General features: G+C 42.4%; 2 protein-coding genes across 2 annotated transcripts in view; one reads left to right on the top strand and one right to left on the bottom strand.

The window, feature by feature from the left end:
* Positions 1 to 3,490, top strand: part of LOC109871277 (insulin-like growth factor-binding protein 2-B) — a 19,946-nt gene extending 16,456 nt beyond the window's left edge. The window contains exon 4 of the mRNA XM_020462099.2: positions 3,191 to 3,490. Coding sequence (XP_020317688.2) covers positions 3,191 to 3,370 — 180 coding nt within the window. The 3' untranslated portion in view covers positions 3,371 to 3,490. The remainder of the gene's footprint in view (positions 1 to 3,190) is intronic.
* A 17,170-nt stretch (positions 3,491 to 20,660) lies between these two features.
* Positions 20,661 to 38,082, bottom strand: igfbp5b (insulin-like growth factor binding protein 5b). The gene is made up of 4 exons (XM_020462330.2): positions 37,362 to 38,082; positions 25,114 to 25,337; positions 24,813 to 24,932; positions 20,661 to 24,634 (listed from the first exon to the last, which is right to left on the bottom strand). Exons 1-4 carry the CDS (start codon positions 37,693 to 37,695, stop codon positions 24,500 to 24,502), a joined length of 813 nt encoding a protein of 270 aa, XP_020317919.1. The 5' UTR covers positions 37,696 to 38,082; the 3' UTR covers positions 20,661 to 24,499.
* Between the last annotated feature and the right edge of the window lie 34,007 nt (positions 38,083 to 72,089).

Raw genomic sequence — 72,089 nt, 5'->3', positions numbered from 1 at the left:
TGATTTGAACAAAAGAGGCATAAGAAAACATTTAGTAAGATCTCTTTATAAATTGCTTTAGGCCCAACCTTTGGCACGTTGGCTTTCCTTGTTATTGCCACGATGTTATGGCCACTACAGCCAATGGGAACTGGAAAATGCTTGGGTTTCTAACTCCAACAGCGAAGTAATATCTATCAATTTCACAACAATACACACAAATCTAATGTAAAGCAATGGAATTAAGAATATATAAATATTTGGACTAGCAATGTCGGAGCGGCATTGACTAAAATAGAATAGGATACAGTATATACAGTTGAAGTCGGAGATTACATACACCTTAGCAAAATACATTTAAACACAGTTTTTCACAATTCCTGACATTTAATCTTTCGTCAGGATATTGTTGCTTATTGCTTAGGTTTGCCCTTTTCAAACTATCATCACCTGGTGGAGTGGAGCTGTGTTATTTTATTGCAGCTCGCTTGCTGTTGTTAGCTATCTCTTTGAAAATGACTTGCATTAAACTTGTTGCGTTTAAACTTTGGAACACCGCTTAATTTGTGTGCTGAACCTAAAAAAATATGTTTGCAATGCGAAAGGAAGAGTTGTACATTTTGATTGGGAAATCCTACGCCTAATGGTTGTGTTTTTGTATTGTTATGATTGGGACCTACTGTACTGGCTTATTATGTCTGAGTGAATAGGCTGCTTATCCTTTAACACCATGCTGTGTGTGAGTGCTGTCTTTCTATTGGCCCCAGCTATGTGTTTTACAAAAAGTGCACTCACCTGCATCACAAGCCTGTCACACACAACCTTTGATGTGTCACTGTTGTCACTTTTGGTGATAGTGTGATAGTGATGGCGTTAGTCTACCATAGGTTGTGTAAGCAGTGTTGTTGCTGGTAGCATTATCTCTGTGTGAGTGGCAGCCCGAAGCTTGGCTCAGCCTCGGGCCTGTTTGATTCAGCTGGGCGCATTAAATTATACTACCTTTCTGCTATTTTTCTTCATATTTGAGTTTGGTACAACGTGTTGGAAGATTTATTTTTCTCCAGTAGTGATGGTTCTCCACTGCGCAAACATGTCTATAATAGACATGAAGACTGTTACAACTTCTCACGGTCTTCCTTTACTTATAGTGAGCATTCAACCTTCAAACAATTTCCCTACTCTTCCAATCCAATGAATCGAGGAAATTCTGACGATCACGAAAATGTTTGAGGATTTTCTTTAATGAATGGACAGTAATGTTATGAGTAAAGTAGAAAGCCCAGTTTTAATAAGCAATAATATATGAAAGGGATACTTCTGGGTTTTGGCAATAAGGCACTTTATCTACTTCCCCAGAGTCAGATGAACTTGTGGATACCCTTTTTTTTGTCTCTGTGCCCAGTATGAAGGAAGTTATAGTTAGTTTCGCTAGCCAATTCTAACTAGAGTTAGCAAAATGACTGGAAGTCTATGGGTATCTGCTAGCATGCTAGTAGATATCCATAGACTTCCAGTCATTGTGCTAACGCTAGTTAGCATTGGCTCTCGAAACTACCTCTAACTTCTTTCATACTGGACATCCCAAAGTATCCCTTTAATGATTCATGATATAGCCTGGTGAAGTGGTTTTATGCACTCACTGAATGGAAGCTGATAATTATGAATGTTTTACTCTGCTAGTCTTGGAAAGAAATTATGAGTTCTCACTGTCCGAGACAGAGTCAAGGCAAAGTAAAAATGTATATGACACAGAGACAAGATCAAGACATTCAATATGTGGTCTTTAGACTGGACTCGGGTACTACAACACTGATATTTAGGCTTGGAATGACATGTGGCCCATTGTTTACCTTATCATCAATGACATGTGGCCCATTGTTTACCTTGTTACCTGGCAACAACAAGGGTGTTTCAAAGAGCTGTCAGTCAAGGCGAGCTCATGATTATAAGCTCCCTGCCCACTCAGCCTGTTCGTTCAGGCTCCCTGATAGTTACAGATAAGAGAAAAGGTACAATTTCTTCAATTCTGAGCATTTAAATAGCATAAAAATATTATGGGTGATGTTTTGGTAATTTAAAGGCTATTTTTACTTGGGAAATAAGATGACTGTGCAGGACCATTAACTCAACTCATACTGTTAAAAAGGGTAGTATAATCTGCACGCACACACACTGTACACAAGCACATACACACGCACGCACACACATTTATTTTCAAGAATGCCTTGAAAGGCAGAGTCAGTGGGTAGAGGCCCAGCAGGAAAGTATGCCCCCTTTATCCACCACCATCCCTCACACACACTCTCACCCGCCCCATGCCCGAGAATGGGGCGATTTTTGTCAACATGGGGGCGACAGCGTCTGTATCCAGAGTTACAAGGTAATAAAACTGTTTTCAGGCAGACCTTGAGAAGATTTCCACACTAAGTCGAAACAATGTTTCCCAATGAGGCTTTTCCCAGTTTCCTCTGCAAGCTTGTCTTTGCTGCTGGAAGGACCCACTTATTTTTAGAATGTGGTCAAAACAATGATATGACATATCTGCATCCTGAAAATGCTTCATTTAGGCATCTGTGTGAGGTAAAATGAGGACAGGGGAGAAAGAGAGTGAGAGAGAGAGATAGAGAGAGAGAGAGGCAAATGAGGGCATTGTTTTGATGACAAAACTCTTTGGTTCCCAGGGCTCAAAAAACACTGCACCTCCAACAACACTTAATCGTTCGGTAATCATTTTGTTCCTCTCGCAATTACTGTAACTGTCACTTTTTGTTCTTTCTCATTGAAGGAAAAAATGGAAAGTGTGTTTTTTTTCTCTCTCCTCCCCTAAGGCCCTGTCCCCGTGGTCCTTTCTTGCGTGGCCTAAGAAGTGTCCAGTTAAATCAGTTCAATTATAACCTCATTCTCGGGATAGGGGGGAAGGGTCTCAATGGGGGGTCCGAGGCCAGCTAGCATGCTGGAGGGGACAGAGGGGGGATGGGAGGATGGGGAGGTGGGAATGTCCCGAGGATGGGCTGTTATTGCGGGCGGGAGCCCTACCCATCCACCTCATCTCAGCCAATCCAAATTCAAACCCCCTCCTGTTATGCCGCCTACGCCCCCCCCCCCCCCCCAACGCCCCATCTCTGACTGTATCCAGTGCCTGATTAAACCCCCACCTCTCCCCCCTCACCCACCACCCTTCTCTCTCTCATTTCCCCCTCGTGTGTTCCAGTGCCACATGTCCACCCACGGTCAGCGGGGCGAGTGCTGGTGCGTTAACCCCTTCACGGGTGTCCAGATCACCCAGTCCACGAGGGTGCGGGGGGACCCCAAATGCAGCCAGTATGTGGAGGAGCAGGAGATGGCGACTGGGACACTGCCCACTGTTGTCCTCCCTATGGCAGAGACATAGCAGAGCTTCACCCACATCCAGATATCCCCGACGGTGGAAAGGTCCAACTTGACTGACAGCTGATATTGTTGTCATGTGCATGGGTTTCTTTCTATGTAGCCGACATGTTTTTGTTTAAGTGTGTGTATAGGGGGGGGCGGGGGCGGGGGGGGGGGGGGGGGGGTTGTCTTTATATGTTTATGTGTGCGTGAGAGGGACAGATAACGAGTACTTCTCTTGTCTTAGGACAGGTCTCCCGTGTGAAAAAGATTTGCGCAAATGGAGATGTTTGATAAATGGGGTGTGAGAGCAAGGCAAGGATATTATCCATGCTACAATTCAAAGCAGGTTTCATGAATATGTATTTACTGTGCGGGCATACGCACTGTACATGCGTGTGTGCCTGCCTGCTTGATTGCTCGTGTGTGTGTGTGGGTGTGTCTGTATATGTGTGTGTGTGTTTGACTGGCTGTGTCCCCTGCTATTCATAGGGCTAGGTGCTGCGAGTAGCATGGATCCCGGAGCTAACACTATGCTAATCACGGGGCTGTCACTGCATCTGGTTCAATTGGTGTATCAGGCGGCATATAACCTCCCATTTATGCAGCTGCTTGCCTTCCATGCCACGTTCCACATCTATTTATTCAACCTTTCTCTCATCACACTAGTCAATATGTGTGGTGGACTAACAAAGCCTCACATTAAGCCCTTGACATATAGAAGAGCTGTACCAAACTAACGAACCATGGGTGACACTTTATTTTGGTGTCTACATACAATGCACACTAATCTGTTGTTAGTGCATCATTCCAATGATGATGATGTACTTATATGCTAATGCTAGTTTGAATGGTTGGAAACACTTTACCTTAATAACCTATACCGCCACACTCTATTACCAACGCTATTACACAGCAGTTCCTATGTAACTACAATGTTGTTACTACAGTTACTACTGTGTAGTTACATAGGTAGGCTACAGAAGCAACTTAAGGTACTCTGCTACCAAATTGTTTCGTGTTAATCAAAGTGTTCCAGATTTTTCTGCAGGGTAACTGTAATGTTAATGATTTCTCTTCTTCAAATACACATTCTTCTGTCCTCTCCTCGTTCTGATAAACAGTCTCATGTTTTTGTTATTGATATAGCTCTGTCCTTTAAAGATATTCCAAGAAATAGCCTGTGCATGAATGTATCCTCTTGGTCCCTCACATCAGCAAGGTTAAGTCATTTATGTTCAAATAACTTTCATCTTTTGAGTATTCCTTGATTAGTTCATCAAATGTAGGTACATCTCTTGTTGAATAAAATGTCTGAATAAAATGTACCCAACCAAGCTCTGTCTCTCGCTCTCTCTCTCTCTCTCTCTCTCTTCTACTATTTTCTACTCTGCCTTCTTCTTTATCCTTCACCTCATGTGTCCTCTCCCCCTTGTTGATCCTCCAGAATTCTGACCCCCTCCTCTCTCCCTTTCTCCAATCTATCCATCTTCTGCACTCTCTTCGTCCACTCCTCCCACCTCTCTACCAATGTTGTTCCATGATGACACCAGTCTGCAGTGGAATTGGTGTGGTGGTTTGTGTGTGTCTCTTTGCCCTCTGGTACTGTCATGCATCCTGCCCATGTGGTGATGCCCCTGGCAAAGGGTGGTGTGGGTGGTCAAAGGGAAAGGTGTATGGGGATCGGTGGTGGTATGAAAAAGAGGGTGTGTGGGGGGGGGGGGGGGGGGGGGGTGTTGCGGGTTACTAATGAAGTGTTGACAGTGGTGAGAGATTAGAACCCAGGGCTGACATTGACAAATGTGATACTAAGTGGGTTAAAGTGTCTATAAATAAACATAGGTTCCCAAATGTATGTCCGCTATGCCAACGTTGAGGCCTGGCTGCTACACCTCCAGTCCACACACTGCTAGGCAGAGGGCGAACTGAGAGAAGGGAGGTGAGGGTTGGTGGGAGGAGGAGGAGGAGGAGGGTCTTGCACTTGTGTGTCCTATCCAACCCTGGATCTGAATTTCCCATACTTTTCTATGGGCTCTTTCCACAATGCTGAGAGCCAACCACTGACTGTCTTAGATGGCCCACTGACCGAATGAAGATATGAATACAAACATGCAAGCATGTCATACCATATCAACTTTTCAAAGATTTACAACTAAAACATTAAAAGAAAGGACAAACTAATGTGTGAGACTGTCGTTATGGAAAAAACACAATTCTTGGTGATCACTTGAAATGGTCCAAAAACACGTTTTCATATGACCACATGATATTATTTAAAGCAAATGTGATAACATGTGACATGTAAAGCAACATGTGATAACATGAAACTACATGTGAAAACATGTGAAGTGTTCCAAAAATACATTTTCACATGTGAAGTCATGTGTTTTTTCTGTAAGCCAACATGTGACTGGGCTTTGACCTTATGACATTATGTGTTACCAGTCTGCCAGCAAGGTGCCACACCAGTCACAATGCATCATCAACCATGGCACTCTCCATGTGGAACTGGAGCTAGTATTTTCATATTTCCTTTTTGTTACTGTTTTCGTAGAGTAAATTAGTTGTGCTTAGTATGATTTCAGTGCTTTGAGGATGTTGGCAGTTCGTTTCCTGTATAGATCCCTCTGTGCCCTCTGGTAGTGCACTAAATTTAACGGTAGTTTGAGGCTGGCCTACTTTGAAAACAAAGAGAAACCAATCCCTGTGGTTTTTGGGTATATTGATTTGTCAGAGTGGGCTAAAGTGGGTGGTGTGTGTGTTGGTGGAGTGTGTGTGCCGGTGTGTGAAGAAGGGGTAGGTTTGGCTAAGAGTGTGCATATGTATGCGTTCTTGGGGGGGGAGTGGTTTAGCACAGAGTGGAGTGAGTGTTTACCATATGCTGCAGAGCAGGTCCTTGGGTTTGGAGAAGCTCACTCTGGGTGACAGAGGGAATTCTCTGAAGCAAAGCAAAGCACCATGTGCACTGCCAAGAACATTCACCGGGTGTTCTCCTTCCTTGTTTTTACTTCATGTTTAATTTTAAGGTAGCACCTTCTAGCATTCTTTCTGATTTGCGGAAGATATACTGAACAAAAATAGAAACGCAACATGAACTAATTTCATATAAGGAAATCAGTCATTTGAAATACATTCATTAGGCCTTAATCTACGGATTTCACATGACTTGGACGGGGTGCAAGGGTACGCCTGGGAGAGCATAGGCCCACCCACTTAGGAGCCAGGCGCACCCACTGGGAAGTCAGGCCTAGCCAATCAGATTAGTTTTTCCCCACAAAAAGGCTTTATTGCAGACAGAAATCGCTCCACAGTTTCATCAGCTGTCCGGGTGGCTGTTCTCAGACAATGTCGCAGGAGAAAAAGACGGATGTGGAGGTCCTGGGCTGGTATGGTTACACGTAGTCTGTGGTTGTGAGGCCGGTTGGACGTACTGCCATTTTCTCTAAAACGACATTGGAGGCGGCTTATGGTAGACAAATGAACATTCAGTTCTCTGGCAATGGCTCTGGTGGAAATACCTGCAGTCAGCATGCCAATTCTACGCTCCCTTAAAACTTGAGACATATCTAGCATTGTCTTGTATGACAAAACGGAACATTTAAGAGTGCCCTTTTATTGTCCCCAGCACAAGTTGCACCTGTGTAATGATCATGCCATCAGCTTCTTGATATGTCACACCTGTCAGGTGTATGGATTATCTTGGCAAATGAGAATTGCTCACTAACAGGGATGTAAACAAATTTGTGCACAAAATTTGAGAGAAATACATTTGTTTGTGCGTATGGAAAATGTCTGGGATCTTTTATTTCAGCTCATGAAACATGGAACTAACACTTTACATGTTACGTTTATATTTTTGTTCAGTATATATGCAGTATTTTATAAACTGTTGATGTGGAATATTGAAAGATGTGGAACATCATGCTTCACTGAATGTGTCAAAATTAATTTTGGTTGGCCACCCGAGTGGCGCAGCGGTCTGCGGCGCACAATTGGCCCAGCATCGTCCGGGTTAGGGGAGGGTTTGGCCGGTTGGCATGTCCTTGTCCCACCGCGCTCTAGCGACTCCTGTGGCAGGCAGGGCGCATGCACGCTGACATGGTGTTTCCTCCAAAACATTGGCTGGCTTCCGGGGTAAGTGGGCAGTGCGGCTCGGCTGGGTCGTGTTTCGGAGGATGCACAGCTATCGACCTTGGCCTCTCCCAAGTCCTAATGGGAGTTGCAGCGATGGGACAAGACTGTAACTACCAATTGGATACCACGAAAATGGTTACATTTTTTGGGGGGGGTTTGTTAACATTTTCACTGTAACATCTCACAACAAAACATTAACCCAACTCTGACTGTTTTACTCTAGGATGAGATTTGATCAGATGTTCTGGGATTTACAGATGTTAGTTATACAGGAACAGCATTGGGGGATAGTGCGCTTTAAAGGAGTGTCTCTTTTTTTATGCAAATGGGTGTTATAGAAGGGTCCAGGCACTTTTTTGCAATTTCACTTGTGTTAGAGAAAATTTCCCCAACCAACAATTTATTTCCTCATCCTCGTTGTACAGTACGGGGGCTCCGAAAACATGAACATAGGCTCTAGAAAAGCCCAAATAAGCGCAAATTCTCAGTATAGTGATGCAGGTCATTGTTGTACACATGAAATTGTGTCATTCAGAACTTTATCTGCAACGTTGTATTCCATTTTGTTGCGACTGGAGCGATTACCGCTCTGTCCATTCTAGCAGCGGGTTACACATCGAAATAAACAGCTCGATAGGGAAACTGTCTCGAGTCGCACAAAATGAAATATCGAGTTGCATATAAAGTTCTGAATGGCACAATTTCATGTGTTTTTTGGGCATTTGTTAATGGGTTTTTTTGGAGCCCACATACTGTACAAGAAGGATAAGGAAGTTAATCGCTGGTTGTGGTGAGATTCTCAAAAACAAGTAAAATCTCAAAAAAAGGGTCTTGGACCCTTCTATAACATGTAATTTACCTCAACAATCGAGATATGGTTGTAAAAAAGAAAACTCCCATGCTGCGCATTCCTCAAATCGCCTTTCATCTTTATTCCAAATGGAGAAGAACCCCTATTACCCTTTGAGAGATGGAGAGAGTAGTACATGTAGGAGAACACAAGCAGTAATTTGGTATTTGTAGGTCTTGTAGTAAAATATCGGGGTGATTCAAAGCATATTACCTCCAAGGTCTGTGTTTCATTTGTCTTGCCGTTATTAATTATTTTTTTGACTCTCTTATCTACACATATCACGATGTCCTGAACTTGGGAAGCTCTCCGAAAGTGAGGCTGGTTTCAGATTGAGTAGTACTGAGGAATTGAGATGAAATCTGTTTATTAATTCCATCAGTTATTAGAACGTTATTCAATACTGCTAAGCACATTTTAGCAGACCGACATTATATACGTTTCACAAAACCCCCTGTGCGACTTTGTGGGCCGATAAACCTTTGAAACCTCAAATACTTGGCATGAATCACCTTGTTCTAGGACAGGTTTGGTGTAGTGAGGCCCTTGTTGCGATTATATGTAGCCATCCATAATTGTTGGCCTAATACTGTAATAAAAGGGGCATGAATGCTTTGAAGCCCTAAGTGCACTTGTCAGTGTCTTTGAAGGCAATAGTAATTGTCATGTTCACTATCTCACAAATCAAATCCTCTACACATGTTCCTTCTCCACAGAGTCTACCCGGCTTCCCTCTTATATTACTGATGCCTTGATCCGACTATACAGGGGAACAAAGTTGCCAAGTCCTCCTCCCTCAGTGTCTGTGTGCCGACGCTGCGTCAATCACACACATCTGAAGTTGGTCAAGTCCTTGTGTCCCCAACATCCCTGTCTCGTCATGTTGTTTCCTGGAAGTCGTCGGCAAACAATTCCCCTTACACCCTCTCATTCTCCCCCAAAACCGAAAAAAGCCAGACTACCTTCAGAGGAAGGTGTGTGATAGATGAGCTGATAGTACCCTCCTCTTTTTCGTTATTGAGCCCAAAAATGTTCTCTCTCTCTCTGTGTGTGTGTGTGTGTGTGTGTGTGTGTGTGTGTGTGTGTGTGTGTGTGTGTGTGTGTGTGTGTGTGTGTGTGTGTGTGTGTGTGTGTGTGTGTGTGTGTGAGAGAGAGAGAGAAAGAGAGAGAGCGAGAGAGTCAGAGAGCAACAACTTATAACACAGCTCAATAACTTTGTCCTTCGAAAACTTTGACTTGGCATAACTGCCATTTCTTCCATATACTGTTAGCCGTTTTTATTTCATCAGTAACTTACCATTTTAATCAACACTATGATACTGTATACACTGAATACAGTAGATTACCGTAGAATGCACAGTAAAATACTGTTAATTTGTTTTACAGCAAACTAAGATCTTTCTGTAATTTCCATAGTGCATTTTGGGGAAAAGTTGTCAGTGGGAAAGAGTCTCTTGCTCATTAATGTTGAGATGTGTCTGTTACTTGAACTCTGTTGTCATGACGTTGGCCTGGGGGTAGGTTTATGACCGTCATAAATACCTCTTTCCCCCTTTTTCCTCTCTCTACCCTACTGATGTTACATTTGCAAAATCCTTGGTTAACATAGAGATTCTGGGAACATCAGATGGTGGGGGGAAATGAGGGGGGGAAATGAACTATATTCTGGTAATCCGACCAATGGAACATATGCGGTGGTACTTAATGAATATGATGTCAGTTCGGTTGTCATCTGAGACATTCTCATCAATGATAAGATGACATAAACTCTACAGTGGAAAGTCTACACATCAGAGTTATCGGATTCACATGGAATTGTTGTTCAATTTAAATGTTTGAATATGAAATTATGAGATTTGGGTTTTCATAAGTTGGGCTCTGCTCAATCAGTGGCCCGCCCCTGTGAAGGGACATGGGCTATAAAACTTTTCAAACACACCCTCCTCTCCCTTCCTATATAAGCCCTTGACGACAAGGTAACCTCCTGTTCCGAGGACGTGAGGACCACAGTCCGATGTCAGAATGGTTCAGATAATAACTACAGAACAAAGCCAACATCAGCGTGAGCTTTGGTTGCGAATGGTATGAACTTTGAACTCTTATTCACTACAAAAGTGATACCTCCTAGCCGCTGAGTAAGCAACAGCCGCTGCAAATGAGGGTTAGGAAGGAACAGACAGAGTATCCCGTCTACCACACAACGACGTTACAACGTATTCAATTTACCAGCAGAGATATTCTTCAAAGGACACAGGACTCGGTTGGGCAACACGGCCTTCCATCTACCACCAACCTACCGAAGCACAGTTCAGAGTAAATATTTTTTGCATTTTTCTTTTTCCAAACGTGCGGTATTTTACAATGCACAAGATACTGTATTTACGATAGCACAGCTTCGCCCTTTGTTCCTCAGGCAACCCGCTCTTTCACTTTCACCCAGCCCCTTTTCTTTTGTGTAACAAGCTGTCATATCTGTTCCGCCCGCTAGGGACATTTTCCTTTATGACGTCATTTGTAATCAAGTTATGATTTAATTATGTGTATGTGTAATTCTGTGTGATTAGTTAGGTATTTAGTAAATAAATAATTAAACCCAATTTTGTGTTGCTGATTCAACTTGTTAGCCAGGGTTCGTGCAGATAACTAAGAATTTACAACTTTCAGATGAGACTGAATTAAGATGACGATTAATATTGACTGCTATTGATGTTGTCACGAATATTACCGAAGGTGGCTCCCCTTCTTGTTCGGGTGGCGCTCGGCGGTCGTCGTTGCCGGTCTACTAGCTGCCACTGATCCTTTGTTCCGTGTTCGTTTGGTTTCACCTGTTCATTGTTTGGTTGTTTGGGTGGTATTATTTAAGTTTGTTTAGCCCGCTTCTGTTTGTGCATGCTTGTTCTTCTGTATTTGTGAGAGGCGTTAGTGTTTTGTTTACCTAAGGGTACTTATTGTAGTAATAGTGCGTTTCTTTTTGATTTTGGACATTAAAACGTGTTTTTTCCCGCATCCTTTGCTCTCTGCACCTGACTCCACACCCATTCACTCATTGAGCGTTACAGATGTAAAATATTACTAGGTCTTTAAGAGTTTTTTCGGGAAGATAACAGCTCTATAAATATTATTTTGTGGTGCCCGACTCTCTAGTTAATTACATTTACATGATTAGCTCAATCAGGTAATATTAATTACAGAGAAATTATATTATAGAATAGCATGGCATATCACTGAATCCGGCATAGCCAAAGACACGACACTGTGAATCATTTAACTGGGCTGGAATCTGAGGTGCAGTTAACTCTAATGATCTTATCATCTGCAGCAGAGGTAACCTTTCCTGTGGCGGTCCTCATGAGAGCCAGTTTCATCATAGCTCTTGATGGTTTTTGTGACTGAAAATTTCCGAATTGACTGACCTTCATGTCTTAAACTAATGACGGACTGTCGTTTCTCTTTGCTTAATTGACATGTTCTTGCCATAATATGGACTTGGTCGTTTACCAAATAGGGCTATCTTCTGTTTACCAACCCTACCTTGTCACAACATCACTGATTGGCTCAAATGCATTAAGAATGAAAGAAATTCCACAAATGAACTTTTAACAAGGCACACCTGTTAAATGAAATGCATTCCAGGTGACTACATCATGAAGCTAGTTGAGAGAATGCCAAGAGTGTGCAAAGCTGTTATCAAGGCAAAGGGTGGCTACTTTGAAGAATCTCAAATATATTTTGATTTGTTTAACCATTTTTTGGTTACTACATGATTCCATATGTACTATTTCATAGTTTTGATGTCTTCCCTATTATTCTACAGTGTAGAAAATAGTAAAAATAAAGAAAAACCCTTGAATGAGTAGGTGTGTCCAAACTTTTAACTGGTAGTGTATATCATAAAATAAGTTGTTGTAATTACAATTATTTTGAAAACCAATGCATACCGAACTACAACAACATTTTCCGTAACGGTTACAGAAAACGTTTAGTTTCTCTGATTTATCAACCTTGAATGCACTGACTGTACATTTCTAAGGACAACCTCAATACTGTTTACCCCTTAACAAGCTCTGCCACTCAAACATCCCCTCAATTTCTATGGGGGCTGTGACTAAGGGTTTCCCAAAGTCGGTCCTGGTCCCAGAAGAATACCACCTTGTCTAGCCTATTTTGTTTTGTCGGGATTTGGAGTTTACCAAATTTCATAGCACCTGGTTTATGACTGTGATGTCTCACCTAGCTATCTTCAGATGAATGCACTTACTGTAGGTCGCTCTGGATAAGTGCATCTGCTAAATAACAAACATTCACATTATTTGGCGTGGGCGTCTGTGTGTGCGCCCATGTGTGTGGACCTTCGTTTCAGTGTGTGTGTGTGTGTGTGTGTGTGTGTGGGTGTGTGTCTACGAGTCATATAAAGGTTAATTTTTCAAAACATGATGGGGCTCCTTAGGCTACCCTTTCCCCATTTGAATAGCAAAGTTAGTGCCGCCAGAGTTCTGCCCCCTTGAAGTTAGTTCAAACCCCATGTTAAATGACTTCCTAGTTCCTGGGCAATCTCTTTGATTTGTGTTGAAAACCAGGTGACTCACCCCCGGGCAGGCCTTTAATAAAGTAATATCCTGTATTCTATTTTCATCCTGTGGGCCCTCGTCTTAGTCTGCAAGCTTTATTAGTAACACGCTGACAATATTGGTCCAACTAATAATTTTTGTTCAAGACCAAATGCTATCATCCTAAATAATCCACCTTTCTTTTACTACTGGTATACTTCAAGGGGCCGATTCAGATTTAGGAATGTATGTCTTTTGTTACACACAACCTTCCTACACACTTCTCAGTATTTGGTATTCAGATTTACCTTATTCAGTCATGTAACAAGCTCTGCAGGTGTGGCGACCTTGCGCGCGCTGAATACATTTACAATGCCTTGCAAAATAATTCATCCCTGTCACGTCCTGACCTTAGTTCCTTTTGTATGTCTCTATTTTAGTTTGGTCAGGGCGTGAGTTGGGGTGGGCATTCTATGTTTTGTTCTTGTGTTTATATTTCTATGTGTTTGGCCTGGTATGGTTCCCAATCAGAGGCAGCTGTCAATCGTTGTCTCTGATTGAGAACCATACTTAGGTAGCCTGGTTTCCCACTTTTGTTTGTGGGTGGTTATTTTCCGTTTCAGTGTTTTCACCATAAGGGACTGTTTCGGTTTTCCTTTATTCTCTTGTTCGTTTGTTTTCTGTGTTCAGTGTAATAAATATGATGAACACTTACCACGCTGCATATTGGTCCGATATTTCCTACTCCTCCTCAGAAGAGGAAGACGGCAACCGTTACAATCCCCCTTGGCTTTTTTCCAATTCTGTTACATTACAACCTGTAATTTAAATAGATTTCTATTTGGATTTCATGTAATGGACATACACAAAATAGTCCAAATTGGTGAAGTGAAATGAAAAAAATAACTTGTTTAAAAAAATTCAAAAAAATTCCAAACTTAAGATTGCTGAGTGTATAAGTATTCACCCACTTTGCTATGAAGTCCCCAAATGAGATCTGGTGCAACCAATTACCTTCAGAAGTAACATAATTAGTTAAATAAAGTACATCAGTGTGCATTCTAAGTGTCACATGATCTCAGTATATATATACACCTGTTCTGAAAGGCCCCAGAGTCTGCAACACCACTAAGCTGGGGGCACCACCAAGCAAGCAGCACCATGAAGACCAAGGAGCTCTCCAAACAGGTCAGGAACAAATTTGTGGAGAAGTACAGATCAGGGATGGGTTATAAAAAAATATCAGGAACTTTGAACATCCCACGGAACACCATTAAATCCATTATTAAAAAATGAAAAGAATATGGCACCACAACAAAGCTGCCAAGAAAGGGCCGCCCACCAAAACTCACGGACCAGTCAAGGAGGGCATTAATCAGAGAGGCAACAACGAGACAAAGATAACCCTGAAAGAGCTGCAATGCCCCACAGCGGAGATTGGAGTATCTGTCCATAGTACCAATTCAAGCCGTACACTCCACAGAGCTTGGCTTTAGGGAAGAGTGGCCATAAAAAGCCATTGCTTAAAGAAAAAAATAAGCAAAACTCGTTTGGTGTTCACCAAAAGGCATGTGGAAGACTCCTCAGACATATGGAAGAAGGTACTCTGGTCAGAGGAGACTAAAATTGAGCTTTTTGGCCATCAAGGAAAACGCTATGTTTCGTGCAAACCCAACACCTCTCATCACCCGAGAACACCACGATTTTCATCAGCAGGGACTGGGAAACTGGTCAGAATTGAAGGAATGATGGATGACACTAAATATAGGGAAATTCTTGAGGGAAACCTGTTTCAGTCTTCCAGAGATTTGAGACTGGGATGGAGGTTCACTTTCCAGCAGGACAATGACCTTAAGCATACTGCTAAAGCAACACTCGAGTGGTTTAAGGGGAAACATTTAAATGTCTTGGAATGGCCTAGTCAAAGCCCAGACCTCAATCCAATTGAGAATCTGTGGTATGACTTAAATATTGATGGGACACCAGCGGAACCCATCCAACTTGAAGGAGCTGGAGCAGTTTTGCCTTGAATAATGGGCAAAAATTCCAGTGGCTAGATGTGCCAAGCTTATAGAGACATACCCCAAGAGACTTGCAGCTGTAATTGCTGCAAAAGTTGGCTTTACAAAGTATTGACGGGGGGGTGTTGAAAAGTTATGCACACTCATGTTTTCATTTTTTTGTTCTTATTTCATGTTTGTTTCACAATAAAAAAAAGATTTAGCATCTTCAAAGTGGTAGGCATGTTGTGTAAATCAAATGATACAAACCCCCCAAAAACCATTTTAATTCTAGGTTGTAAGGCAACAAAATAGGGAAAATCCCAAGGGGGATTTTTGAATACTTTCGCAAGCCACTGTAATTAAATCACTGGCCAACAGATTTTCTCATAAATAAGGTTTCAGAGTTTTCATAGAATAGGGTTTTCAGTACATGTTTCTTAATAACCCCGTCAGTCTGGAGATTCCAGCAAAAATGGGCTTTTCATTTATAGAGTGCATTTGCAAAGTACTCAGACTCTTTTACTTTTTCCACATTTTGTTACTTTACAACCTTATTCTAAAATGGATTAAATCGTTTTCCCCCCTCATCAATCTACACTCAATACGCCATAATGTTAAAGGAAAGACTGCTTTTTAGAAAATTTAGCAAAGTTATGAAAAAATATTGGAAATATTACATTTACATAAGTTTTCAGACCCTTTTCTCAGTAGTTTGTTGAAGCACCTTTGGCAGTGATTAGAGCCTTGATTATTCTTGGGTATGATGCTACAAGTTTGGCACACATGTATTTGGGGAGTTTCTCTCATTTTTCTCTGCAGATCCTCTCAAACTCTGTCAGGTTGGAGGAGGAGCGTCACTACACAGCTATTTTCAGGTCTCTCCAGAGACTTTTGATCGTGTTCAAGTCCGGGCTCTGGCTGGGCCACTCAAGGAAATTCAGACTTGTCCCGAAGCCACTCCTGTGTTGTCTTCACTGTATGCTTAGGGTCGATGTCCTGTTGGAAAGTGAACCTTCACCCTAGTCTGAGGTCCTGAGCAGGTTTTCATTCAACGATCTCTCTGTACTTTGCTCTGTTCATCTTTCCCTCGATCCTGACTAGTCTCCCAGTCCCTGCTGCTGAAAAACATCTCTTTAGCATGATGCTTTTATCACCATGCTTCACCGTAAGGATGGCGTCAGGATTCCTCTGGGTGTGACGTTTGGCAGTCAGGCCAAAGCTTCCAATCTGAATTTCATTAGACCAGAGAATTGTGTTTCTCCTTTAGGTGCCTTTTGGCAAACTCCAAGCAGGTTGTAATTTGCCTTTTACTGAGCAGTGGCTTTCATCTGGCCCCTCTACCATAAATGCCTGATTGGTGGACTGCTGCAGAGATGTTTCTCCTTCAGGAGCTCTATCAGAGTAACAATCTGGTTCTTGGTCACCTCCCTGACCAATGCCCTTCTTCCATGATTGCCCACGTTGGGCCGGCCGGCCAGCTCTAGGAAGAGTCTTGGTAGTTCCAAACTTCTTCCATTTAAGAATTATGGAGGCCACTGTGTTCTTGGGGAAATTCAATGTTGCAAACCCAAATTCCTCAGATCTGTGCCTCGACACAATCCTGTCTCAGAGCTCTACGGACAATTCCTTCGACCTCTTGGCTTGGTTTTTGCTCTGACTTGCAATGGGACCTTATATAGACAGGTGCGTGCCCTTCCAAATCATGTCCAATCAATTGAATTTACCACAGATGGATTCCAATCAAGTTGTAGAAACATCTTAAGGATGATCAATGGAAACAGGATCCACCTGAGCTCAATTTCAAGTCTCATAGCAAATGTTCTGAATACTTATGTAAATAAGGTATTACATTTTTTACTTTATACAGTTGTAAAAATATCTAAAACCCTGTTTTTGCTCACCTTTTCATAGATAGCTTTTAATAGGTTGTAGTTCAAACCATTCAGACTCCACATAAATTTTTGTATAAAAGACCCTCCCTCCCTATATTGAATATATTGAGAGAATGGGTTCAGAATATTAGGGATCAGTGAATGAAAACCATTTAAATATATGTATTTTCATCTCTGTTTCACCACCAATTGGTAGATTGTAAAATACTCTGATCTTACAGATTATTTAGGTTTAGGAAAGCAGTCATGAATCATAAAAAACAAGTTTGGAGAGCCTTTACGCATGAAAGAAAGGAAACAGTGTTGTGATTATTTCAGAAAAATGCCACATTCAGTTTTTTAAATTTAATTAGCCAAGTCATTTACGACCAAATTCTTATTTACAATGACGGCCTACACCGGCCAATTCTGCTCCCCCTATGGGACTCCCAATCCCAGCCGGTTGGGATACAGCCTGGATTCGAACCACGGTGTCTGTAGTGAACCCTCTAGCACTGAGATGCAGTGCCTTAGACCCCTGCACCACTCGGGAGCCCAAAGCCTGAGCTGTTGTTCAACCCATGGTAATGTTGGAAAATGTGTTTACATAGAATTACAATAGGGCGTATAGTGTACAATAGTGGACTATACACTCGTCTATTGCCTGCACTAACCATGGAATTGTGTGATGACACAGCCAAGTAATGAACCATGCGTCGGGTTCAAACTGTTATGGCTTGGTCAGTGCTCTGCTCCATAACAATTTAATTAGCCTACTTGTTACTAATGATCCTCATCAATAATAAAATGTATTTCCTCAAGTGGTATTGATGTGAGATCTAAAAGTGTGATGGACAACAAACTGAGGAGTGCTGCTAATGGAAAAAGAATGGTTTCCGCCTTATAAGCTTGTTCTCTTCTCCTCCCCAAACAGCAACATCTCTACTCAGTTACGTTGGGAACAGGATTTGTCTCACCGCACTACCGTGGAATGCATTATGGAAAAACACAACAGCAATGTCCAATTGTGTAAGGTATAAAATTAATAAAATGAAGATCTTACATAGGGCTTATATTATATATTATATTACATAGGGCTTATATTATATATTATATTACATAGGGCTTATATTATATATTATATTACATAGGGCTTATATTATATATTATATTACATAGGGCTTATATTATATATTATATTACATAGGGCTTATATTATATATTATATTACATAGGGCTTATATTATATATTATATTACATAGGGCTTATATCATATATTATATTACATATTACCGCACAGGTTGAAAAAAAGGGATCAAAGCCTTTCAGATTTGTCTTGGCGTGGCTGTGGTGAGGTTGGTACACTAATGAGTATGTTCTGGAAATGTCCAGCCGTCAAAAGATTTTGGACTGAGGTCCAATATGATATGTTGTCTGGAATTTTGAATCTATATATCCCAATATGTCCTGCAGTGTGCTTGCTAGGAAGTAGGGTGGACAATATCCAACCTAGAATCATGCAACACATAATTGCACTGGCCTTCCTATCAGTCAAACGAACAATACATATGAATCGGAAAGAGTGTAAACCGCAGTGCTTCAGCATGGACATTTGACTACTGTCAGGTCACACAGGATGCCTGGCTTGCTGTGGTAGGGCTCGCTGGGTATCCTGTGTTTCCTGGTTGGACCCAGGCTACCTACCCTCGACCTCCCCCATCTATTGTTTATTGTCATGTTTGGATGTTTGTTGTCACTATGTTGTTGTTTTTGTTCTTTGTAAATGGAAAATAAAGAATACATAAAAAATAAAAATAAAACGACTGATCCTCAGCAACAACCACACAGCCATGACTTTTACAGAGGAAGTAAGGTAAACTAAGCAATGTAATTAAATGGAATGATAATGTAAGCTATACCAACTGAAGGGAACAGTAAAATGGCAGTTGAATAGGTGTGGTTATTAGGGCTACTGACGGTCGATACTCGTAGTGGCTAATATTTAACATGATAGAAATAGAAAACTGAGAAAGTAGGGGTATGTTATAATTAAGACATTCAAGAGTGCCCTTGCAAGTTAAAAGGGTGGCAGGTACCCTAGTGATTAAGAGCATTGGGCTAGTAATTGAAAGGTTGCTGGTTTGAATATTTGAACTGGCAAGGTGGAAAATCTGCTGTTCTTTCCTTGAGCAAGGCAATTAACACCCCAGCAACTGCTTCCCATGCACTGATTAAGGCAACCCCTGCAGCTCTCTGATTCAGAGGGTTTGGGTTAAATGCAGAAGACACATTTCAGTTGAATGTATTCAGTTGTGCATCTGACTAGGTTTCCCCTTTCCCTAAAAGGTTATACAATTTTAATTATGGAGAATGGTGTTATATCAACAACAAACGAAAAAATTGCAAACGCTTTTTCCACTTGGAACCGGATCGGTTCACTAGACTACGGTTTCCCAATCTCGGTTTTGGTTTTTGCCCTAGCACTACACAGGTGATTCAAATAACCAACTCATCATCAAGCTTTGATGATTTGAATCAACTGAATCAGACTGAATCAGACTGAGTACTGGAAACCCTGCGCTAGACCGTATTCAAAAGGGTTTCCTCACGCGTGAAATTTGTGGAATTATTAAAAAAATGTAATCAAGGTCAGAATACGCCGCAATTGTAGACTCACATTCATTTATTTGATCTCCACCTCGAAAGAATAGCGAGTGAATAGCATGCAATTCTCATGCTTTATTAAAGTTCAAGGTCAGAATACACAGAGGGAAAAGTGTGAAAAGTTTACACTCGCTTAATTCGGGTCTAGAATCGTCTCCCAAGTCTTTACACTGGATTTTAATAGTTTGTATACAGTTACGTTTATGGCATCTGATTAAATTTGCATGGACTGGATGGATTTATTCAGTCAGCCAATATGAACTTGTACCGTTTATATTGCGGGTAACCAGTCATTTAGTCTTTACAAACCCTGTATTATTTCCAGGCCTTAAAGCAGAAATCTTCAGATGCTACATCCTTTGTTGGACTTAATGATACATAACCATTGATTCTTGAAAAATATAAGCAGAGCTTATAACTGTCAAATCCCATCAGAATCCAAAATATAAGCTTGTTTTATTCCAATGTTTGTCAACAACATATTTGTAAACATATACTGTAAAGCCTCAAAACATGGTTAAAGCTATTTCATGTCGTGGATGGTCAGTCCTTGCATCCGTACTGTACCTCTGTCTATACATTTCTCCATCCCTCACTTTTTAATCAAAACATTGGTGGGGATAACTTTTTCTTATTATTTCAACTGTGGATTTCCCCTTTAAATATAGATTATATTCATCAACATTGGGTATATGTATGTTATGGGATGGGGTATTGTGCTTTGAGTCATTTCCATGACCAGGGCAAGTGTGATCAGTCCTCAGACAAAAATGATATCCCCATTGCAGTATACAAAAGCAAGACCACAATCATGCAGCTGATATCACAGCCAGTGTCTGTAGATTCAGCATGTCCTGATCATGTCATATCTGATCACCACACCCTTAGGCCCCATTCACACTGCTCCTGGTAACAACATGGAAGTATTTTCATTGGTTCTAGCCGGCTTAATCTGGGGGCGTTGGCACAAGGAGTGAACTATTTGTATGGGCTCATTTGAATAGCTAGGATTACTCTGAGAACCTAAGTTGTTGTGGTCAGGTTTTTCAAACCTCCACTAACCCACATACAATATACTCCCTATATATCCCTCTTGTATGGCTGTACTGTATTTTTGGTATATGACTATATGTTAGTGCCTTGGAATAGCATGAACATAGTTTTGAGATAAACCATTTTTAGAAGTAGGTTTTGAGGTCTTGAGGCCACACTGCACATCACAAAAAACACATCACTACTAAGTCTTTAAATGAATACATAACTTTATTTAAATAAATGCTTTATCATAACAAAAAAGACAAAGGTTAAAAGAGTACATAAATTACATGTTGAATAAATATTACACAGTGATATTCACTTTAATAATTTGAGATTTTTTGTCTTTTTTGATATTTGTTTCATAAAGAGTTCCAAATGCTGACCATTTCTTGTAACAATCCTCCGGCACCAATGGGTCTTTTTTCACAAGCCAGTTAACACCACATGTTATTAAGATAACCAATTGATTTTGTCTCGTTTCATCCATAAAAGCGTTATGCATTCAGAAAAAAAAAGCTGTAGTTACTATTGTAGTATGAACTGTATGAGTCTATAACCAGGTTGAAGACTAGGAATCTGAAGACACTTTAAAACTCAACCTCTCCAACACCTCAATCTAACGCCATACCACAAAGAAAATGTATTGAGAATTTGCACAATTCGCAGCTTGGTTGAATTGTGTCAATTTGTTGATTAGACCTCAAATTATTCAATGCCCTTATCCACATTTTCTTTGAACCAAGATAGCCTTGGCAAATCTTGATTTTGAAAATGCCCAGTTAGACTGCATCATTATGGATGGCCAAGTTCAATAGGCTTCTGATGGACTGCTCTTAAAATGGAAGGTGAACATTGAAGCTGGATAGGGAGTCAACATCTAAACATCAGTCGCTAGCTGCATTCCTGTTCCTCAGATTCCCAGGTCTCCTTGTGTCTGTTCCTAAATGTATCTACTGTCATGCGATTGGTGACCCCTCCGTGATGGGGTGGTGTGTGGCTAGGCCCTGAACATGACCCCTGTCCATGGTGCTCTGTCTCTTGCTTTCGCTCACTCACTCTGTCATTCTTTCTCTCTCACTCTCTGTGTGCTAGAGTCCATGAGAACAGTTAGATCAAAGCGGGACAGTTGTGTGGTTGCTAATGTATGGTACTGTGTGTTATGATCTCCTTTTCCTTATTGGACGTTGGTGATGGAGGTCCCAGGCATGGGCCACATAAGCCCCTGTCAACGATTACCCAGAAGGCCTTGCAGAGGTCTGATTCTGAATCACAGTAAATGTTTAGCTTGTTTGTTTTTATACACAAGCAACACTATTACAGGACATTGTCTGTCGGTATTAATATTGTAGTTGTTTTAACTTCTATACAGTAAGTGCAAGCTGCTTTCTTTCAAAGTGGACTGGGGTGGAGGTGGGGAAGGGTGCCAAGCTGCATTGGGTATAGGAGGACCTAGTGATTTGAGATTTGCCACAGGGGCTGTATAGTTCACCTCCGTATAAGAAGGATGTGAAGGGTAGCAGGGTATAGTGACTTTTTCCCCACTAATTCTGTCTCATAGTAAATGAGGGTATAAAGCTATAGGCCTGAACGTATTGACCCCATTGTTAGTGTTACAGCATCTCGTTGCCATTATGAGCCATAAAAATCAAGAGTATCCTATCCATCACATCTGTATGTCCAAACGGATAATATTACGTAATGGTTGGTTCACAGACTCAACTGAGGCTGGAGTAAAAGCTCTTTAATTTGTTGTCTGCTGATGGCCTTTCCCCCTGCCTCCCACTCCGTGGCTAGAGTAACTATGACCACTTACGCTGTGGAGTAGGATCTGATGGCTAGTAATGCCTTCTACATCTCTTCTCTGACTACTGGGAGAGAGAAGCAGCAGCAGTTTGCTAGTGCTAACTCGGAATTGTAATATCACTTGGCTTATATTTTCTGGCAATCGAATACATTGGCAGTCAACTTTGAAAGCAATGTTCTAGCTTATCAGTGTGTTTGAAAATAAGAGACAGAAGGGGTATTCATTCTGGTCCGCCTTGCCCACAGAGAGGGATTAGCAACGGATTCATAATGTGACTGTGACACGATTACAAGGGCTATGTCACATCCTATAGAGTTACCCTTTGTCTGGACTACACCAAGAACAACTACTCTGGGGCCTCTCAGCATGAGCAGGGTCTCTGTAACTTAGACAGCTACCACGTTGCATTTGCATCACTATTCAAATGTGGATTTGCATGTAGGAAGGCACTGCGACTTGCACACAGACGGACATAAACTACTCTTTCAACTGACCCTGTAGGTATTCAACGATGCCTCCCTTCAGCGGAAGGAAAACTGCTCACCATTTCCGATGCAAGTAATGTTGTGTTGTGCTGAAAAACAAGTTGTCGAGAAAGAGGGAACAATTTTGGGGTGCGGCATGCAAGCAAAGAGGGAAGGATATAGATGGGGTATAGCTTTTTTTTGACTGTCTCATATTCAAATAAGGATGATGTCATGGAACTATTCAAATTGTTTACAGGCTAAAATACACACGTCCTTTTCCAAGCACCAGTACATTGTAGTTGTTTGTTTAAAAAAAAAAGAACATTCATTAATCTGTAGGTAAAAGTAATACACCAAGGTTACACCATAGCATTGTTAGGGGACCACTTGGTTAAGGAACATGGCTCAAATGTGGGCGGTTGTTACTTCACTGAAGGCAAAGAAAACAGCACAAACAAAACCATACAAGACTACACCCTCGAGCAACTGAGACACAAAGGGTAAACATCTAGCCTCACTGGTGAATGCAAGTCTACAGCATGCTTTTTTCCCCTCGTTCTCCCAATTTTTGTCCAGACTTTAGCAATAAAATGCATTACTGCTGTTAGTAATTGGGGGAGGACTGCATGATTGTTCAGCCACATTCAATATTCTTTGAGTCCAGGTAGTTGGGACCAATGGAGTCTTGCTGAGCACAGCTCTGATCAGATGAGAGAATGGGCACTTTGAGGCAGTATTCCCTTCACCAGTAGGGGCAGTGTTCTCCATTAAGTTCTGTGTTACCCTGCATGGCAGTGTCTGTTAACAATAGGCACAGTTGGCATATCAGGCTAGCTACAGAGTCAAAGAGTCACTTACATAGGTTTGTCTGTAATGAGCTGCTTATTATGTCAAACACTCTCCATTTTCCCAGATACATAGGTTTCATAGGCTAGTGGGAGAAATCCATCCTCAAGACTACTTCAAGCACCAGCAATAATGCTTGTTATGTTGTTGTTGTGACAAGACGAAAAGAGAAAGAAAAATGACATTCTTGTGTTAAAGGCTCACTCCCTCTCTCTCTCTCTCTCTCTCTCTCTCTCTCTCTCACACACACACACTCAAACACACATACATGCACGCCCACACAAACTTAGTGAAGTTACACATATCCAAGCAGGTTCCCCTATTCATAAGTGCTGTGACAGACCCAAATACCCAAATAGAGTCAACTGTCTCAGAAAGACCCTATCACATGCTTCTTTTTTCTTTTTTGGAAAGCAACCAAACAAAAAAACAAATACCTCTGCCAATAGAAGGTCCAGCTATCTCCTCTGACACCTCAATAGCAATAGATGTGAAAGATCAAAACAGTCCCGTTTATAATCAGCATGCCTTATTTTCGTTTTTTCATCGCTTTTATGTTAGCTTTACATGATACAAAGTTTGGTGCTTACACCCCAGCTTCTATAAAAATATATCAACACAGGTATATATTTTCATGAATCATTAGTGTGGTTCCCAGCTCTTAGTGGGGGAGGGGCCCGAGGGTCAAACAAGGGCTTAAAACCTCCTGGGTTCCGTCTACTAAGAGATGAGCACACAGTCACACAAAAAAAAAGAGATTTCAGGTGTCCTTTTTTCAAGCCTGTCCTTTCGTTCATTTGATGTTTATATATTTTTTTGTTTTGAAAATCTCAAAAAGTGACTGGAGGGCGGAGCAGACAGGCAGGAGGGAAAGGAGGAGGCAGGGCCCTGGGTCAGGTGATCGGGACGGGGTTGGAGCAGCCTATTCACTCGTTGTTGCTGCTGCTCTCTAGGTCCTTGCATTGGATGTCTCCCCCGCTGTAGTCTGTACCGGGCAGCTGCACGCCGTACTTGTCCACGCACCAGCAGATGCCCCGCTTCCTGCCACGAGAGGGTTTGCACTGTGGGAGCGATCAATGTGCAGCAACACAAGGGAGGGAAAGAGAGAATGAGCGAGAGAAAGACATTGTAAGAACAAACATTATTTTGGAGCCAATGTGGATCTGAAGAGGCACATCAGTATACAACTGGTCTATGTTAAACCATGAATAAGGATGATGACGGAGGGATAGTTCTCACCTGTTTGCGTTTGAAGAAGCCCTTTCTGTCACAGTTGGGGAGGTACAAGGACAGGGCCATGACACGGGATGTGTCCTTCATTCCCTGGATGATCCCATCCAGCTTCCTCCTGCAAGGACCCTGTGGAGGAACGATACAACTAACATTAGTTCCCAGTGTTAGCGCCATGGGTGGAACAAATTCTTGCACAGTCAGTTCTCTCTCCTAGGACCAGAGTTGAAGATGCACACTAGCAAGCATCAGCATTAGCACAATATTAGCGTTAGACCCCATCTTTCCTACTCTCCACTCTTATACTTACAAACTCTGGCTCATGCTTGTCAATGGGGAGTGGGGAGTAGTCCATGGGCCCAATGGAGCGCAGTTTGGCCTGCGCCCGCTTGCGGTCCTTGTCCTTGCGCATGGCCTGGATCTTCTTGCTGTTGATGACGTCCTGCTTGGGGAGGAGCGGCACTTTAGCAGGGTGCAGTTGGTCTTCCATTATTTCAGTTGTCAGGGTGTCCTCGTGTTCCCGAGACTCATGATCTACACATGGAAAAAATATTTGTATCAATGGGTGTGTCATCAACATGAACTAAAACAGTGCATACTTGTCACATTACCCCCACCTAAAAGCTTTTCCTGCACAAAGGAAGATATGTACTCCCAGATGCTATTCCCAGAGTTTGTTCCCAGAAATGTTGCTTTTGCATTGTTTACAAAGGAGGGGTCAGGATCAAGGATCAACAGCTGATAAACTACTGTACCTCCTCCACCACCTCACCCCTTCTCCACCATACAAACAGTCATAATCAACTAATGGAGGTCAAAGGAAAGAAAGTAAACATGTCTGAATGCTGACCAAAAATGACAAAAGCTTATCTCAGTCACTTCTGTATCATGCTGGCTACATTCTTGACCTTGTCTCTAAGACATCTCTACAACAAAGTGTGTGGCATTTTGGGCGAAACAATGGCTTATTTGGTTGATCATAAGCCATTTTGGCAATAAAATACTTCTCTGGCAATTCTTGCAGACTTTCACATCTCTCACAGATCAGATGTTGATGTCATGGTAACTGAGGATCCATGGCAACTGAAGCCTATGGCAGAGGTGGACACGTCGTAGGCTGAATGTAAAGTATAACTTCATATTAAGAAACATAACATAATAATGTAAAATAGCCTGAAGCCAGGCAGATAGACCAGTGTTCTCCCCCTACCCTACCCCATCCCACTCCCCAGGGGGCACTACAGTCCTAGAGGTACATTTGAAGTTCCCACCAGGCTAGCGATTTGGGGTCCTGATCCCTTATCCCCTCTCCTCCAGTCCCTCCTCTGGGCTCAGCCCCCATAAGCCAAGAGCCCTAGCCTGCATGAGGCTCTCTGAGGCCAAAGAGATGAGTGCTCCTCTCCTGTCTTTGCTTAGTCTATCATAGGCACACAAGGCACTGTTAGGGGACTTTGCCAGGCCCCAACTGGTGGGCGGCCGCAGTGCCAGTAGATGACCGGGGATATATTTATCTAGCAAAGAAACCCACAGGTCATTGCAGCGGTGGCAATGAGGAGGGCTGGCCCAACCGGAGTAGTGGTTGAATGTGCATAGTATTGTTGGGGAGAGACAACTGCAATATATCGACAGACAGCTGAAGAGTGGGACCATAAAAAAAGAATTGAAACATAACCACGTTTTAATGTTATCTTAATTAAGTATAGGCTAGTGGTCTGGACTTTGTACATGGCCACCTTGGGGGGAAAAAATAGAGGTATGTGACCACTGAGCGGTATATTCCAGAGAATTGATGTCTGAAGAGTCGGGACACAGCAGGGGTGTCTGGGAGGAGGTGAGATGGGGGATGAAGGGAGGAGGGTGATTACCGGAATTGGGACCCTGGCTTCTGAACTGCCGTCCTCGCTTTGAAAGTAATCTCACAACTCATGACTTGGCAGGCGTCTCTGTGTTTGGATACGTCCTCGACTCTCCCTGCTCAGACCGCCAGGGCTATAAAACGCTATAAATAAGTATGTCAAATGAGCTTTCCTACGTGCTCGATGCCTGGATGCTGGGGGAAGAATCCTTCATTTGATCACTATTCAAAGTACCACTGATGACACTGCTGCATGTGTGTTTCAAGCCTTCATGAATGATTCTGTGATTTTGCAAGCCATTTTCAGGGTTACAACAAACCGGAGATTGTAATCCCCCTTCCATTTTACAAATGCAACACACACTACATCAATGACCTACTTTACATGTGAGATCCAAAACATTTGAGTATCTTCCAGAAAGACTGCTATGTCTCATGATCCATGACATGTATTCGCATTCAGCCTAATATGATTTGGGTGGAGAAATATTAGATTGAGAAATGTCAGCACACTGACATCATTGCACTCCAATTACATTAGCAGTAGGATTTGTGAACAGGCTCATTAGCTCAAGTGAGGGATGAGAGTTTGGTGTTACTTGTGTGTATAAGCTTGTGAGGAAATGTTGGACGTTACATTGGATGTTCTATTGAAATATGGGATGGCAGAAGTTTTTCTTAATATTTGATGGCGAAAATGAACATCCATCAACCGTTTAAATGTATATTATCATTATAACAAAATGTAGTGTTTATTTTAGTACATCATGCTCCTTGCCCAGAGTAAATGAAGTGCTGTTGTGCTTCCAATTCACAAGCTGTCCCTGCAATTCAAAGACATGGAGACAGAATGTACCCATCTTTAGCCAACAATACCCAGAGTGTAGCCTGTTTGCAGACAATGGAGTCTCTCTCTCTCCGGCTCTCTTTTTCTCTCTCGCCCTCTCTGTTTCTAAACCACCAAATTTGTACTTTCTGAAGTGGGCTCTTCACTGCAGCGGCAAAAACTAAGTTTTTCCATGCTTAGGGTCCCCAGCTTGTAAAGGAGGCTTAGTAGGCCTGTGTTTAAGTACTGAAACACTGCCAGGACGCTGGCCTCCAGCCAAGACAGCACGGTCACATGCAGCCCCCTCCATTAAGCCCAGGCTGACAAGGTATTGGTATCTCTCCCCTTGTTCTCACTAAAGTTTTCATTAAGACAAGAGGAACGGAACAGGCAAAGGAGGTGCAACCGATACGCCTCTGTTTAAAAATGCACATGTGTGCGGGGCAATTATGCTTCATGGATATCCCAACCCACTGGGCACACGTGGGTTGAATCAACATGGTTTCCACATCATTTCAATGAAATTACATTGAAACAACGTTGAATAGATGTTGAATTGACATTGAATTGACGTCTGTGCCCAGTGGGAAGTTTCTTTCAGCCAGGAAGCCTAAGCGTGAACGATAAGCCACTCGTTCTTTTTCTCTCTCTCGGCTGGTCTTTTTAAGTTTACAGTCATGCAACTTGGGGTGGAAAATGCACCAGAACAATGAGCTGCTCAAATTCTCATTGGCTCACAGTCCATGAACTAGCACAGAACACCCTCTGAAATTACACCTTTACAAGATCCTAGGTGTTGAGTAAAGGTGCTGCTAATCTGGGGGTCAGGGGGTATGCGATAGCATAGTGATAACGGAGCAGGAAGTCCTCTGTCATCTTTTAGCCATGATACTGGCCAACCATGGGTCGGATGCTGGTAAAATAAAATACAAATAAAATAAATGGAACATTGCACTTGAATAATTATATTACAGGTAGGAATACATGATCCAGACCAAGAGCCTGTAGAGATCTAAACAAAATGTACAGTCATTGGAGCACATTGAATTCCACATCGACTGGCCTTACAAAATGCTTGCTCATTGGGGCACAACTCAAACACTGAATTGCCCTCCAACACAGCTGGAGGGCAATGCAATGTAAGAAGAACATGTTGATTTGTTATCAGTAGTCCTGTAACAACCTCAACTAAAATGTATGTGGAGATAGTGCCACTATACAGTGCATTCAGAAAGTATTCAGACTCCTTCCCATTTTCCACATTTTGTTACGTTACAGCCTTATCCTAAAATTGATCAAATAAATGTTCATCCTCATCAATCTACACACAATACCCCATAATGACAAAGCGAAAACAGGTTTTTAGACCCTTTGCTGTGAGACTTGATATTGAGATCAGGTGCATCCTGTTTCCATTGATCATCCTTGAGATGTTTCTACAACTTAACTGGAGTCCACCTGTGATAAATTCAATTGATTGGACATGATTTGGAAAGGCACACACCTGTCTATATAAGGTCCCACAGTTGACAGTGCATGTCAGAGCAAAAACCAAGTCATGAGGTCGAAGGAATTGTCCGTAGAGCTCCGAGACAGGACTGTGTCGGGGTACAGTACCAAAACATTTCTGCAGCATTGAAGGTCCCCAAGAACACATTGGCCGCCATCATTCTTAAATGGAAGAAGTTTGGAACCACCAAGACTCTTCCTAGAGCTGGCCACCCGGCGAAACTGAGCTATCGGGGGAGAAAAGCCTTGATCAGGGAGATGACCAAGAACCCAAAGGTCACTCTGACAGAGCTCCAGAGTTCCTCTGTGGAGATGTGAGAACCTTCCAGAAGGACAACCATCTCTGCAGCACTCCACCAAGCCTCTTCTCAGTAAAAGGCACATGACAGCCCGCTTGGAGTTTACCAAAAGGCACCTAAAGGACTTTTAGACCATGAGAGACAAGATTCTCTGGTCTGATGAAACCAAGATAGAACTCTTTGGCCTGAATGCCAAGCATCACGTCTGGAGGAATCCTGGCACCATCCCTACAGTGAAGCATGGTGGAGGCAGCATCATGCTGTGGGTATGTTTTTCAGCAGCTGGGACTGGAAGACTATTCAGGATCGAGGAAAACGGAGCAAAGTACAGAGAGATCCTTGATGAAAACTTGCCCCAGAGCACTCAGACTGGGGTGAAAGTTCCTTCCAACAGGACAACGACCCTAAGCACACAGTCAAGACAACACAGGAGTGGCTTCGGGACAAGTCTCTGAAAGTCCTGGAATGTGTGAAGATTTTTTAATAAGGCTGTAACGTAACAAAATGCGGAAAAAGTCAAGGGGTCTGAATACTTTCCGAATGCACTGTGAGTGCTGGTGGATAGTCAAATCATAGTAATGTACATCGTATCTAGAATTACATTATTTCCATACACTTTATTGACACTTTTAGATGGCTACTACCAGTCAAAGCAGATTATGATTCCACCATTAATAGGAGATGTCTTCATTACATCTTCAAAACAAAGGATTCAGAGGGGAAATTTAGCAGGGTGCTTTTCTTTCTGCTTTAAATAAAAATGCTGGACCTCATTATAAAAAGTGTAATCATATTCAGGTGGTATCATTATTAACACACCCTTTTGTACTGCTAAACGACAGCTTTGGTTGGACAAGGAGACCATGCTACTGCTTTGTTCAGTATGTTTGTTGTGCAGTATGTATTGTTGGTTCCTGTTTTGAACCTTGTATCTGGGCCGTACAATTGCAGTCTCCTCTGGCACTGAATTCAAATTCAATCAGCAACTTACAGGAAATAACTTTTTCTAAGGTACAATGTGCAACAAATATGTATAGTGCAACAAAAAAAAAGAGTTTAAAATAGCAGCAGCAAATAGCAGCAGGAACAATTCAGGGATTGAAAATGAAAGGAACACTTGTTCAGTAGGGATGAGAGTCCCTTCCAAGTAGGGCATAGGTATACTGACCCCACTCCCCCTCTCGCAACTGCTGCACCAAAGACATTTCTCCTTTGAGGTAAAATAAATGTTCGACAGCAGTTGAAAGCAAACTATCGCGATGCTACATGCAGCTGCTCTCCTGTGCAAGCCTAATTTTGGTCTGAGGTCTCATTACACATCTGAGTTTTGTTTTTTTGACAAGCCACATGGACAGACGCTGCCTTTTTCTGGGTCAACCTTCACCACCACACAATTGCTGGGTGTGACATAATCCCTGGGGGCAGAGGCCACTATTTTGGCTCGCCATGAACGTTCTCTGTCCACTCTCCAAAGCTCAACTTCAGACACTGAGGCCAGAGACGAAGATGAAAATGACAAGATCCACATTTTGGAGCTGAAACTGGCACCAAAGTTGCAGACAAAAGATCAGGACCTCCATTGTTCCCGTTCTGCAAAGAAACTTGAGGCAGGCTTCTTTGTTGAGCTCATTACAGTGACTTTCAACAAGTTAGGTTCTTCTGTGGGAAGTGATTAGTTGATTTTGAGCCCAATAACATCCTTATGCTGTCCTGGGTCGTGTCCAGTAGGGAGAAAATGTATTGAAACAGAGTGAAAAGAAAGGTACGAAACAATAATTTTCGTTGTTTGTTGCAAATCTTTTGGTGTTCTCTACTGAGCACGACCCTGGAGTTGGAGCGGTAAATGGTGGCAGCGTTGGTGCCTATGCAGTTTAGGTCAGATCACACAGGTTTTAAAGCCAGCATGTGGATGTCACTACCTTTGGAGTCACATGTTTCTGATAGAGGAGACTACTGCGTGAGCTGATTCTCTCCACAGCTGTTACCCACTAGCCTTCCAGGTGTAAGTGACAAATGCTAGACTGACTGCTATAAAACTTTATTGGAAGAACTCATTCAAGCGTGCCAAATCCAAAAGCAGGTTCTCTAGCTTCAATACTGTGCATGGGAACAATGCCACAGCTTGACCGTAGAGCATGTTTGCAGTGTTCTTTTGGAGACCTTACATTGAGCAATTGGTTTCCCATGATTAACACTTGCGATGGCACAGCATTCTAGAAAACCAGAACCGACACCAAAGAAGACTACATATTGTACGCCGAGGGCGGCATGTCATTGATAAACTGTTTCACATCTGATGAGGTTGGTTATATTTAGCATTCCACAACATCCAGTTCTGTGAGGAGGGGGTTCATGGTGAGTGAGTTGTAAAATCCCTGTCAGCAATGGTCTTCTCCCTATGACCTTAGCAATGTAACAATGAAACAGTCGGGGCCATCTCTGAGTCAACTGAACTGTCCACAACGGATAGAGCCATTTGTGTGCAATGTCTACACTACAGTAAGTGTTCAAGTAGACCATTTATAGTAGATAGGCCAACCAAGATGCCTAACACAAATGTGTATTGTCAGTGGACTCTGTTGAAGGAGACTGGCTTGTCTGATGTAAAATACAAAATGAAAGGATGTTTTCTCGATTAGGGAATATAACAAGGTAGTAGGGATGTGCAACGTCAACTAGCCCACACTGGCATTCTGATGGTCTGTCTGATCAGTTCAGACGAGGAGAATTGGTGTGGAAATACATGAAGTTGACCCTGCTACCGTGAAATATCTTCTTTACATGGCTGGGGCTGTATTTCATCTGTAAAAGACCAGGGATAAAGAAAATTGAATCGTCCCCCTAGTTCTAGCCTTTAAAAAACAGAGCCACAAATCACTTGACACATGGATTAAGTTGTCAAGCTAAGGGAGTACATTTTATTTATAATAAAGTTTACATGGAGAAAATGGGACTTCTCTGAAATGAAAATGGATTACCCTCCCTTGAGCAAAATATATTTGACCTAAACCTTCCCTTAACGCTTGAACAAAAAAATCAGGTAACCCTCCCCTATACCCAAAATAATAATTAAAATAGCAGAGAACATGTCTACCGTTTACCCTGGACAAGAGTAGGGGTGGAAAGATCTCCTTTATAACAAAGCAATGCATGAATCTATGATCTTATTTGCAGGTCTGAGAAAAAATAGCATTTCATCAAAATGTCATGCAGTTCTACATAATTTTACATATTAGCAGAATACCACACAAATTACAGAGACGACAGGCTAAGAATATACAGAGAGCTAGGCCCATCTAATCAGATTACTCCAATGCCATCAGTGTGTCTTGTTTGCAACGAAACTGTCCTTGTTTGCAAATAAATACATCTTAGAATCTGAGCAAGGAATCTGAGCATGGTACTTTCAAAAGTTAGGCCTACCATTACAACCCAGACAAGAGTAGGCCTAGCTTTACACCCCAGACAGAGTAGGCCTAGCGTTACACCCCAGACAGAGTAGGCCTAGCTTTACACCCCAGACAGAGTAGGCCTACCTTTACACCCCAGACAGAGTAGGCCTAGCTTTACACCCCAGACAGAGTAGGCCTACCAAATGCTGGCTACTCTTCTTCCCGGGGCTTAACCCAACGAGATAACAAGTGTTTCCTTAAAAGCTGTCTGGGTTTAAACATCTTCTATTATACAGAAAGTGAATAGCTTAATCAAATGATAGTGACAGAATTAGATTACTTTCCAAGCAAACTATATTTATTGTCTCCTCGGCCATGAAAGGTTGTAGCTCAGCCTCTGAAAGTCAAAGCAACAAAACAATGAGAGTCACCTCTTTCCACAGATATTACAGCTTGTTTTTAGCATAAAGGGTCACGGACCAAAGCGCTGTTGTAGATCACGTTATATAATCGAATCTGTTTTATTTTCTTCCGAATCTTAAGGTAACAAGGGGTAGGCCTTTGCTTTTTTTTGCCATTTTCTTTCATTAAAGGTGGAACTGTGGCATACACTCTCATACCCCCTTAATTCAATTTTCGGTTTTAACTTGACAGTCCTTCACTGACACGGACGTAGGCTATTTAAAGAGTGCATGGTGGTCAGAGGAATTGACCAACAAATCTATGGATATAGCAGCCTATAGCAACATTTTCTAAAATAGGAAGAAATAGGCTCCAACACAAAGCCCTCTTGTTGTTAGTAGTCTAATTAAAATGAAGACCGTTTAACTGAATTATGCCTACTTTCAGTACCATGAGCTGTCCATTTCCGATTGATTGTGTCACAGCTGATGTTTTGAGTTTCAGCACCACAATATGTATTACTAGAATCTGGCTTATTGTGAGGTCAATAACTCTGATAAATACATCATGGCAACAAACATGTTGTTGTTAATAAAAATCTATTATAGTAGTAGCAAGCTATCAAAGTTGCACTCCGGTCCTCCTCACCTTCGTGCTCTCCTTCTCAAACTGAACCGAACATAGTCTATAGGCTAGTCTGTGTACAAGATGCATTTTTTAGAGTAGGCCTAATAAATAAAAAAAGTATCATCTGAGGAAGCTTTTGACTCTCCTCCTGAACTGCCACATAGGCCTACACAGCACAGCCATTGGTTAGGTAGCACACAAAAATGTATTTGATCAGCTAGAGCAGAGCAGGCTGGGGCTCAGGGTTGGACTATCCACTGCAGTGTGTCACGCACCCTAGTTTAATTTACACCGTCCTGCTATCTTCGACAAATAACTTTGCTATGTGCTTCTCCAAGTATGCACTTCGTAGCTTATAGCCTATAGGCTATGGATCATTTGATTGAGACTACACTAAATATCCTATAGGCACACTTGATATTGCGCGCCCAGCGGAGAATCAGAGATGAGGTCTGGAATTCGGACACACAACGATATATAGCCTAATAAACAACTACTTCTAAAACACTGAGAAATATTTACATTTAATCCATTACCTTCCATCCATGACCCTCCCTTGGACTAGATTGAAAAAAAGCTAAAACCTCCCATTGACAGAAATGTTAAAACCATGACCCTCCCCCATTTTCCTCCAGGTAACCGTTGTGTGAATTTCAATCCAACCCTAACACCACAGTTGGTGTACGAGCATTTGTTTTGTGCCATAGTCATTGTAAATTGTCTTAACAAGGACAGGTGACCAACAACTGGCTTCTTCGCGTTGGCTTGTGATTGCACTAAAACGTGTAAATGTACCACCAAGCCAACAAAAAAATCTTGGAGCACAAACACAAACACAAACCCCAAACTCAACATTTTCTGTTCTTTTGGGCTTTGGCAGAAGCTGCATTTGTGTTGATGCTGTGCTTATAAAGCACAACGTGCTTGTTCATGTGCAAGTCAAGCTTTCTAGATTTGTACGCTCTCTTTAATCATCTTCTTGTTTCTTGGCAAAGAGCAATCTGTTCAAACATAAGGCTCTTTCACAAGCTCAGAGAGCAAGGGGCCTTCTGCCATGGAGTCATATCTGTTGGCAGGCGTTCCAGGATCCTATTCTTCTGGGCTAGCACAGTGCACTGAGAGGCCAGCAACACAAACCAGCCTCCTATGCCCAGCCATCAGAGCTAAGCACCATTTCCTTGGAACACAACTCAACAGTCAACAAAAGAGGGTGACACCAGACTTATGCAGAGATGAGAAAGAGACAACAGAGTCGTGTGTAGTTTGGCAACATTGTATTACAATGTTATACCCATATCATGTCAATACATTTGTTAGAGAGAAATACATAGATGATTCAATGTCATTCTCTCTCTTCAAGAAACATATCCTGATCTGGTAGTCCCACTTTAAACAAACTACAACGTATGAAGACCTTACATGTGCTATATATAGCCTTTGTAATATGTGGATTGTTTAAAGTGGGTCCACTTTTCTTGCTTAGGATGCTGTAGAATTGCATGAATGCAGCCGAGAGATAGAAGCTATTGGGTCCCCTGAGGATCTGTCTTTGGACACTTGACCTGCCCTCTTTCTGTCTGCCTTGCTCAGCTGGTCAGAGCAGGTTGAAACCCTACCCAGCAGGAAACCAAAGGCTTGTGTCTAATTCCAATCGTAGCCCTTGACAGACAGCCCTTCAGAGAAGAGCAGCCGGAGGCATTCTGCTGAATCACTGTGCTGTGCTTGAGCACCCACACTGCCTAACCAGGAGCAGGAAAACGGACGCACTCCGGTTACCACCCAGTGCCAAAGGAGAAGTCAGTGTTCACACACACACACACACACATACACACACAAATGCACGCACAAACGCCTGCACACACACACACACACACCCACCCACAGGCTTGACACAGAGTGCGTGTTGGAATTCAATCTCCTAGATCAGAGTGACACTTATAGCTATACAAAAGTACTAGGGTTTATTTCAGTTAGAGCTGCAAGTATTCGTTGGATGTTATGTATAGCCATTACTACAGACAATGGTGACCTCTTGAATGGGCTGAATTCCATTCTAATGTTGTTTGATGTATGTCCTCCTAGGGAGTTACATGCAGGGTGTATCCAAAGCCCAAATAGCTTGAGTCTTTCCACCTGGCCAACCGAAGAATAAACCAATAGCATTCATCAAATTTAGCATGTCACCAAAACTTGTATGTAGCCTAAATCTTGAATCATCTCATAACACGTGTCTATCTCTGACCTCTAAATGTTGACGTTTGGTTCATTTATACCTAACTTCTCTTGCCCGTGCACACACACATTTAAGAATTAGAAGTGCGCGCAGACTACACACACACACACAGGCGCGCACAAAAAATACACACACACATCATCAGATGTAATATTTGAGCAGTAATCCGACTCCCAACACCGCCCACAGGGACTAAACCTAAATTCAGCTTTCAAAAGATCTGTAGCCTCAAGAGCAAAGCCCTCTTCAGTCAATTAGGCTACAATAAGAAGAACCGGATATTATATGTTGGAAAATATACATTTTCTTCATGGGTGGCAATTGTGTTTGTGAGAAATGCACGTTTCTGACACAGTGAAAAGGGATATAACTCATTTCCAGAGGAAAAAAAGAACAGCAGCAATTAGTATTACCACATACAATATGTTCTCACATGAGAAAGAGAGCACAAGAATGGATGTCCAGGCAGGCATTGCGACAAGGGAGGGACACAGCCTTGTAGATAAGCATGCAGAGGAATGCTTTAAGTCAGTCTACCATATTGTATTCATAACAAACTCCATACAGTGACTGCAAATTAGAGCAGGGATTCCCAAACTCTGTCAAGGCTGTCCTGCTCTCTAACTCAGGGTTTCCCAAACTCTGTCAAGGCTGTCCTGCTCTCTAACTCAGGGTTTCCCAAACTCTGTCAAGGCTGTCCTGCTCTCTAACTCAGGGATTCCCAAAGTAAATAAACCTGCAACAACAGGACATGTGAATTATTATGTGGATTCAAATGAATGGACATTTTTGTAGGGGTTGATACATTTTTCGTAAGGGAAAATCAATTCTGAAATTTCAAAGACGAAATTACAAACTTCAGAAGCCGTTTTAAACCTCAAAAACACTACAAGCTTTACATTTCCTGCAATGCAGGACAGTTCTCCTGCAACAGGGTGATCAAAGTAAGATCCTACATCTGTATGCTATAGCACATGTATTCTTTGCATGTGCTGTTATTGTGGCATGTGATGAATCCGACTGTGTTTAATTTAATAACGACCCAGATTCACAATTAAGCCTGCCGCAATCTCTGACAAATACGACCGTTTGCTCATAGGAGCTACTCATGCATGCTATGCAGTTATTTCAAATTTGGATTCCAAAACGTCAGTGTGCTAATGGAATTGCTTACAATAGCATTACTTTACAAAACTGAAACATCATGCAAGCTCGTTTGCGAGGTTTTTAGCGCGGGGTCATGGAAGCACCAAATGAAAAGTGCTGCTAAAAACGAACCAAAACGTCTATGATGCAGTTTACCGGGGCCGGTATAACTGGAACTGAATTTAAACTCTGCGACAATAATCATGATGTTGTATTTTACACAGCTCCCTTGGATCCCCTAAGCACACGCATTCATTGCGACGTCTTACCTATGGGTGGATGGAGGGGTTTGTATCCTTTCTCGTTTGTGCACACTCCCCTGCCATGGAGAAGCGCGTGAAGTGGCTTCTCTTCTCCATTTCGCGGCAAGCAGCGCAAGCCATGGGTGCATGTTCCGGTGTAAACGCCACACGCCTGACCTTCCGATAAGGCGCAGGTTAGGCAGCAACCGCAGCCCGGCTCCTTCACGAGTTGACAACCGACGGGGACTGGGGGGCACATAGAGAGTGCCTTCTGGTCGCACGGCTCGCAGGGCACATATGAGCCCAAGCACCCAGATAGCCCCAGGACAAATGTCACCAGTAGACAAAAACTGAGAAACATATTCGTCTCGCGATTGTTAAACCTCAAATGTGGAACGAATTGACCGACAATGCCCGTGGGTTAAATTATCCGATTTATAAAGCAAAAAAATTGTCCGCATCCAAATGTATAGTGTTTTCAGCACTCCAGTTTAAATAAACTGAAAAAAAAGACTGTTTGAATTTACAAATAAAAAGTATTCACAGAACAAGTCAAATATCATGAAAAGACTACACTTCGGGATGCAATGTTTATCTTAATTGACAGAACTGATGTCCTCTCTCGGTGCAATGCAATTCTTTGTAGAAAACCTGGACCTTTCCCCCTTTGAAACCGATTCCAATACTTTCCCCTCCAGAGAAGTTTCTTGAGCAGACTGATCAACTTCAGGCCAGGCTTGCCTTTTTAAAATCAGCCAAACCCCTAACTATGAATACGCCTAACAGCAGGGAAGGGAGGCGCACTTGTTCCAGGTCTTGGCAAGTGGCCAACCTTTTTTACAGCAATAGGATCAGTCTTTCACGCTGAAGGCTGAAGTGATGCCAAGTGCGAGGAGCAACACAAGAAACAAACGCAACCTTAATCAAAACATATATATTTTTAAACTCTTCATCTGGAAGCATAATTAGAATCCACGGTTACTGAATACGTGCTTTTGCTAATCGAACACACACTTCTTTCTTACCCCTCAATGTTTTACACCCAGTCTCAAGCGGTGCACATCGATTGACTTAAAGAAAAGAAGCTTACGCACGAAGCTACGAGCAAAACGAAAGGAAAACCAGTTCTCTTAAATCATAGTTGCATTACAGACGGAATGAGTCAAATGCATGATCATGACAGAATAGTACACTGTGCTGCATCAACTACAGTACTTTGGCTACAATCTGTCTGGGGGTGAGAACCAGTATGAGCTGACACATACCCATCAATGTCAGTCTGGCTCCAAACTCTGCTCGGTGGTTGATGCTTATAGTCCGGATCAGCTCTTGGTGACATGTTGTGCTGTTTGTATTGTATGTTTTACATTTTGTAATGGTGTTTTGACCGCATCTTCTTTCTTGGCCAGGTATCCCTTGCAAAAGAGAAGAAGTGTCACAATGGGTCATTTTCTGGGTTAAATACGGGTTAAATACAACATACATTAAAAAAAGAATGCTACATTCTGCATAAACGAAGCATGTGAATAGGCCTTTACTATAATGAAAATACATGCACTGTATTTTTTTGTAGGCTACTGTAAGCATTATCAGGCACAATATCGAACTTGGTATAGAGAGTGGAGGGGTAATGAAATCAGTGTTTATTGTCATAGCTAATCAACATTACATTTCCCAAATAGGTTGTATAAATGTGTTAAATCACAGTCAAATCATGCTGTTGTAAAAAAATAAAAAATAAGATGTATGCTTAGACCCAGTAGATCTTGACGAATATATGGCAACAATCAGGCAATGCTTGAAGACTCTGTCTAAGATGATCTCTGTTTTGTATTTAGATAACGCTGGCTGTGGATGCCTATTTCACTCTAAAAATAGCCATACTTTAAAGCCTGCACCTGTTCTCTCCATTGGACACCATTTCTGATACAAAGGTAGCCAACTGACTGATTTAAATACATGCATGCCTCTCAGAGTGTGTGTGTGTGTGTGTGTGTGTGGGTGTGTGTGGGCGTGCGCGCGGTTTGTCTGCGTGTTACTCTCTCAGAGGGAGTAGAATATAGTGGCTCAGACCCTGATGCGTAATAGCCTGACATCTTCAATTCAACATGAGACCATCATTTGTTGTTCTCCTTTCACACAGTCTGGCTAAGTGAAGACTGCTATCTTTTTCTGAATTTGAAAACATTCTATCTCATTCAGTTGTTCATCTCCAGTTAGTGGGAGATTCTTGCTGCAGCCCTGATTTAGCTCTGACAGTTTGACAGTTGACCACTAGAAGGAGCTGTTACCAATGACAAGAGTTCACTATGGGAGTTCCCACAAATAATCAACCATCAACTTCATCGTTGAAGGTTCACGACCACTGTGTGCAAGGCTGACAATAAAATGGCTTGCTAGGGAATATGAAGGTAGCCACAGGCTGTTTCTTGAATGTTGGCTTCTGTATGCGGTGTATACTTTAATGTAACTGATTTGATCTGAAAAAGGGGGAGACAGATATACATAAATGTTATGTTCCATACCTTAGCTCTAATATGACCTATTGAACTACATAGTTTAGTGTGATACATTAATATGAACTAAACTTTAGAAAAAAGGAACAGACATATTGTCACGTACACCGGATAGGTGCAGTGAAGTATGTTGTTTTACAGGGTCAGCCATAGTAGTATGGCACCCCTGGTCAAGTTAGGGTTAAGTGCCTTGCTCAAGGGGGAAAAAATGACAGCTTTTTCACCTTGTTGGCTCAGGTATTTGAACCAGGAACCTTTCAGTTACTGGCCCAACACTCTAACCACTAGGCTACCTACAGTACAATGACCATGCAGAACTACTAATATACTTTTTCTTGATTATTTTGAACATTCTGTACAAGCACCACACACATGCTTTACTATTCATCGTTATACTATTGTAATTTTGTCCGTGTATCTTTAGTGCAGAGATGTGTCAAAACCACCTGAGAACATGTCTGCCATGTCATTTTATCAAACTGATTACAACACATTTCGCATAATATAGTGTCTATTCCTTTGAAGCATTCATGAATGTTCTGATCCATTCATTAAAGGATCTTGAACATAGTGGTGTGCCCACTGGCACTGCCCAGTCTGCTTCTGTATCTGGGCACAGGTTTCCCATGCATGGCTCTTGCCTCCTTTCCTTCCCATTTCTCCTTTTTTTCCCCCCCACGTCTTCCTCCTCTGCGTTAACCAGAAACCACAGTTACTGCTGTCTGAACTTGGCTTCCATTCCCATCGTATAAGGTGTCGGATTGCTCCTGGTCTGCCTTGCTTTAACACTGGAAAGAAACTGAAACCTGCCAGAAATTTCCCCCTAGTACAGAAGTCGTTGAAAAGACGCTGGAAATGTCATCCAGTTACTAATGAGGAGATAAACTGTCACAAATGACTTGAGGCCGGCTCTGTGGTGTGCAGTGCTGCTGCCATGGTCATTTCCCCCCCTCCCGGGAGTGGTGTCTACTCACCGTAACATGCAAGTCTGATATGGCATCAAACTGCCCCTTACGTCATGGGGGAAGAGTAGTGGTCTGAGAACAGAGAGTTGAGGAACACTGACACATTCCGTAGATTTCTAATATTAAGCCATTTCCACCTAAAGAAATGACTTGATCCCCATTTTTATGACCCTTTAATGGTGCTCCTGGGTCAATGTGAATTACTTTCATAAACCACATGTCTTTCACCTTTGTTGAGACAAAGTCCTGAACATACAGTAATATACGGACAACCTCAGTACCAAAACTGCTCTTACCATATTTAGGTGTGAAACATTGCAACTGGGTCCACATTTGAATCGTTCTGGTGTAGTGCTGCACGGGGGTGGTGTTTTGTCGGTTAGAAAATATTTACTTTTCTTTCATTTCACTGTGTATACAGTCACCCACATACTAAATAGATGACTTATTTTCAACCAAAACAAAGAAGAGAAACACATCTTTTTCCAAACCGTTTTAATAGGGAGTGAGATTGTGGGATAGAAGTGGGTGAAACTGATTTTCCCCATTAGTCAGCTGTGGATGAGTGTTCCAAGATATATTTTGCTGTATTTTGTTGGTCATTTCATGTCATGGGGCAATGGGGTCATGTGAGTGTCTAAATATGTGGGTGTCTTTAAATGTTAATGGTACATCTGTGTCTTATTTAATCCAAATAAATATCAACAATTGTGGCCCTTGCATTGTTTACGAAATTGGCTCACCTAATGACTAGATCAAATTAATCCGGGCTTGATCTCATGGTGACACTTAGCTCTCTCTCTCTCTCTCTCTCTCTCTATCATGTGTGTGCTGTAAATGTACGTGTCTGAGCTGTATGCATGGAGTTTGGTTGTGTGGGTGCCGTGCATGAGATGAGTGTGTGTATGCTTAAGCTGTCTGTGTGTGTGTGTGTCCTGTGATACCTCGCCCCAACAGATGGAGAGGAGAGACTTTTACAGAGCTGAGCCTTTAATGCTTTCCTGTCCTACTTCATCAGATACTCATTTACATACACATGATTCATAAACATACACAAATACATACTGTGCACAAACACTCACACGAGGGTTGAATGGTGGGAAACCAGTTACAGAGATTTACCAGGATTTACCACCCCCAAAACCACTCCCTTTCCCCGGGATAAATAATTGCGAGAAACCGGTAAATTCGAAAAAATGATTTGTATGAACAGCATGGCGTGAAATGGCGTTAAGTTATATGTGATGTCTAAATCTGGCTTCTCTACGGCCTCTGCATGATGAATCAACGCTCAGGGTGGGGACAGACAGCACATCTCAGTATGGAGCGCAGTTCACAATGCATGTAGACTTACGTATCATCTTATCATGGGAACTTTTTTTCTAGTGACAGGTAGCCTATGCTACAGTAATATAAAGACCAAAATGCACGTCTAATTTACCCATATCCATCTGGCATTCGGGGGTCACTTGTTTTTTTCATTGGAAATATACTTTTTTTTAGTTGCAGCTGCAGAGTTAGCACTGGAATATCGTTGCTTTAAAGCAGTGCACACGCGAGCTCTCTCTCTCTCTCTCTCTCTCTCTCTCTCTCTCTCTCTCTCTCTCTCTCTCTCTCTCTCTCTCTCTCTCTCTCTCTCTCTCTCTCTCTCTCTCTCTCTCTCTCTCTCTCTCTCTCTCTCTCTCTCTCTCTCTCTCTCTCTCTCTCTCTCTCTCTCTCTCTCTCTCTCTCTCTCTCTCTCTCTCTCTCTCTCTCTCTCTCTCTCTCTCTCTCTCTCTCTCTCTCTCTCTCTCTCTCTCCATTTAAATTTCATCCAAAATAGATAATCCTGTTCTAGATTTACACATAGCCCTACAGTCGCAAGAACAAGACTATGAACCCTTTGGAATTACCTAGATTTCTTCATAAATTGGTCATCAAATTTGATCTGATCTTCACCTAAGTCGCAACAATAGACAAACACAGTCTGCTTCAACTAATAACACACAAACAATTATACGTTTTCATGTCTTTATTGGACACACCATGTAATCATTTACAGTGTAGGGAGGATATGTGAACCCTTGGACTTAATAACTGGTTGACCCTCCTATCGGGCAGCAAAAAACTCAACCAAATCTTTTCTGTAGTTGCAGATCAGACCTGCACAATGGTCAGGAGGAATTTTGGACCATTCATCTTTATAAAACTGTTTCAGTTTAGCAATATACTTAGGATGTCTGGTGTGAACCGCTCCCAAGGTCATGCCACAGCATCTCAATCGGGTTGAGGTCAGGACTCTGACTGGGCCACTCCATAAGGTGTATTTTCTTCTGTTGAAGCCATTCTGTTGTTAATTTACTTCTGTGTTTTGGGTTGTTGTTCTGTTGCATCACACAACTTCTATTGAGCTTCAATTGGCAGACAGATAGCCTTACATTGTCCTGCAAAATGTCTTGATAAACTTGGGAATTCCTTTTTCCGTCGATGATATAAAACTGTCCAGGCCCTGAGGCAGCAAAGCAGCCCCTAACCAAGATGCTCCCTCCACTATAATTTACAGTTGGGATGAGTTTTGATGTTAGCGTGATGTGCCTTTTTTTTACTCCACACATAGTGTTGTGTGTTCCTTCCAAACAACTCAACTTTAGTTTAATCTGTTCACAGAATATTTTGACAGAAGCGCTGTGGAACATCCAGGTGCTCTTTTCGAAACTTCAGACGTGCAGCAATGTTTCTTTTTGGACAGCAGTGGTTTCTTCTGTGGTGTCCTCCCATGAACACCATTATTGTTTCGTGTTTTACGTATCGTAGAATCGTCAACAGAAATGTTAGCATGTTCCAGAGATTTCTGTAAGTCTTTAGCTGACACTCTAGGATTCTTCTTAAACCTCATTGAGCATTCTGCGCTGTACTCTTGCAGTCATCTTTGCAGGACTGCCATTCCTAGGTAGAGTAGCAACAGGGCTGAACTCTCTCCATTTATAGACAATTTGTCTTACCGTGGACAGCAAGGCTTTTAGAGATACTTTTGTAACCCATTCCAGCTTTATGCAAGTCAACAATTCTTAATCTTAGGTCTTCTGAGATCTCTTTTGTTCGAGGCATGGTTCACATCAGGCAATGCTTCTTGTGAATAGCAAACAAACATTTTGTGAGTGTTTATTTATAAGGCAGGGCAGCTCTAACCAAAATCTCCAATCTCGTGTCATTGATTGGACTCCAGGATTTTGGAGAAGTCATTGGCCTAGGGGTTCACATACTTTTTCCAACCTACACTGTGAATGTTTAAATGATGTATTCAATATAGACAAGAAAAAGACAATAATTTGTGTGTTATTGGTTTAAGCACACTGTGTTTGTCTATTGTTGTGACTAAGATGAAGATCAGATCAAATGTTGTGACTAATTTATGCAGAAATCCATGTAATTCCAAAGGGTTCACATACTTTTTTTTGCCACTGTAGGTGGTTGTCTTTTATGGATTTTGTACAATTTTTGCCACTGTATACAGTGCCTTGCGAAAGTATTCGGCCCCCTTGAACTTTGCGACCTTTTGCCACAATTCAGGCTTCAAACATAAAGATATAAAACTGTATTTTTTTGTGAAGAATCAACAACAAGGGGGACACAATCATGAAGTGGAATGACATTTATTGGATATTTCAAACTTTTTTAACAAATCCAAAACTGAAAAATTGGGCGTGCAAAATTATTCAGCCCCTTTACTTTCAGTGCAGCAAACTCTCTCCAGAAGTTCAGTGAGGATCTCTGAATGATCCAATGTTGACCTAAATGACTAATGATGATAAATACAATCCACCTGTGTGTAATCAAGTCTCCGTATAAATGCACCTGCACTGTGATAGTCTCAGAGGTCCGTTAAAAGCGCAGAGAGCATCATGAAGAACAAGGAACACACCAGGCAGGTCCGAGATACTGTTGTGAAGAAGTTTAAAGCCGGATTGGGATACAAAAAGATTTCCCAAGCTTTAAACATCCCAAGGAACACTGTGCAAGCGATAATATTGAAATGGAAGGAGTATCAGACCACTGCAAATCTACCAAGACCTGGCCGTCCCTCTAAACTTTCAGCTCATACAAGGAGAAGACTGATCAGAGATGCAGCCAAGAGGTCCATGATCACTCTGGATGAACTGCAGAGATCTACAGCTGAGGTGGGAGACTCTGTCCATAGGACAACAATCAGTCGTATATTGCACAAATCTGGCCTTTATGGAAGAGTGGCAAGAAGAAAGCCATTTCTTAAAGATATCCATAAAAAGTGTCGTTTAAAGTTTGCCACAAGCCACCTGGGAGACACACCAAACATGTGGAAGAAGGTGCTCTGGTCAGATGAAACCAAAATTGAACTTTTTGGCAACAATGCAAAATGTTATGTTTGGCGTAAAAGCAACACAGCTCATCACCTTGAACCTACCATCCCCACTGTCAAACATGGTGGTGGCAGCATCATGGTTTGGGCCTGCTTTTCTTTAGCAGGGACAGGGAAGATGGTTAAAATTGATGGGAAGATGGATGGAGCCAAATACAGGACCATTCTGGAAGAAAACCTGATGGAGTCTGCAAAAGACCTGAGACTGGGACGGAGATTTGTCTTCCAACAAGACAATGATCCAAAACATAAAGCAAAATCTACAATGGAATGGTTCAAAAATAAACATATCCAGGTGTTAGAATGGCCAAGTCAAAGTCCAGACCTGAATCCAATCGAGAATCTGTGGAAAGAACTGAAAACTGCTGTTCACAAATGCTCTCCATCCAACCTCACTGAGCTCGAGCTGTTTTGCAAGGAGGAATGGGAAAAAATGTCAGTCTCTCGATGTGCAAAACTGATAGAGACATACCCCAAGCGACTTACAGCTGTAATCGCAGCAAAAGGTGGCGCTACAAAGTATTAACTTAAGGGGGCTGAATAATTTTGCATGCCCAATTTTTCAGTTTTTGATTTGTTAAAAAAGTTTGAAATATCCAATAAATGTCGTTCCACTTCATGATTGTGTCCCACTTGTTGTTGATGGAGCAGTCAGAGCTGCCAGTCTGCATGGAGCAGCCAGAGCTGCCAGTCTGCATGGAGCAGCCAGAGCTGCCAGTCAGCCAGGATCCGCCAGTCAGCCAGGATCTTCCAGACCCGCCAGTCAGCCAGGATCCGCCAGTCAGCCAGGATCTGCCCGAACCGCCAGTCAGCCAGGATCCGCCAGTCAGCCAGGATCCGCCAGTCAGCCAGGATCTGCCCGAACCGCCAGTCAGCCAGGATCTGCCAGAGCCAACTACCTGCCTGAGCTTCCTCTCAGTACTGAGCTTCCTCTCAGTACTGAGCTTCCTCTCAGTGCTGAGCTTCCTCTCAGTACTGAGCTTCCTCTCAGTGCTGAGCTTCCTCTCAGTGCTGAGCTTCCCTTCAGTCCGGAGCTTCCCCTCAGTCCCGAGCATCCCCTCAGTCCCGAGCTACCCCTCAGTCCCGAGCTACCTCCGTCCCGAGCTGCCCCTCAGTCCAGTGGGGTCCTTGGTGAGGGTTATTAGGCCAAGGTCGGTGGCGAGGGTCGCCAATCAAAGGACGCTATGCAAGGGGACTAAGACTTTGTTGGAGTGGGGTCCACGTCCCGCGCCGGAGCCGCCACCGTGGACAGACACCCACCCGGACCCTCCCCTATGGGTTTAGGTGTGCGGCCGGGAGTCCGCACCTTGGGGGGGGGGGGGTTCTGTCACGCCCTGGTCTTAGTATTTTGTGTTTTCTTTATTATTTTGGTCAGGCCAGGGTGTGACATGGGTTTATTATGTGGTGTGTTTAGTCTTGTTTTTTTTGTAGGTATTGGGATTGTGGTATAGTGGGGTTTTCTAGAAAAGTCTATGGTTGCCTGAAGTGGTTCTCAATCAGAGGCAGGTGTTTATCGTTGTCTCTGATTGGGAACCATATTTAGGCAGCCATATTCTTTGAGTGTTTCGTGGGTGATTGTTCCTGTCTCTGTGTTTGTTTGCACCAGATAGGCTGTTTAGATTTTCGCATTACGGTTCTTGTTTTGTATTGTTCGTGTTTATTCGTTCATTAAACATGTATCAAAATTACCACACTGCATTTTGGTCCGATCCTTGCTACACCTCCTCTTCAGAGGAGGAGATAGAAGAAAACCGTAACAGCAGAATTACTTTTCCGTTGTTCTTCAAATGCAGTGTATGATATACCATTCTGTAGCGCTGTGTCTCTGCTTTTATCCAATGTAAAAAAAATCTGATACTTGAGATGGAATCAAGGCGGTCAGTCACATATGTGTGAACTCCTTCAAGACTGTTGGAAAAGCATTCCAGGTGAAACTGGTTGAGAGAATGCCAAGAGTGTGCAAAGCTGTCATCAAGGCAAAGAGTGGCTATTTTGAATAATAAAATATTAAATATATCTTGAATTATTTAACACTTTGGTTACTACATGATTCCATATGTATCATTTCATAGTTGACGAAATAACACATAAATATCACAAAAATTAAGAAAAACTCTTGAATGAGTAGATGTGTCCAAACTTTTGACTGGTACTGTACATATGTGTGTGCATGAACATTTGAGTCAGCCTGAATGATGATTGAAACTTTGAATCTATATTTTTGTAAATATTTTTTGTCAGTTAATTTATTTGCACTTTTTGCAAAGTTATTTGCCACAAAGCACTTGTGTGTGTTGAATGTATATTGAAGTGATCATTTCCCTGTGTGTGTGTGTGTGTGTGTGTGTGTGTGTGTGTGTGGTAAGGTGATCTTACTCTGAGGTCTGATCCTTAGCCAGTCCCTTAGTTTGAAATGACTAATGTTTGGCTCTGTTAAAAGGTGATATATTTGAGTGTTCTAATTTCATAAGCTTCAGTTCCAAGAAGACTTACCTGAGGCATCTTTATGTAGGTTGAATTCTGAATCTGTATCCTGTTTGTCCATATTTCCATCAGCACTCATAATTCACAAGGTCTCCCAATTCGGCATTGTGGAGAAGGCAGATGGATTATTATGTTCTCCATATAATGTATTCTCATGGAATTTTTTACTTAAATTATTCTGATTGTAGATATAGCCATCTGACAGGCTTGCCAGACTAATGTCACAACAATAGTAATATATACTATTCACTGCCTACACAACTTCATTATGAAAAGGCAATACCGTTTTTTTTGCACAGATCTGTGCTCCTTTGCACCATGAAAATGTTGCCCTAGAATGTTTGAACATTTTACAATTTAAACTTGTGGTAAATGACAATCCTCTTCTTGATTGGAATGTTGAATCAACATCTCTATAAAAAAGCAGAGGATAATTAAGCTGATTATATACTGCCTCTACACAGAACACACAGTACAGTGTTGTAAGAACTCCCTTTCCTGTAACTACATGGGGTGGATTGAATACAATCTGATGCCCTGTGGTACCCTCCATCTAAGTTATGTTGATGTGCCCATCTCTGTGTCAACGCCAGCTTGCTGTACATTACAGTAACAGTGGCAAGCAGAGCCTTGATACTGGGCATCTCAGGTATGTCCTACCTTTAGACCATGACTGGCGTTTTGGACTGCGTTCTTGGCCAGCAAGACACCCCATCTGCTGCCTGGCATGTGTTCCAGAACGTTGGGCTCCACTGGAAGGCAGATCAGACGCATTACCGTAGCAATGAAAGCCAAGACAGAGATATGCGTGTGTGTCTATTTGTCTGTCTGCCTGCCTGCCTGCCTGCCTGCCTGCCTGCCTGCCTGCCTGCCTGCCTGCCTGCACATACCTTTTGGGGGAGATTTACTAAGTATTTGCACCTGTTCAGACTTTTCCTATTGTGGCTCTTTTTCTTTCCAAAGCTTTGGTTGTCATACAGTCTAGACAACTCATTGGACGGTGATATGGACCACAGCTCTGCAGTCTTGAATTTCTGAATTGAACTGAAATGTCTGTGTTGTCTGTTTGTCAGTAGTCTGTCTGTGTGCCTGCATGCCTGTATCTCTCATTCTTTGTCTTTCTGAAATGACAGGTAAGAATTTTTTTGTTGTTGTTGCTTTGGTCACACTTTATTTGGATAGTCCACTATATTCTACAGATGGTGATACTATTAACAAACTATCTGTTGATATGCAACTGCTTACTAAGTTCATGGTTTGAGGGTTAAGTTTAGAATATGGGTTAGGGTAAGGGTTATGGTTAGGGATAGGGTTAGTGGATAGTAAGTTGAAATGTTGTTGACAGTTATTGAACTTATACTGACCATCTACAAACCGACTACTTGGGACTGTCCAAATAAAGTGGTACCGTAGTGTCTCATACCTGGTCATTGCCTTTTTGTTCGGTGTTATTCTTCATTCAGACCTGACACATGTTGGACGTGCCAAGCTGCCACTCTCAGTCTAGTTACTATTTCACCAAAATATGTTTCTCCTCACCCAATTATCTGTCGACAGTGCTCTGTAGAAAATATGCAGAGACCTGTACAACAATGGTCATATTGTTGGTGTCCTATTTTCACCTACTTATCTAAGGTACTGTGACTTCCCAAGTTCCCATACACCACAATTGGGACTTTGCTACAGCTCGTTTGGGATTTTCTCAGCAAAACCAGCCAAATATAATTATGGGACTTCTCTTCACCAGTCACAATAGAGTTCCTTCAGCACAGCGCTCGTTTACCATGGATCGAATGAAAACTTTTGACCAAACTGCAAATCACAAATTACACCCCGACTGTTGGTGTAAGGGTATTTAGTGAACTGTAGACATAAAACTTTGCCTCTGGATGTGTGTTTTCCAGTTTTTGATTAGAGGGTTTGTTTGAATTTCGATTCGGTCAATCCTCTGGTTGTGTCTATAATACTACAGAGACTCCCAAATGGACCCGGAGGCTCCCAACCAAAACAAAAAAACACTTTTACAGAAAAACCACATGATTTCACATTTAGAAATTTCCTCATGTTTTGCCCATGTAAAAATGTATTTCACATGTGAAATACTTCACATTATAATATTTCACATGAAGTTTCACATGTGGATTTTCACATAAGATCATGTGACCTTTCACATTTAAATCATGTGAATTAGGACACGTGGTTACATTTCACATAAGATTTCACAGGTGTTGCTTTAGCAGTATGTTTAGGGTCATTGTGGAGTGTACAGCTTAAAGTGGTCCTATGGACAGATACTCCAATCTCTGTGGAGCTTTGCAGCTCCTTCAGGATTATGTTTGATCTCTTTGTTGCCTCTCTGATTAACACCCTCCTTGCCTGGTCTGTGAGTTTTGGTGGGCGGCCCTCTCTTGGCAGGTTTGTTGTCGGGCCATATTCTTTCCATTTTTAAATAATGGATTTAATGGTGCTCTGTGGACAAAGACTATACAGGTTATTTTCATATTTTGTTTTTAATATGGGTTTATACTTGCCAGCCAATAAGACACTGATATTAGCAACACAGTTGTTGAAAACAAGAAGAGGCAGTAATTTATGCAGAGTATCAAAACAGCATCTTGAAACGTCTTGGCACCAGCATCAGCCGAACAGACAGGGTGTCTCAGTGCTACTGTCAAAGTTGTTTGTTATTTTTGCAGCCCAAGCAGTATATCAAGCCCATCATCCCCACTCTCAAGGTTTCAACCAAGCAAACACTCTACATATCTTTTTCTAATCAGTTGAGGGGAGTTTGGCGATACAATTCTAGTCAGAGGAACTGAATGAGACAGATGAAGGGGGAAGGGATAAAAGGATAGACAGAAAAAGAAAGAAAGAAATGAGTGTGAGAAAGAGGAAAAGGGAGACTGTTTAGCTATGATAGAGATAATATGTTACAGGAGCCAACCTGTGTGCTTAGTTAGACACAGAAATTCAGGTAGCCCAGTGGTTGGAGCGTTGGGCCAGTAACCGAAAGGTTGCTGAATTGAATCCCCAATCTGACAAGGTAAAAATCTGCCGTTCTGCCCCTGAACAAGACATTGTTCCCTGGTAGGTGGTAATTGTAAATAAGAATTTGTTCTTAACTGACTTGCCAAGTTAAATAAAAAATATACTTAGTTTAAAAATGGTTGAATTGAAAAGACCCATATTAACTCTGCATACATTCAGGATTCTTATAGTTTCCACACCTTAGCATTTCAAAAAAGGGTAGTTCCTGAAAGTGTGTGTGTGTGTGTGTGGGGGGGGGGGGTGCGTGTGCATGTATGTGCACATGCATGTGTCTATCAGTGTCAATGGTGCCTCACCCGAGTGACCAGAAAACCGGTAACCATGGTTTGCATTACGTGCCGCTGAATAACTCACCTCAATTCTAGCTGAGAGATGAGCAAACTCAAGCGAACAACGTCGTCAATAGGATTTACTTAGTGATGGTCTTTGACAGTGGTTTCAAGATCTCCTACTTTGAGATGTAAGACCCACACTTAGAGATCCCCCAGAGAGAGAGCAGAAATACATAAAAAAACAGTGATGATAAAAACAGTGAGGTGCAACCTCAAACTGCTCCCCAGAAGTCCTCAATCTGAAACCTCTGAGTGAAAGCTTGAAGTTTAGGCTTCATTTACTGGAATTGGACCCTGGCAAATTGAGAAAATGGAGAAGCCATCACGCTTTTTGGCTGCCCAGAAAATGCCTTTTTGTTTGTGCATGCTTTCTACCCAGTGGGGGGAACTTGTAAGCTTTGGGAAGCAAGCTGCATTCAGGCCCTATTTAGAAGGGGCACAGCCTGCTCCACAGTGGCCCCAGGAAGGAGGGGTAAGGGGGAATTTTTGCACTCATCCACGGTAGTCATGGTCACAAATGTTTGCTGGACCACTTTATTGGAGTGCCAATGAATTTTGGCACGTTTTCACATTAACATTAGCAGTATCTATGGGGACAGGTTTTGTTACCACGGGGACATTGATGATTATTTAAAATGTTTCAAACTGTCAGCGTGACACGTTTCAAGCCCATCCAACGCTGCACAAAAACATCTAGTTCTTTATGTCTATGGCAGTAGTGTTGTCATTGCGGTGGTGAAAGTGGATTTCCAGGCTTTTGTTTAAAGCTTGAATTTGATGGCAAGCACTGGCAAGCACTGTCCAGTTGGCGCCCCACGTTGCCAACCGTAATGTTTACAGCACACATCAGATGATCAGGTTGCCTGTTACTCTATGGCTGCCATAGCTGGGCATATTTCTATGCCAGCTTCCCTTTTCCCTACAGCCTTTGCCCATGGTCGCCCATGGCTGGTCAATGCATTGTGCCATGGTTGCCCAGTGTTGTTAAAAAGCATTGTGTTGCCTTGATCCATAATTAATTTTGCCCTGAGTGTGACTTCCCCAACCCCCCTTACGGAAAAACTACATGAATTTCACATATGATCACGTGATCTTATGTGAAGATAATGTGATAACATATGGCGACATGTAAAGGTTCCCATGAATGCAACACAAGTCAAACTTTGGGGGGGATTCTAAATAACGCTAATGTAACCATTCTCCTATTCGTTTAAAATGCATTGGTAAATATGAAAATAAAAGCTTCCAAATGAAACGATCGTGCCCACCTTTCTGTCATTGTTTAAACCATTTATTAATATACGTGCCTGCACAAACCCTCTCCCTGTCCACTGCGCTGTCCACTCAGTAATGATGAATTTGGCCTCAGCTAATATTTGTTTACTTTCCTGGATCAGCTGATGATGGTCACTAATATCACTAGACAACTAGCCAACAGCTAGACACGAATGCACATCCAATCCATCCAACATTAATGCCATAGGCCTATAGTTGACTCTTTCGGTAAGCACCATTAGATTTTTCAATGGCATAGGCCTACATTCTTTTGGATTTGTGTGCCCATGAGAACTGTTTTCATGGCGAAACATAAAGAAATGTTATGTAGTCATAGTTACACTTACAGTGCATTTCCCGAGAACTCGAAGATCCAGGAATCATGCAGAGTTTAAGTTCAATGTTCTAATTCAATTGTTAAATGCTTAATAATTACAAATAACCCTGTCATAAATGTAATTAATGTAAGGAAGGAAAGGTAGTGTTTTATGTTACACGATCTGTGAAGACTCCAAGAATTCAACTCATGAATTATGGACAATTCATGAACTAACCTGTAACCCCGCACATTGACTCTTTACCAGTACCCCCTCTATATAGCCTCATTATTGTATTTTTTTAAAACTTTTGTTAATTTAGTAAATGTTATCTTAACTCTATTTTCTTAAAATTAAATTGTTGGTTAAGTGCTTTGTAGTAAGCATTTCACGGTAAGGTGTTGTATTCGGTGCATGTGACAAATAAAATGTGATTTGATTAAAAACATGTTTTGATGCAACTTATGTATTATATTGAATTCTGTTCTGCATGTGTTCATATGTGCAAAATTACCTCGGCTGAGAGCGTGGCCTACCGGCAGTGTTGTAGGGAAAAAGTATACTTTTTTCACTGCGACAGGCAATCAAAGTTTACCCACCTATTTATTTTTTATCACTGGCCACCGGTAGACCTATTTGAACTTCATGGCAATAGACCTACACAATGTAGCCTAGTCTAGTAAATGTATTTGTGTGTTAGGGTGACCATCCCGGTTTCAGCCCTATTTCAGGCTACATAAAAGGTCAATTTGTCAGCAAAATGCATCAATGAATGTAGGCCTAATCAACGGCAATTGCTGAATGCCATTAGGCACACTTTTGTAAACAGATATTTATTTCCAGTCATTGCACTGTTTGGATGATTTTGGACTGGACGAGCATGCACGGGTAGCTTACTTTTTGAAGTGATTTGTTTGACAACCAGATGAAAGCATCATGACTGGTTGTGTTCATGCCACATTAAATAGTGATACATTTTTACAGTTAAATTACATCTTTATTACTAGGTTTTGTGCACCCAAAAGAGAGACTCCCCTGAATATCATGGTGTAATTCACATTCTGCACTTAGTGCTGACTTTTCAATATTACATTTTTTTTTATTTTACCTTTATTTAACTAGGCAAGTCAGTTAAGAACAAATTCTTATTTTCAATGACGGCCTAGGAACAGTGAGTTAACTGCCTGTTCAGGGGCAGAACCAGATTTGTACCTTGTCAGCTCAGGGATTCGAACTTGCAACCTTTCGGTTACTAGTCCAACGCTCTAACCACTAGGCCACCCCAATATGACCCTACCTGGGATTTGAACGGATCTTTCTGCTGCTCCACAACATCTGTAGCTTTCTCAGAAGTCCGCTACAGATGAAATACCTATAATACATCTCTGCACTTAGGAAAAGAGTGCCATCTGCACTTCTATTTTAGTAAGTAGTTAATCTGACTATTTTCTCATCATTGATTTAATTTACATATTTCAGCAATTTTAGGGTTTTCTGTATAATTGTCTAATGTTGGTGGAGCATATTATTCTGTTTAAATGTTACTCCTGAATCACAATGATGAATATAAAAGTTTTTTTTTCTATATTTATAAAAAACCTGAGGTTTAATTTGAAGTGCAAAGTGTTGGAATACAAGTGAAATCAGTTGTAAACTCAGATATGGTGGCATAGCAGGAAGACTGCTTCGATCACGTGGTTTGGGATATGTTCCGCATTGAGTCCAACAACAACATTGACGAATATGCTGATTCGGTGAGCGAGTTCATTAGAAAGTGCATCGGCGATGTCGTACCCACAGCAACTATTAAAACATTCCCAAACAAGAAACCGTGGAATGATGGCAGCATTCATGCGAAACTGAAAGTGCGAACCACTGCTTTTAACCAGGGCAAGGTGACCGGAAACATGACCGAATACAAACAGTGTAGCTATTCCCTCAGCAAGGATATCAAACAAGCTAAGCGTCAGTATAGAGACAAAGTAGAGTCACAATTCAACGGCTCAGACACAAGATGTATGTGGCAGGGTCTACAGTCAATCACGGATTACAAAAAGAAAACCAGCCCAGTCGTGGACCAGGATGTCTTGCTCCCCGACAGACTAAATAACTTATTTGCTCGCTTTGAGGACAATACAGTGCCACTGACACGGCCCGCTACCAAAACCTGCGGACTCTCCTTCACTGCAGCCGATGTGAGTAAAACATTTAAACGTGTTAGCCCTCGCAAGAGTGCAGGCCCAGACGGCATCCCCAGCCGCGTCCTCTGACCAGCTGGCTGGTGTGTTTACGGACATATTCAATCAATCCTTATCCCAGTCTGCTGTCCCCACATGCTTCAAGAGGGCCACCATTGTTCCTGTTCCCAAGAAAGCTAAGGTAACTGAGCTAAACGACTACCGCCCCATAGCACTCACTTCCATCATCATGAAGTGCTTTGAGAGACTAGTCAAGGACCATATCACCTTTTTTTATTTTTTTTATTTTTTTATTTCACCTTTATTTAACCAGGTAGGCTAGTTGAGAACAAGTTCTCATTTGCAACTGCGACCTGGCCAAGATAAAGCATAGCAGTGTGAGCAGACAACAAAGAGTTACACATGGAGTAAACAATTAACAAGTCAATAACACAGTAGAAACCAAAGGGGGAGTCTATATACAATGTGTGCAAAAGGCATGAGGAGGTAGGCAAATAATTACAATTTTGCAGATTAACACTGGAGTGATGAATGATCACTCCACCCTACCTGACACCCTAGACCCACTCCAATTTGCTTACCGCCCCAATAGGTCCACAGACGATGCAATTGCAACCACACTGCACACTGCCCTAACCCATCTGGACAAGAGGAATACCTATGTAAGAATGCTGTTCATCGACTACAGCTCAGCATTTAACACCATATTACCCTCCAAACTCGTCATCAAGCTCGAGACCCTGGGTCTCAACCCCGCCCTGTGCAACTGGGTACTGGACTTCCTGAGGGACCGGCCCCAGGTGGTGAGGGTAGGTAACAACATCTCCACCCCACTGATCCTCAACAAGGGGCCCCACAAGGGTGCGTTTTGAGCCCTCTCCTGTACTCCCTGTTCACCCACGACTGAGTGGCCATGCACACCTCCAACTCAATCATCAAGTTTGCGGACGACACTACAGTGGTAGGCTTGATTACCAACAACGGCGAGACGGCGTACAGGGAGGAGGTGAGGGCCCTCGGAGTGTGGTATGAGGAAAATAAGCTCACACTCAACGTCAACAAAACAAAGGAGATGATCGTGGACTTCAGGAAACAGCAGAGGGAGCACCCCCCTATCCACATCGACGGGACAGTAGTGGAAAGGGTAGTAAGTTTTAAGTTCTTCAGCGTACACATCACGGACAAACTGAATTGGTCCACCCACACAGACAGCGTTGTGAAGAAGGCGCAGCAGCGCAAGGCTGAAGAAATTTGGCTTGTCACCAAACGCACTCACAAACTTTTACAGATGCACAATCGAGAGCATCCTGTTGGGCTGTATCACCGCCTGGTACGGCAACTGCTCCGCCCACAACCGTAAGGCTCTCCAGAGGGTAGTGAGGTCTGCACAACGCATCACCAGGGGCAAACTACCTGCCCTCCAGCACACCTACACCACCCGATGTCACAGGAAGGCCATAAAGATCATCAAGGACAACAACCACCCGAGCCACTGCCTGTTCACCCTGCTATCATCCAGAAGGCGAGGTCAGTACAGGTGCATCAAAGCAGAGACCGAGAGACTGAAAAACAGCTTCTATCTCAAGGCCATCAGACTGTTAAACAGCCACCACTAACATTGAGTGGCTGCTGCCAACATACTGACTCAACTCCAGCTGCTTTAATAATGGAAATTGATGTAAAAAATATATCACTAGCCACTTTAAACAATGCTACTTAATATAATGTTTACATACCCTACATTACTCATCTCATATATATATACTGTACTCTATACCATCTACTGTATCTTGCCATCTTTATGTAATACATGTATCACTAGCCACTTTAAACTATGCCACTTTTATGTTTACATACCCTACATTATTCATCTCATATATATATATATATACTGTACTCGATACCATCTACTGCATCTTGCCTACGCCGTTCTGTACCATCACTCATTCATATATCTTTATGTACATATTCTTTATCCCTTTACACTTGTGTGTATAAGGTAGTAGTTGTGGAATTGTTAGGTTAGATTACTCGTTGGTTATTGCTGCATTGTCGGAACTAGAAGCATAAGCATTTCGCTACACTCGCATTAACATCTGCTAACCATGTGTATGTGACAAATACAATTTGATTTGAGATCAGAATGCCGTGAACCAAGAGGTGTTGAGTTAAAATCCCAGGTGAATACACGTTGAATAACAATTACTGTATAAATAAACATATACAACATAATCATGTTTGTCAAATATGTACATTGAAAGACTGCGTGATGTTCTGGGGACATCCTAACAACACATTTTTGTTTGCAAGGCATCAGCTGTGAAACTCCATGTGAAATATAATCTCACGTGAAGTGTTCCAAAACCATATGGTTTCACATGATGTCACATGTGAAATATTATGGGATCATGGGAAAATCCACATTTGAAACTTCATGTGAAATATTATAATGTGTTTTCACATGATTTCGCATGGGATTTTCCTATATGTATATAGGCCATTCAATTTATGCTGAGATCTTAACTTCAGCTCTGTGCCAAAATAAAATGTTGTAATATAGACTCAAGGTTAAAATGCAACATTTGATTTGAGCTGTATGCAGATATATAGTTTCTTCAAAACTATATGTAATGTATACAGTATGCATATAGCTCATTAGTTGTATTAACGCTGTAATATACAGTATACGGAGTATGATCTCTGAGGATCTATTTACCTATTCCCCATGATCCTGTTCTCTCTACCTCAGTCCTACTCAAATGTGACTTTGATAGAACGCTGGCCATAAACGAAACTAGACGTTAATGGTAAAGGCCTCGCTTTCTCTGTGGAAAGAGAGAAAAATGATCCCCATTTTCATGACTTTTTAAGAGGCAGCTTTCGTAAGGCGTTCATTATGGAGAGGAAGAGAGCCATAATAAAAAGACTATCCAGACTTACAAAACGACCCTATTAGTTTTGACTGACGGTACTTAAATTACTTTCATCATCCTCAAATTGTATTAGGATTATTTACTTGGGATTTTGGGCATACTTTATGGACACAACTGGAAATGTTGAAAAGTAGTCTTGAGGGGAAATACTTGGTTTGATTCATCATTCCTAACCCCAAATGGAGGATAGTCTTTATTTGATATGGTTTTGCTGCCCTACACAAAATCACGTCAGACACATGAGCCATTGTCATTGATATAGTGGGAATTTATAAATAAAATATTTGGTATGGCAATTCACTGCTTTATTTGTTGTAGCAATACAATACAGCCAAGGGGGTAACAAGGGGGTAACATATATTATACCCCACCACCCAAAAAACTGACAATGACATGTCCTTCTACTGTGTAAGACTCTTCCTGCACATTTCAGACTTTCAGACAGCCAATCAATTTGAGTAGGTGCAAGTCAACTGTTCCAGCAAATAAACGGTGCAGCAATCTGGTGTTGACATTATTGAGTCTTTGCGTGTTTACAGTTTCGTCTGTTCTCCCTCAGTCTTGAACCATTGTGAAAGATTTATGTCACAGACCGGACATTAGCTAAGCTTGTGATCGGTTGCCATGGAGCTCCTCAATTAGTGGTTACACATCACGTCACTGCAGATATGCTAAGATGATAGATTTGTCCACAGCTAAGTACCCATAAAAATTAGGACGGATGCCAATGAGCTCAATTCTACATCCAAGTATTACAACATATTTTTTTTGATAAACTCAAGGCCAAATAAATCTCTAATGAGGGATAATTGAGCGAAGACATTGTTAAAAGATCATGTGGTTATTAATACGTTGCTAAATAGAGAAGAGGAGGTTGCACAAATCAGTAGATCATGTCTGCCAATGCTAATCACATTACAGAGGTGTTCTTTAGGAAGTTATTTTCTGCAGTTCATGTAGATTTATAGCCTTGGAGAAGTGGAGTTCTGTCGTCAATCATCTACTGAGCGGTGTCTAGCACATATCCAGGGGCTGTGTTAAATAAGTACAAATTATTACTTGAATAGCAAGATCTGTACTTAATAAAGTGTCTTAGAGTGTGAGTGCTGATCTATAATCAGGTCCCCCATGTCCATATAATCTTATTTATTATTATCAAAAAGGCCAAATTGATCCTATATCAGCACTCCTATAAAGCCCAGGCTTTTATGAGTGTGAGACATCCTCCATGGGTCTGGCTGAAATGAAGCCTGTCTAAAGAAAATGTACAGTCTAGCGGGTCATTCCAGCAGCTGAGCTGCTCGCTTGATTGGCTCTCCTAATCACCCACGAGCCTCTATGTGTCCCATGAGAGCCTGTGTTCCCCTCACGCCATCGCCGGGGGGATGTCGATGGACATTAGACAACACAAAGGCTTGGTTTCAACATGTGAGCACTGACCCCTAGTGCGTATCACTTTGCACTCATTTAAAAGGTCGGTACAGGTCAGGACACCGGGGAGACCTCATGCCTTTTTTCTACCCTGACCTTTGACCCCAGACAGACACTTGTTCAGTCTTCAGACCAGACAAAGGGCCCTTTCAGAGGAGGGCAACCTGTAGAACATCTGCTGCTGTTTATAGGGAGAGGGACATGGCTGTGATACAGGGAATGGTCACAATGAGAAGCCATATTGAATTGGTTTCTGATTTTACAGTACCTCTAATCTAGTATGCAATGTTTGATATATTGTATAATGAAAGGGTTATTTATATGTTGAGTAAAGTGGTAAAACAGAATGTTTAATATGTTGTTGTTTTATCGATACCAACATGCTGCATTTACTATTTTGAGAATGTTGTTTAACCCAGTCTATGAAATGACTTCATGGAGGCCTATTTTGATATATCCCATATGTTTTATTTCCAGATTTAAAAATGATCATAACAGCCTAAGGCTAAAGCTTGGAGTTCTTCTCTGTAGTTTCGAACATTTAGACAAGCATTTTGAGCACATGGTCTGAATAAGACTAGCTGTATTGAAATGCTTTCACCAGTTGTGGTCTCATCACAAACTTGTTTTGATTATCAATAAGCTGGATATCATTGCATATTTTAAAGGTGTTTAAAGGTATTCAAGCAGAATATCACATTTTTTTCAGAAATTGAAAATCTTAGTAAAGATCAAGACCCTACGGCAACCCCATTTCAGATTTCATTTAATGTGAGTGTTTTGTGTCTGACTTTGTGGTTGCACAACACATTTTAGCTCTTTAAGGATATCACATGCACGCTCGCTTGCACACCTGCACACACACACACACACACACACACACACACACACACACACACACACACACACACACACACACACACACACACAATACGGCATGGAGAGTCATACTATTTACATTGCAATAAACACTCTCATCTTGTCTAATCAAAACGAGAAAAAGACCCTGCAGACTTCACGCAAGGCATATCCAGTTTCACCAGTCAGTGTGCTGCGTGATATGTACAGTAATTGGCCCCTGTCGTGCCAATCTATTTTCTGCTGATCCAGGCACAGTGGAAAGGCGTGACGTGACAGGCGTCTCTCTATCCTCAGGCGTTGCATCGATGGTAGACAGGCAGCAACAAGACGTTGAGTCACAGCAAAATAGCGCTGACACGCTCACTTTCTGCTCCCGTCTCCAGTAGAAAAGGGGCCAGAGTCACTCGGCCTATAAAATGAGTCAGTAAAACTGTTAAACTCTGCCCTAGAGATTTCATGCAATTTTTTTAAGTGTGCCTTTTTTTATTGTTTCTCGAGCAGTCGTAAATTTTGGGTTTTGGATCGATCAGAGAAGATATGTTCCTTTTTGAACTGCCGGTAGTGGTTGTGGAGGGATGGCTGAATGGTTGGTGAAGACGTGGAAGAAACATACAGTACCAGTCAAAAGTTTGGACACACCTACTCATTCAAGGGTTGTTCTTTATTTTTTACTATTTTCTAAATAGTGCTCAATTTCTATAATAGTGAAGACATCAAAACTTTGAAATAACACATATGGAATCATGTAGTAACCAAAAAAGTGTTAAACAAATCAAAATATATTTTATATTTGAGATTCTTCAAAGTAGCCACCCTTTGCCTTGATGACAGCTTTGCACACTCTTGGCATTCTCTCAACCAGCTCCATGAGGTAGTCACCTCGAATGCATTTCAATTAACAGGTGTGCTTTGTTAAAAGTTAATTTGTGGAATTTCTTTCTTTCTTAATGTGTTTGAGCCAATCTGTTGTGTTGTGAAAAGTTAGGGGTGGTATACAGAAGATTATTTGGTAAAAGACCAAGTCCATATTATGGCAAGAACAGCTCAAATAAGTAAAGAGAAACGAAAGTCCATCATTACTTCAAGACACAAAGGTTTTGATGTCTTCACTATTATTCCACAATGTAGAAAATATCAAAATAAAGAAAAACCCTTGAATGAGCAGGTGTGTCCAAACTTTTGACTGGTACTGCATGTGCTTCAAAAATGTACGCAAGTTAAAAGGTAAATGCATGTACATTACTTTGTGTGTGTGTTTGTGTGTTTGCATGCGTGTGAGCGTGCATGTAATGCATGGGTGGGTAGATGTGTGTGTGTGGATGAGAAATATGTGAGACATTCATTCTCCACATTTACAGTGTGAATGGAGATGATCAATAAGCAGTAGAGAAGGGTCACTGTCAATGATGTCACAGTGGGTGTGTATGCCCAATCCAATTACTACTCGCTGTGTGTGTGTGTGTGTGTGTGTCTGTGTGTGTGTGTGTGTTATTACTGATATCAATATCATAATCCTTTGTACACTGTCCCTTTCAATCGGCAGTTGTTTTCCTGGATTTGTTCTTATGTAGCAACATCTGAAAATGTGTTTTTTACATTGGATAAAAGTAGAGACTCAGAACTACAAAATGGTATATCATACACTGCATTTGAGGAAGAATGGAAAAGTTATTCTGCTTTCTAAATTGAACTTGTAAACTCACTTTTGAGAAAATGGCCTTTGAATGTTTTGGTATCTAGTGAAGAACTCTTCTTGTCTACACCCATTCAGCATCGTTCACACTCTCTTAAGCTTTAGCCCTACCCATCTCGTTTCGCTCTCAGCTCAATCATTGCTCTGGTCAATGATTTGTTTACCTTTGGATAAGATGAAAACAGCCTAACCAGCTCTGCAGCAAACAATTTCGTTGCGCTTTTTTGCCGACGTTTACTGACACCGTGTCACGCCTTGGTCTTAGTATTTTGTGTTTTCTTTATTATTTGTTCAGGCCAGGGTGTGAAATGAGCTTATTGTGTTGACGTATTGGGTTTTTTGTAGGCATTGGGATTGTGGCTGATTAGGGGTGTGTATAGCATAGGCTTGGCTGCCTGAGGCGGTTCTCAATCAGAGTCAGGTGATTCTCGTTGTCTCTGATTGGGAACCATATTTAGGTAGCCGGGGTTTCACTGTGTATTTTGTGGGTGATTGTTCCTGTCTCTGTGTAGTGTTCACCAGATAGGCTGTAATAGGTTTTCGCGTTCCGTTTGTTGACAGCCGGAGATAAGAGCCGACGATACGAGGGAACATGGTTGGCAAGGAAGCCCGAAAAGCAGCCCCAGAAATTTATTGGGGGGGGCTCAGGGAGAGAGTGGCACAGTCAGGAGTCAGACCTGAGCCAACTCTCCCTGTTAATCGTGAGGAGCAGCGATCAAAGGACTTCTGGACTTGGGAGGAGATATTGGACGGAAAAGGACCCTGGGCACAGCCTGGTGAAGATCGACGCCCCAAAGAAGAATTGGAGGCGGCTAAAGCGGAGAGGCGCTGGTATGAAGAGGCAGCACGGCGACGCGGATGGAAGCCTGAGAGTCGGCCCAAAAAATGTATTGGGGGGGGGGGCTTACAGGGAGTATGGCTATGCCAGGTAGGAGACCTGCGCAAACTCCCTGTGCTTACCGGGGGGCTAAAGAGACCGGGCAGGCACCGTGTTATGCTAGTGAGCGCACGGTGTCTCCAGTGCGGGTGCATAGCCCGGTACGGTACATACCAGCTCTTCGTATTAGCCGGGCTAGAGTGGGCATCGAGCCAAGTAAGGTTGGGCAGGCTCGGTGCTCAAGAGCTCCAGTGCGCCTGCACGGTCCGGTCTATCCAGTGCCACCTCCACACACCAGTCCTCCGGTAGCAGCTCCCCGCACCAGGCTTCTTGTGCGTGTCCTCGATCCAGTACCACCAGTTCCAGCACCACGCACCTGGCCTTCAGTGCCTCCCGCCTGTTTAGCGCAGCCAGAGCCTTCCTCCTCTACAGCGCTGTCGGAGCCTCCCGCCTGTTTAACGCAGCCAGAGCCTTCCTCCTCTACAGCGCTGCCGGAGCCTCCCGCCTGTTCAGCGCAGCCAGCTCTTTCCTCCTCTCCTGCGCTGCTGGAGTCTCCCGCCTGTTTAGCGCAGCCAGAGCCTTTCTCCTCTCCTGCGCTGCCGGAGCCTCCCGCCTGTTTAGCGCAGCCAGAGCTTTCCTCCTCTACAGCGCTGCCGGAGCCTCACGCCTGTTCAGCGCAGCCAGAGCCTGTCTCCTCTCCTGCGCTGCCGGAGCCTCCTGCCTGCATGGAGCAGCCAGAGCTGTCAGCCTGCATGGAGCAGCCAGAGCTGTCAGCCTGCATGGAGCAGCCAGAGCTGTCAGCCTGCATGGAGCAGCCAGAGCCGTCAGTCTGCATGGAGCAGCCAGAGCCGTCAGCCTGCATGGAGCAGCCAGAGCTGTCAGCCTGCATGGAGCAGCCAGAGCTGTCAGCCTGCATGGAGCAGCCAGAGCTGTCAGCCTGCATGGAGCAGCCAGAGCCGTCAGCCTGCATGGAGCAGCCTGAGCTGTGAGTCTGCATGGAGCAGCCTGAGCTGTCAATCTGCATAGAGCTGCCAGTCTGCATGAAGCTGCCAGTCTGCATGGAACAGCCAGAGCTGCCAGTTTGCATGGAGCAGCCAGATCTGCCAGTCAACCAGATTCTTCCAGATCTGCCAGTCAGCCATGATCTTCCAGATCTGCCAGTCAACCAGATTCTTCCAGATCTGCCAGTCAACCAGACTCTTCCAGATCCGCCAGCCAGCCAGGATCTGCCGGAGCCAACTACCTGCCTGAGCTTCATCTCAGTACTGGGCTTCCTCTCAGTACTGGGCTTCCTCTCAGTACTGGGATTCCCCTCAGTACTGGGTTTCCCCTCAGTCCCGGGCTTCCCCTCAGTCCCGGGCTTCCCCTCAGTCCCGGGCTTCCCCTCAGTCCCGGGCTGCCCCTCAGTCCCGAGCTGCCCCTCAGTCCCGAGCTTCCCCTCAGTCCCGAGCTACCCCTCAGTCCCGAGCTTCCCCTCAGTCCCGAGCTTCCCCTCAGTCCCGAGCTGCCTCAGTCCCGAGCTGCCCCTCATCCACGAGCTGCCCCTCAGTCCAGTGGGGTTCTGGGTGAGGACTATTAGGCCATGGTCGGCGGCGAGGGTGGATTATCCCAGGACGCGAAGGGGAGGAACTATGATATTAATGGAGTGGGGTCCACATCCCGAGCCGGAGCCGCCACCATGGACAGACGCCCACCCGGACCCTCCCTATGGTTTTGAGGTGCGTCCGGGAGCCAGCACCTTGGGGGGGGGGGGGTCACGCCTTGGTCTTAGTATTTTGGTGTTTTCTTTATTATTTGTTCAGGCCAGGGTGTGAAATGAGCTTATTGTGTTGACGTATTGGGTTTTTTGTAGGCATTGGGATTGTGGCTGATTAGGGGTGTGTATAGCATAGGCTTGGCTGCCTGAGGCGGTTCTCAATCAGTCAGGTGATTCTCGTTGTCTCTGATTGGGAACCATATTTAGGTAGCCGGGGTTTCACTGTGTATTTTGTGGGTGATTGTTCCTTTGTTCTCTGTGTAGTGTTCACCAGATAGGCTGTAATAGGTTTTCGCGTTCCGTTTGTTGTTTTTGTTTATATATAGTTATTTCATGTATCGCTATTCTTCATTAAAGACATGAGTAACCACCACGCTGCATTTCGGTCCGACTCTCCTTCAACAGACGAACGCCGTTACACACCGGCCATATTCAACGGGTGTTGTACACTTTAGCTGAAGACATGTAACTAGCTAGCCAGGTAAACAATGAACCTAGCCAGGTAAACAATGTGTAAGATCACACACGTTATGTAACATTAGCTAACAAGCCAGCCAGCTAACGTTAGCTAGTTAAACAACAATGAACATTGTGCCAAATCATGTCGTTACTACCCTGCATGAATCTGCTGGGAGCTAACCAACCAGGTTCAATGTTAGCTAGCTAACATTAGTCTCTACCTAGCAAAACAAATGGTTCTGGGATGCGAATAATAACGTCATACACATAACATTGGCTAGGGAGCCAGCCAGCTAACGTTAGCTAGCTAGCTAACAGTACACTTTAGCTTGAAAGGAAACCAACACAGACACAGACTGACTACCTCAAATAGACAGAAGCCTTCTATATGGCAGACCAATCCTCTCTTGGCATGTCCAGCCTACTCATTATTTCAGCCAATCATGGCTAGTGGGAAGTTTGCTGTTTTTTCCTGTGGCTTAATCAACACGGCTCGTAATTAACAATGTTATTCATATTTACAGATGGCATAGAAGTTTGTTATTAAGACACATGAAAGTTCACATGTTCCAGATAACATTTCTACCAAAAATATTCAAATGGCTCTCCTGTGAAGTCGTGACTTGTGACATATGCCTAGTTTCCTGAAACGGTTCACATATATTCCACTCACTTGGCCAGAGCTTGGCTATACAGTGCGAAGGGATGCGCAGGTACTGTGAGGTAATGGCACAGTGGATGCTAATACGATTAGCTGTGATGATGCTATGTGGGTGAAACATAACCAGATGACACATTAATGACACTTACAGAGAGTCCTCACAAAGAATCTAATTCATTTTCCCTCTGGTCTAGATCATATAAAAAATAATAATCATTCCAAAAACACATGAGAAAATGTGTGATTTATTGTATTTTTTCTTTGCAAATAATGAAGGATGCATCGGAAAACCAATGCCTTTGAGTAGTTCCTTTCTGACGCCTATATTCTCATTTACTCATTTGATCATGCTGTGATGTGTAATGGAGATGTTGCAAAGCTTTTCGATCCCCTCCAATGTTCTGTCTTATTGCAATGCCCTCCTATTCTCCCTAGAAACGGACACTACATCTTCCCCCATCTGGCCAGGGAATCTTCTCACATCAGCCGGCACGTGTAGCCCTCAAACGATTCCCCACTGCCACAGGTGCCCTGGTGCTTAAGTTCCCTATTTGTGTGTCAGAGATGACGCTGCAGTGGTTAGCTGCCATCTTATGGGCTCTGACCTATTCTGCTATTTTGTCTTTTTTCCCTGTGTTCTTAACTTTTTTTGCCATAATTTCCTACAATTGATAAACAGCTTATGGGCATCAAAACAGCGGTCACTAAACTAAATTTGGATGAAGAGTTCTACTTCAACGAGTTGGCAGCTCTAGATGTTATGCTTTCCCAGTACCAGGCCCTGATCCCAGGGACTTGAAAGAGGGAGAAGTGGTGAAAGAAAGGTAAACGAGGTGGTGTCATGATTAGACTACGTCGGCGAGCATCTAGACTGCCATTTTCCTATGTTTTGTTTGCGAACCTACAATCACTATAGTACAAACTGGATGAGCTCCGTTCGAGACTATCCTATCAACGGGACCTGAAAAACTGTAATACCCTATGTTTCTCAGAGTCGTGGCTGAACAAGGACATGGATAATATATACCTCGCTGGCTTTTCCAGGCACCCTCAAGTAAGATGAGAGGGGGAGGGGTGTTTCCTTGTTAGCTACAGTTGGTGCAAAATCTCTAATGTTAAGCAAGGCTCGAGGCTTTTGCTCACCTAAATTAGAATGCCTAATGATAAACTGCAGACCATAATATTTACCAGTAGAGTATGTCTATATATACAGTACGATTCAAAATGTTGGATACACCTACTTATTCAAGTATTTTTTTACATTTTATTACTATTTTCTACATTGCAGAATAATAGTGAAGACGTCAAAACTATTAAATAACACATGGAATCATGTAGTAACCAAAAAAGTGTTAAACAAATCAAAATATATTTTAATATTTGAGATTATTCAAAGTCTAATCAAAACCAAATCAAATGTTGTTGGTCACATACACATGGTTAGCAGTGTCTGTGCAATGTAGCGCCATGCTTGTGCTTCTAGTTCTGACAGTGCAGTAATATCTAATAAGTAATCTAACAATTCCACAACAACTACCTAATACACACAAATCTAAAGGGATGGAATAAGAATTTGTACATTTGTACATAAATATATGGATGAGCAATGACCGAGCGGCATAGACAAGATGCAATAGATGGTATAAGATACAGTATATACATATGAGATGAGTAATGTAAGATATGAAAACATTAATAAAGTGGCATTATTTAAAGTGAGTAGTGATCGATTTATTAAAGTGGCCAATGATTTGAGTCTGTATGTAGGCAGCAGCCTCTCTGTGTTAGTGATGGCTGTTCAACAGTCTGGTGGCCTTGAGATAGAAGCTGTTTCAGTCTCTTGGTCCCAGCTTTGATGCAACTGTACTGACCTCACCACCTGGATGGTAGAGTAGTGAACAGGTAGTGGCTCGGGTGGTTGTTGTCCTTGATTATCTTTTTGGCCTTCCTGTGACATCGGGTGGTGTAGGTGTCTAGGAGGGCAGGTAGTTTGCCCCCGGTGATGCATTGTGCAGACTGCACCACCCTCTGGAGAAGCTTGAGGTTGAGGGCGGTGCAGTTGCAGTGAGGGTGCAGTAAGGGTTTTAGGTGACAATCTAAATTTCTTCAGCCTCCTAAGGTTGAAGAGGCGCTGTCGCACCTTCTTCACCACACTGTCTGTGTGGGTGGACCATTTCAGTTTTTCTGTGATGTGTACGCCAAGGAACTTTCCACCTTCTCCAATACTGTCGCATCTATGTGGATAGGGGGGTTGCTCCCTCTGCTGTTTCCTGAAGTCCACAATCATCTCCTTTGTTTTGTTGACGTTGAGTGAGATGTTATTTTCCTGACACCACAATCAAAGTGCCCTCACCTCCTCCCTGTAGGCTGTCTCGTTGTTGTTGGTAATCAAGCTCACTACTGTTGTGTTGTCTGCAAACTTGATGATAGAGTTGGAAGTGTGCTTGGCCACACAGTTATGGGTGAGCGGGGAGTACATGAGGGGGCTGAGCACGCACCCTTGTGGGGCCCAGTGTTGAGGATCAGCGGGGTGGAGATGTTGTTTCCTACCATCACCACCGGTGGGCAGCCCATCAGAAAGTCCAGGACCCAGTTGCACAGGGCGGGGTTGAGACACAGGGCCTCCAGCTTAATGATGAGCTTGGAGGGTACTATGGTGTTGAATGCTGAGCTGTTGTCGATGAACAGTATTCTTACATAGGTATTCCTCTTGTCCAGATGGGATAGGACAGTGTGCAGTGTGATGCCAGCTGGTCTGCTCTGAGGACTTGGATAGGGATGCTGTCAGGGCCAGCAGCCTTGCAAAGATTAACAAGTTTAAATGTCTTACTCACATCGGCTACGGAGAACAAGACGTCGGTGTCCGTGACGTGGCTTGTTTTCTTTTTGTAGTCCGTAATTGCCTGTAGACCCTGTGACATGCATCTCATGTCTGAGCCGTTGAATTGCGACTCCACTTTGTCCCTATACCGACATTTTGCTTGTTGTATTGCCTTATGGAGGGCATAACTACAATGTTTATATTCGGCTATATGTCCAGTCATCTTTCAATGGCTAAATACAGTAGTTTGTGCTTTCAGTTTTGCGCAAATGCCGCCATCTAGCCACGGTTTCTGGTTAGGGTAGGTTTTAATAGTCGCAGTGTGTACGACATCTCCAATGCACTACCTTATAAACTCACTCACTGAGTCAGCGTATAAATCAATGTTATTCTCTGAGGCCACCCAGAACATTTCCCAGTTAAAATCCCCAGCAACAATAAACGCAGCCTCAGGATATATGGTTTTCAGTGAAGTTCCTTGAGGGCCGTCGTGGTATCTGCTTGAGTGGGGATATACACAGCTGTGACGATAACCAATAAGAAAAATCTTTTGAGATAATATGGTCGGCATTTGATTGTAAAGAATTCTAGGTCAGGTGAACAGAAGGACTTGAGTTCCTGTATCTTGTTATGATTATACCATGAGTCGTTAATCATGAAGCATACACCTCCGCCCTTGTTCTTCCCAGAGAGATGTTTATTTCTGTCAGTGCGACGCATGAATAAACCCGGTGGCTGTTCTGACTCTGACATCATATCCCGAGATAGCCATATTTCCATCAAACAGAGAATGTTGGAAGGCAATCGTTGCCCTAATTTCATCCACATTGTTGTCTAAAGACTGGACTTTGGCGAGTAATATACTTGGAAGCGGTGGGTGGTGTGCACGCCTTTGAAGTCTGACCAGGAGGCCGCTCCGTCTACCTCTTCTGCGGCGACGTTGTTTTGGGTCGGCCTCTGGGATTAGATCAAATGTCCTGGGTGGTGGTCCAAACAAAAGATGTGCTTCGGGAAAGTCATATTCCTGGTCATAATGTTGGTAAGTTGACATCGCTCTTATATCCAATAGTTCTTCTCGGCTATATGTAATAAAAATTTAGATTTTCTGGGCTAACAATGTAAGAAATAATGTTGTGCCTATGGGTTCCCATATGGGAACTACACCCCCCCGTTCAGCTGAAACGGTGGCACAGGGAATGCAAAAATATTCTTAGAAATATTTAACCTCCACACATTAACAAGTCCAATACCTCAAATGAAAGATAAACACCTTGTTCATCTACCCAGTGTGTCAGATTTTTAAAATGTTTTACGGCGAAAACATAGGACATATTTATGTTAGACCACCACCAAAACAAAGATAATAGGCAGCCATTTTGTAGAACAAAAGATACAATCACAAAAGCAGGATTAAAAGAAAAATCATTCACTAACCTCTTTAAAATCTTCATCAGATGACAGTCATATGACATGTTACACAGTACATTTATGTTTTGTTCGATAATATGCATTTATATCCATAAATCTCGGTTTACATTGACGCCATGTTCAGCAAATTCTCCAAAATGTCCGGAGAAATTATAGAAGGCTAAGCCAGATAACAGAAATACTCATCATAAACTTTGACTAAAGATACATGTTCTACATATAATTAAAAAGATACACTGGTTCTTAATGCAACCGCTTGTGTCACATTTTTTTTAACGTTACGGAATTAGCCTACCATGCAATAATCTGAGACGGCGCTCAGACGTAACAATATTTCTCCGCTATGTTGGAGTCAACAGAAATACAAAATTACAACATAAATATTCCCTTACCTTTGATGGTCTTTGATCAGAATGTAGTGGACGGAGTCCTACTTCAACAATAAATCTTTTTGTTTCATAATGTTCAATTCTAGTGTCCATGTAGTAGCATCTGCTACCACTTTCAGCTCAAATGCCCAAAAAATTACTTCTGGTCCAGAATAATTTTGCATCAAAACTTCCAAATTACATATTACAGGTCAACGAAACTGGTCAAACTAAGTGCAGAATCAATCTTCAGGATGTTATAAACGTACAAAACGAATGGCATTCCAACCGGACAATCCTAGTTCATCTGGGGCTGACTGGAACAGACAAAGCAGCCTAACGCATATGCACCCTCAAGCACGTGAATCTTTTGTGACACCGTAGCAAATTCCTCCCCATTAGGTCAAAGTTCACAGCAAATGCTCGATTACACTTTCTACTGAATGAGGACATCTAGTGGAAGACATAGGAAGTGTTTCCAGATCCATAACTTGTTGGGAAGGGAGGGGGCGATGACGTCAAAGTTGCCCCAACATTCAGGATTCAAAACTAGTTTGGAAGATTGCCTGCCCTGTGAGTTCTCTTATACTCACAGACATAATTCATTAGGTTTTAGAAGCTTCAGAGTGTTCTCTAAATCAAATCAAATCTCTATCCAATAATAATAATAATATAATAATAATAATATGCATATATGCATATATTAGCAATTTAGGACAGATTTTGATGCAGTTCACTATGGGCATGCATTTCATCCAAAGGGGAAATACTGCCCCCTATCCTGCATCGTTTTCTAAGGACTCGAAGTGAGGCGGCCATCTCTATCGGCGCCATCCTTTGCCTTGATGACGGCTTTGCCCAATCTTGGCATTTTCTCAACCAACTTCATAAGGTAGTCACCTGGAATGCATTTCAATTCACAGGTGTGCTTGTTAAAAGTTAATTTGTGGAATGTCTTTCCTTCTTAAGGCATTGGAACCAATCAGTTGTGTTGTGACAAGGTAGCGGTGGTATACAGAAGATAGCCCTATTTGGTAAAATACCAAGTCAGTATTATGACAAGAACAGCTCTAATAAACAGAGGGAAATGACAGGTCATCATTACTTTAAGACATGAAGGTCAGTCAATCCGGAAAATTTCAAGAACTTTTAAAGTTTCTTCAAGTGCAGTCGAAAAAACCACCAAGCACTATGATGAAACTGGCTCTCATGAGGACCACCACAGGAAAGAAAGACCCAGAGTAATCTCTGCTGCAGAGGATAAGTTCATTAGTTACAAGCCTCAGAAATTGCAGCCCAAATAAATGCTTCATAGAGTTCAAGTAACCGGCACATCTCAACATCAACTATTCAGAATAGACTGCGTGAAACAGGACTTCATGTTGCTGCAAATAAACCACCACAAAAGGACATGCTTTCCAGTATATTGTATCTCTAACAGAGATGGCTGAATGGCCAATTTTACTGTGTTGAAAAGGGACAACGCAATCTAGTTACTGCCCTTGTTATCCTGGATGTGCTTTCCTTGAGCATGATATGCCGACATAGGGGTGGAGGGGCAAGACCATGCAGGATCTTAAAGACAAGGCTTGCATCTACATACTGCTTAAAGCTATCCAGACTAAATAAATTATGTTTTTAAATGATATCATAATGGTGGTAACTGTTTGGTTTGTTATTAAAAATCTTAAGTGTTTGTTTGTAGAGTGATTCAATTGGTTTCAGAATAGTAGCTCCTGCTTGTGAACAGCATTTGAGACAATATCTCAGATGTGAGAAGATCACAGCATGCAGATATAGTTTGGCGGCCTCCAGAGGAAGGAAAGGTCTGATAAACCTAAAGTTGGATAATCCAAACTTAACCGTGTTAACCACCTTTTTCACATGTTTCTTAAAATAAATCTCAAGTTGGAGTCCAAAATGACACCAAGATACCTGAAGTTAGACACAACTTTCA

This window comes from Oncorhynchus kisutch, linkage group LG26 (assembly GCF_002021735.2).
Source record: "Oncorhynchus kisutch isolate 150728-3 linkage group LG26, Okis_V2, whole genome shotgun sequence".
Taxonomy (NCBI): domain Eukaryota; kingdom Metazoa; phylum Chordata; class Actinopteri; order Salmoniformes; family Salmonidae; genus Oncorhynchus; species Oncorhynchus kisutch.
The sequence above is the reverse complement of the archived record's forward strand: the minus strand, read 5'-3'. Positions and strand labels throughout refer to the sequence as shown.

Excerpts from the sequence above, each read along its gene's own strand:
- igfbp5b (XM_020462330.2), bottom strand. The coding sequence starts at position 37,695 with ATGTTTCTCAGTTTTTGTCTACTGGTGACATTTGTCCTGGGGCTATCT. Across the intron at positions 25,338-37,361 it reads ACCCCTCCATCCACCCATAG|ATCATGAGTCTCGGGAACAC; the intron begins GTAAGACGTCGC and ends TTCCATGTGTAG. Across the intron at positions 24,635-24,812 it reads GCTTCTTCAAACGCAAACAG|TGCAAACCCTCTCGTGGCAG; the intron begins GTGAGAACTATC and ends TCGCTCCCACAG.